Genomic DNA, 72089 nt, shown 5'->3' on the forward strand with positions numbered 1-72089 from the left:
TTAACAAGTCTGAAAAGGGTTTAACGGGGACTCGACAATCTTTTCATATTTAACGAGTCTGAAAAGGGTTTAACGGGGACTCGACAATCTTTTCATATTTAACGAGTCTGAAAAGGGTTTAACGGGGACTCGAAAATATTTTCATATTTAACGAGTCTGAAAAGGGTTTAACAGGGACTCAACAATCTTTTCATATTTAACGAGTCTAAAAATGGTTTAACGGGGACTCAATTTTGAGGAATGAGTGGTGTCTAGGGTAGCAACTGGTTCCGGGTAAGCTTGGAACTTCTCAAAAATGGTGATTTCTGGGAAGAGGTTGGCTAACAAGACCACTCGTCGCAATTTTTCCTCAAAATTGTAAACAACCAAGTGGAAGCATATGATTGGCCAAAATAATGGAGGTGATGGGAGGTACACAACCAAGGCTCAAAAAGCTGATAGAACAGCAAACACAAAGGGAATTTACTCGAATGTGGGTTCATTTTTTACTAAGCTTGAACCGTGGAGGAACTTTGCTCGGTGTGGGTTTCATTGTTTTTACAAGCTTGAAACGAACAAACATATGCTTGGTAAGTTTCTATTTCTACGCAAGCTCAAAACTAAAAAGCTAGAAACAACAAAGCTAAAAAAAGCTAGAAAATGACAAAGCTAAAAAGCTAGAAAATGAAATTTGAAAAAAAAAATGAAAAGTTTGCATGCCCCCAACATGTTGAAAAGGCGAGTCTCCAGTAGATATATGGAAACTTACTGTGGTTATGCAGGATGGTTTCGTCCGCAGAATAGACAAAGGTGAATGGTGTGTCAGACCAATCACATAACCTACATGGAAACTTATCTCTACAGGGAAACTTATCTTTTCAGCTGGGTTCATCCGCCAAATAGACAAGGTTGCATGCCCCCTAAGCTTCATTACATTCACCAGACTACTCGCAGTAATTAGGTGGATGGAATGAAGGTTTGAGAGACATTGCTGATGTACAAGGACCATTTAGGGATGATGATCGACTTGGAGCTATGCTTGAACCGGGAAATGAAAGCTAGTCAACAGTGACAATTTTGCCTTCATGCGGGAAACACATCACTCAGAAGAGTGTTGAAACGATAGCCTCCATGTTATAAACATAGTCACGTCCAAGGAGTAGATTGTAATCTAACGATCCTAGGACTACCATCACATTCAGTTGAATGGTTTTCCTTCCCAAAGTTATTGGTAACTTAGGAAGGATCCCTAACGGTCGGCTGGTTCCTTTATTAAAGCCTAAAAAATTCTGTGTAACAGGCACAAGCGATGGTGAACCAAGTGCTTTCCAAGCAGTTGAGAAAAGGATACTCACTGATGCCCCTTCATCTATGATAGTGCCAGACACGATCATTTTGTAAACTTGTACTATGATCCGGAAAGGCACGTAAGATGGAAGGCAGGATCTTGCTAGTCTATTCCAATCAAAGGAAGTGACTAGACTACTTGGAGGGGTTACCGAATAAACAATTGAATTAACCCCTTGAGTAGTGGGAACTAGGGGATTTTCCTCCTGTTGTGAAGGAACAGGCGGATTGCCCCCAAGTTCATCTGACTCTAAAGTAACAAAAAGAATTTGAACGGTATCGTTCTTACTCTCTTTGGGAAGGGTATGATCTTCTGAAGGTAAAACTGGGTCAACTGTCACCTCGACCTGTTGACTTTCTTTAGGTATGGACTTAGAAGATTCATTTTCAGTGATAGGTGTTTCGACTGATGGTTGAGTTAAGTAAATCGATTTTTCAACTAGTAAGGACTTGGGGAGAGTTTCCTGTATCCAAATGGGAGTCGCTGCGATGAAGCAGGACAGTTATCCAAGACTCTTTTAGATTCATCCAAAAAAGGATAACGGTGAAGGGTATGGTCTCCTTCACATAACCTACATGGAACTTTGACCTTTCCTTTCTGTCCATGAACTTCACTATTACTAGTTGATGGTGTGTTGTCAACATGATCACCAGAGGTTGATGACACCTGACAGTGCAAACGGGGAGACCATTCTCTCAAGATCCGAGGAAGGCAAGGATAGTCTCGATGAAAATGGTCTCCTTTACAAATTATGCAAGGGAATTTGGGTTTAGGAGATTTAATGTGCGGATTTTCACCAGATGATTCATGGTTGCCCCCTTGCTGAATCGGCTTCTTCTTCTTCTTCTCCTTCCCTTTCTTCTTCTTCTCAGCCACCTAGTTACTAGCATCACTATTTTCACTAAGCAAAGAGGAAGAAGGGGAGGGAGAAACAAACGAAGAAGAAGGCGAAGGGTCAACTTCAGTATCAACTGGATGCTGATTCGATTACGGAGGAATCACGGTATTTTGAACCACAGAGGTTGAGAAAAGCCATACTGGCAGGCCAATTGTAATTCCTAGAAGGGACAATGTGGCCATATACGGAGCACCAATATTTCCCCAAGAAGAAAATGGACTAGGATTCCCCTCAAAATGGATTCCTTGATTTTTGGTCTCCATTATCTTAACCTAAGATCAGCGAAGGAACAGGGAAGTTATTCCGAATTTAATAAATTTTAATGACGCTTTGTCATAACTATGCTCTTTCAATTTTTAAGAGTCGAGAAAAAGCTAAATATGACTCTAGTCCCCTTCGATTTTTAATGAGCCTGAAGTGACAAGTGCTCAGATGGACCTTTTCTTTTAAAGAGTCAAAAAGGAATGAAAGTGACTACTCTGGAAAATCTAGACAAAGGGATTACCAAACCAATCGCAAAACTGCAAAATACACCTTGTGATAAATTAAAAATAAATTACCAAGGACTTATGTACGTCAGTCAATCTTCTCGAATGTTGTGTTCAGTGCATTGCGATTAATAAGGCAACAGACTCAGTTTCCTATGGATAAAGGATATAAGCCTATTGTGGTCTCCCAATATATACGCAATGGTACGGGGAGCACAAGTCCATGCTAGCACTTGTCATATCAAGGATAAGAAATCACCCAACCTTCAATGAAAACAATAGTTACTAGATTTTACGACGCCGGAACACGTCTCTAGCCTAGACCTCTAGATATGTTGCGTTAAGTTCCAAAGTGTTGTTAAGTTCATTGAGATTTATTTTAAAGTTGATCTTGTTTAGAGTTTGCCTTTCAATGGTTCTCTGTGTGATGATGATTTGAAATTCCTAAAATGCAATCTATAATGATAAACAATCTTTGTTTATTTTGATCAATGAAAATCCTAGCTACTAGGGAAAGAAGATTACAATTCTTTCAAACAAAGAGCAAAGAGCACACACTAGTGCATTTTCCTAAATCATTTTTCGCACACAAACTAAATGCAAATTCAAATTCATGTATTTGTTTTTTGTTCCCCTTAACGTGAAAAAATTCCAAAAAGGAAAACTAAGTATAACAAAGACCTGAAATATTTCACTCAAAGCAACATTTTCGACAATTTCTTTTTCAAAATAGAAAGGAAGACTAAACGACACTTTTAAATTTCGAATAGAAGATGCTTTCGACACTTCAAATATAAAAAAATCAAATAAAGTACATGACAAAAAGTTCAATCTACTATCCAGGGAAGGAAAACTCAACGACACTTCTCTTTTTGACACAAAACGACAGTTACGACACTTTTTGTACCAAAACGACAGATCGATTTAAGCAACTTTTCGACAAAGGATTGTAAATGATGGACAAATACATAAAAACATTTACTAATCCTAATCAATGGAGGCTGATATATGTGATGCAAGGAGGCTTTAGTAAGGAGGCATTGTTCATAAGCAGCAAATCAACTAAACAGAACTGAAAACAAGGACAAAAACCCCAAATTTCAAGAATGGAAATAGGTTCAGTCAGTCATCGCACTTGGGCTTCACAGAAACAGGGATGCATCGCACTTTACAGACTCGGGAGGTGCGATTCATACTGGTTCACAGTGACAGATAGTGTGATGGGCTAGGGAGCGCAACTGAAGTGGGTTTTAGCTCAGATGTGCAGCTGTTTTTGAGTTAAGTTGAGCTATGATAGACAGTACAGAGCAAGGTACAGAGGAATGATCTTGAGAGGTTACTGAGCTACCAAAAGGGCATCTAGAATGCTTGTAAGTCAAAATGTTTAATTCATAAACTAAATGGATATTGACTGAAGCAACATTCATCTACTATGCAATTGCAAAGCAAGAGCAGTTCAAAGGCTACCTAGCTAACTTCAGGCTCCATCTATAGTTTATAAAACAAACATCTATTTGATCCCCAGTGGAGTCGCCAATTTGTTTCTGGGAAAACTAGCATCTTTTCGGTTGACTAGCCCTCTAGGTTTGGCAGCTACCCTAGAAACAACGGTTTAAATCAATTCGCGATTTCTTCTATGTACAATAGATCAACGAAAGACAAAGGAACCAACCTAGATCTTCCGCTTAACTCCTTTCTTGATCTCTCTCCCCCTTGACGGAACTTGAAACTCCTCTCCGTACTTATCCCACTTCGAGAGTACCTGTAGAAAAACAGTAACAAAGAACCGTCAAAGCATCTTGATCTATTATATCATAATCATTATGGAATCAGAAATATAATGAACATACAATGGCATTCACAAATAATAACATTCACAATTGCACAATTATATGGAATAAAACTCAAAGAACTTTATTATATAGAAGGGAGAATTACAACCTAGTTGTCTGATCCAACATCAAGCCCTCTTCACCTCATGAAATAGCAAGATCACACCAACAATACAATGCACTTTCCTCAATTACAAACTATCAGCACCTACTTGCAATTCAGAATATTCCCTCCTCCAGATCTCTCAGATGAGGGATCCATTTATAGATGTGTGCAAGTGTGTGAGTCATCTCTGGGTTTTTGATTAGTGTCATTCCACTTGTTGCATTTGGTTCCACTTGGAGATTTCTTGGATCTCTTACTCATCCCTGGGCAAATTCAGAAAGGCAAGTGTCATAGGAGAAGTTTCTAGAAGATTCCATGAGCATCCACTTAGAAAACTGTCTCGGACATTTGTCCATCCTCGCTCATTGCACCCTATAGAAGGTCTCATCAGTATGCATCGCACCTGGCTAGTGTAGAAGTCAGTATGCATCGCACCCTGACAGTGGAGCAGTTAGTATGGTCCAGTTTAGGCCAATTCTGGATGGTTTTTCAGGTGAAACTTTTGGGGAATGATGTAATCAGTTGACCATGATCTTTTAGGTATGAAACAACACTTTTAGGGGTTAAAGAGCCCTTGTTTATTGACATATAAGATTGGGGTTGAAGTGCCCAAATATGTCTATAACAGACACAAACAATTCCTCTAGCCCGAGAGTGGGTCTAGCCACAAACAAGACATTCTATGGAATATTTCCTTAGATTAGAACCAATTAAGAGGGCCTACTTCTCAGTATGTTATCTGTTTGATGATGACCTTGCTTCCTTGCTCCAGCTATCTTCCGTTTCTTCTTTCTAACACCTGAAACAAGTAGACAACAATGGACAAAAACTGTGATAATATAAAAATTGTATTCAACCTACTTAACAAGTCAAGAAACACTAAGCCATAAACATGTGAGATGACATATTATGTAGGAAATCAATCGATAGTTGCATCTTTATTAAATCAAGAAGAGATTACAACCGGTGTCTTGACGTTGTTGTTCTCCTTTGACAAATCCAAGTTCCCACACACTTCTACTAGCATTCCATGGATGGCCCCAACAATGATAATCTCAAGGCTCTTCCCTTTAGGCTTCACACCAAACCAACTCACAATTCTCCCTCAAACACAAACTAGAGAGCTACAAAGTATGGATAAATTGATGGTTACTCCAAACAAAACTTAATTAGCACTAGCACACACACACACCAACACTGGCTTGTGCTTGGGAAAAGTGGAGGTTTATATAGCTTGAATGTATGGGAGATGGTTCCTCTTCTCATGGGAGAAGGTCTTATCTCTTGAGGTAGTTCCATCCTCATAGGGGAAAAGAGCCCAAACTAACCTCCTCGACTCCATCCTTCCTAACCATTTACATGACTTCCGTTACGAAGCTTCTAGAGCTGGAAGCTTCGACTCCATATTTAAAATACTTTCTAAAAGAGGATCGACGCGATTGAGAAAGGGCTCAGTTGATCCGATCGGTGCTAGGGGCATTTCTAAACCCTGCATATCGACGCGAGGAGGACACGGGTCATTAGCATTGGTCTTGTAAATTGGTAAAAACATAAGCTTTTTGGGAAATGATGCAAAAAGGAATTGTTCTGCTCATGAAGAAGGACACAATGGGAGTTTCTTCATGAAGGGAAAACATGTATGGTTCACTATAGAGGTCCTACAGGATCATGGAACGGGGAGTATAGGGACAATGACAAAATGTTGTGTAACGGATGCCCCCTAAAGCATGAAGGTCGAACTAGAGTGAGGGGTGAAATGCTTTATGAATCAGTGTGGGGAACTAGAGTTTGTCTTCGAGAAACCTGCAAGCAAGTACAGATACATATACATTACTGAAAACTCTATCAAATGATACATGAATTGTGGTATGGATGCAACCATCCAGAGAATGATCATGTAAATGGATCCAGGCATGGGCACATCCATTCGATAAAGAGGATCATATCAAAACCAAGGTATGGTTGCAACCATCCAATAATGAGAAGGATCACATATGACAACTCATGGTATGGTTGCAGCCACCCATCTAAAAGAGACATGCATATCAACACAATCATGTCACATCACCTTGTAATCTGGACTTTTGTAATCTGAGCCCAAGGTCTTGTGCTCCAACACGACCCAATCAAAGTACAAATTCTAACATGTGAATAGATGTGTTGACATCAAACATGCTAGAAAATCGCTTGATTACCAGCTGATGATGTGAACGGTTAACAAGCGCGAGAGAAACCACTAATAATGAAAATGGTCCTCAAGGTACTATCAGCACAATGCACAGAACGTGAATAAAGGAACTGAACTTGAACACCCGTGAAATCACTCGATTGAAAACCAATGATGTGAAATTGTCATCGAGTGTGAAGAAATTTCCATTAGGGCATGCAATCTCTAAGGTACTGGATAATGAGCTGAAGTCGACAGGAAGAAACCATGTGAAAGGAGGGCTATGATGTATCCCACATCAGCGACACAAGACAAAGGGATGCAAAATTATTTTGGATGATACAGAGAATTAGGGGTAAGTGTAACTACAGAAGGACAACTCTTGAACATATCAACGACATGACTTGGAGTTTGGAAGTTTTTGGATCCATAGGATCGGTGGTCATGATGATGTGGCAGAGATCAAATGGAAGGAAAAAATAAACGGCCCAACCCAGGAAGGTCAACGATAAAAAGGAGGATATCCCAACACGACATGAAACATAAAGTGTCATGTTCAAGAGTCAGCTGCTGACACAACTGATCGAATTTCCAAATTTTCCCCCACCATTTTTGGCAGGTACCTTAATTATTTTTTATCGCAAGATAGAAGGGGATAGCATATGCTTGCACTGTAAGCTCATCCTTCAGACGAATCCGACCTAGTAAGTTTAATGAGCCCTAGGAAGGAGAAGCTCATTTTCGTCATGGCGATGAATCTGATGTCGTTTAATATTTTAATGAGTCTGACAAAGGTGCAAATCAGTATCTTTTTCACGTTTAGAGAGTTTGAAAAAGACACGAAAAAGAAAACTCCACATGGTCCCTTTTCGTACATTTGCGTCTTTCGAGCCCGAAAAGGTAGAAAATAATGCTCGAGAGAATCGCTTGACCATTTCAGTCAAGGAGTACCTTTTTCGTAAATAGTGCATCCCAGACTGAAAAAGGGGTAAGTTTATACTGAGTGCACGACATTTTGCAGCCTTTAACAAGTTCAAAATGACAATAGCTCAACAATATTTTCATGTTTAAAGAGTCAGAAAAGAGTTGAAAGTAGACCCCCCATTTTTATTCTCTTTAATGAGTCAAAAAAGGAAAAATACTTGACAATCTTTTCGTTTTTTACAAGTCAGAAAAGAGCTTAAAGGTGACTCATCCTGGAGGAATGAGTGGTATAGAGGGTAGCAATTGGTTCGGGCAATGGAGGAACTACTCAAAACATGTAATGGTCAAGAGGCTAGCTAATAAAACCACTCATTGTTGTGGTTCCTCAGGAAAGGAAAACAACCAAGTGAAATCATATGATTGGCCAAAGAGATGGTGGTGATGGAATAAAACAACCAAGTCTCATCTATTAGAAATCAACTGATTAAAATGGCAATCACGAGATGTAAATTTGGCATGGGTTCATTTTTACACAAGCTTGAACCATGGAGAACTCTCCTTGGATTCGGTTTCATGTTTACACAAGCTTGAAACGAAAAACTATGCTTGCTATAAGTTTACATGCCCCCGACATAACGACCCAATTTGAGGTACATGCCCCCCAAGCTTCATTTCATTCAGTGAGGTGGATGGAATGAAGGTTCACTCTCGAGATCCAAGAAAGACTCGACTGGGATTTTATGAGATCTTAATCAAAGACTCGATTTGGAAAAGGGAGTTGTTTCATTTTGTAACGAGGTTGAAACAGTAAAAGAACTATCCTTGGAACCTTGTTTCATTTTTTAACGAGATTAACATAAGACAAAGAACTATTCTTGTACATATGTTCATGAAGCATACGAGAACATGGCTCCCAAGAGGTCTTCACTAGACGGAAGAACCACGTTCTGAGAGGAACACATGTCATTTGGTACCAAAGACAGATCGGGTTCCAATGCCCCCAGTACATAATGTACAATACCATATGTGTGATCATTAGCAGATGTGGAGACGGAATGGGTAGCCACATAATTGACCTGTGGTGGGGAAGGTACTTCTTGCAAACAAGAGCTGATAGGGGATGATGGTTGCAAAGGAGACGCTTGGTGACCAATGAATGACAATTGATCAATGGTCACTATTCTCCCTTCATGCGGAAAACAAACCACATGGAAAAGCAAAGAAACAAGAGCTCCCATGACATAAACATAGTCGCATCCAAGGAGAATATTGAAATCTAATGGACCTTCGACTACCATCATGTCTATATAGACGGTCTTTCCTCCCAAAGTAATAGGGAACTTCGAAAGGATCCCAAAGGGCCGACTAGTTCCTCCTTTGAAAGCCAACAGATTCTGAGTGACAAGCACAAACTGTGGGGAACCCAAAGCTTGCCAAGTAACTAAAGGGATGATGCTAACATACGTGCCTTCATCTAATATAGTGCCATGTACTACCATATTATATGCTTGTACTGTGATCTGGAAAGGCACATAAGATGGGATGCGGAAAGTAATCAATTGACTCCAATCAAAAGAGACAACAGAACTACTTGGTGGGGGTGTCCTATGATTGCCCCCATGCTCTGTAGGAATAGAAGAAAGACTCTCCTGAACAACCGGGACAGGAGGGTCACTCTTTGATTCATGAGAATCTGAGGAGATGAGAAGAACATGAGAAATATGATCACTACTATCTTCGAGACCAGAGTGAACAACTGAAGGCGGAGCCAAGTCAACACTCTTTTCGACCAATGGTTGATCAGGAATAGACACAAGAGAGTCTCGCTCAGGAAGAGTAGGATGGGAAAGAGATGAATCCAAGTCAATCTCTTTACCAACCAGGAGGGGGTCAGAAGAAAGCCTTTAATAACCAACAGGGAGTTGGGGTTGAGGAGCTGTAAGGTTTTCCAAAACTTTGGAAGCTTTATCAATAAGAGGACAAAGGTGAAGAAGATGCACTCCTTCACATAACCTACAGGGGAATCTAATCTTTCCCTTCTTTGTACCATCATTAGTTGAAGGCGTAGCATCGACATGATCTCCATAGGTCGACGAGGATGGTCGGTTTAGGTCTTGAGACCATACCTCTAAGACTTTGGAAATTCCAGGACAGTCTCGAAGGAGATGTTCCCCCTTACAAAACTTGCAAGGGAATATGATCTTCTGTGGAGGATCAAAAGGTTTGTCTACAAGAGGTGCATTTGGAGTAACAGCCACATGGTTAGCCTCTCACTTATCTGACTTCTTCTTCTTCATCTTCTTCTTCTTCTTCTTAGCCTCCTGGTTACTAGATTGCAAAGTTTCACCAGGCCAAGTAGAAGAGGAAGAGGAAGAAACAGGCGAAGAAGGGGAGAGGTCAACGTTAAAATCATCGTGACATGATGCAAATGAAGGAGACGTTTGGATAGGAGTCGGGATGCTCGGGACCACTGAGGTCGAAAACAACCAGACATGTAGACAAATGGTTAACCCAGGAAGGGACAACATCACCATATGATGAACACCAGTATTTCCAAAAGAAGGAAAAGGACCAGGATTCCCATTCGAGGGGAATCCTTGACTGGTAGACTCTGGAAATGTTGCCATTAGAATCGACCCTAAAGAATCACTAAGGAAGATAACTTTAACCAAGAATATTTCGTGGGTAGTTAATTTTAAGACACTGAAACAAAACTTTGCCTTTTCATGTTTTAAGAGTCGAGAAAAGGGAAAAAGGTGACTCTAGTTTCTTTTGAAGTTAATGAGCTCAAAAGGAAAAGTGCTCGATGATCTTTTAAATTTGAAAAGTCAAAAAGACCAAAATATCTGCTCAGGATAATCTAGGCAAAAAGGATTACCAGGTAACATTGAACTGCAGAATACCTCTCGGCGAACCGAGAAGTATGAGCAGGTAATCTCCCTAAATTTTGTGTTCATTGTATCATGTTTACAAGGCGACAAACCCGGTTTCCAATGGATAAAGGATTGCAACCTAACGGGGTCTCCCTTTATATACGCGATGGTATAGGGAGCACAAGTCTGTACTAGCATTGTCTAGTGCCGAAGCGAACGACAGCTGCTAGGTTTAAAGACGTCAGAACACGTCTCAAGACTAGACCTCTAAATATAAGCATTAAATTTCCATGCTTCCTTAGTTTAATTCAATATATTTTAACGGTTGATCTTGAATTAGGTTTCAATTACAAGGCCCTACCATTGTCATCTGACAAAACTCCTACATGCAGCTATATGAGAAAAGAGATCTTTGTCTTCAATGAAAGTTAACACTAATTGAGAGATAGGGAACACAGCATCAATGCAACAATAAAAGGATGAAATATTTCACTAATCCATGTCCTAAATGCATTTAATCTTCCCTTGACAACAAAATAAGTTTCATTTAATTTCCAATTCTTATGATGATGCAATTCTAGCTTCTTAATGACGCTACTAATGCAATATTTCACTTAAGTAAACTAGAATGATGTTCTTATTTTCATAAAATGCAAAATGAATCTTTCACATAAAGCACTTTAGTGAAAATTTTCACAATTCCGAACAAACAAGAATCGATCAAATCCAAATCACGATAAATGAAACTAAAAGCAACTTCTTCCCTGAATCGAACAAACCAAACACATAAATGCTTCAATCAACAAACCAAGCAATGTAATCTATGCTCGAAATGAGAAAAGAGACACTCGAAATAAGAGAGCAAATGAGACTCTTTCACTCATTTGATTGAAAATGAAGCAATGAAGATGTCGCGACTAAAATATGGATTAAATGAAGCAGAAAATCAGAAACTTAACATAATGAGTAAATAAACAAATGAACGGTGATTGACCTAGATGCCCTAGGGTCATAGAAACCATCCAACAACTCAAAAAATCAAGCAATGAAACTTCAACCCAACCAATCAATCAAAAGCAACAAACAAAGCATCATAATCACTCATGGGTGGAAGAAGAGAGTCTGAGGGTCAAGACACACTAGCACTAGAATGGGAGAAATTCTAATTTTTTTCTTAACTAAGAGATCGACACTACTGTCAAACTGACAACTAGCGCTGATCGACACAATCGACACGACTGACTAGACTACAACTAGCACTGATGGGCTGATCGACGTGACTTGCCAGACTACAAGTAGCGTTGATCAAGGGATTCAAAGAAAAAATAAAAAAGAACTTCACACAGGGCTAGACTTAACACATCAGAGGGTGGGCTAAACCAAGCAAGCACACAAACCAAGCTAAATGAAGCTTTCCAGTCAAGGAGAACACAATCAAAACAAGCTCAGAGGCAGAAAACAAAGAGCAATATACACTAGTCGAGATCTTGGGTGAACCCTAATCTTCATCTACAGGCATCGGCGTGACTGTTTCTAAGTATATCGTGCTGATCAACGTGACTGTCAATGAAATAAGCACGCTGGCTGAGGATGCAAAGAAAAAATTTCAAAGGCTGAGACCAAACTTGCTACAGTAAATTTCAAACCTAGAGCAGTAAACAAGGTAAAGCAAACATAACTAAAGGGAAATGGTGATACTAGAAAAGTTCACACAAAACCATGGAATTATAAAAAAGCAAAAGGAAGGATTGGTTCCCTAGTGGAGTCACCAATTTGTGGTGAAGTAAAATTCTAAGTGCGGACACAAAGAATTCCTCTAGCCCGAGAGCAGGTCTAGCCATAAACAAGACATTCTATGGAATATTTCCTTAGGTTAGAACCAATTAAGAGGGCCTACCTCTTAGTACACTATCTATTTGATGATGACCTTGCTTCCTTGCTCCAACTATCTTTTGTTTCTTCTTGAGAACACATGAAACAAGTAGACATCAACATATAACAACCGTGATAATATACAAATTGTATTCAACCTACTTAACAAGTCAAGAAACATTAAGCCATAAACATGTGAAATTAAATCTTATGTAGGAAATCAATCGATAGTTACATCTTTATTAAATCAAGAAGAGATTACAACTGACGTCTTGACGTTGATATTCTCTTCTGACAAATCTGGGTTCCCACACACTTCTGCTAGCATTCCATGGATGGCCCCAACAATGATAGTCTCAAGGCTCTTCCCTTTAGGCTTCACACCAAACCAACTCACAATTCTCCCTTAAACACAAACTAGAGAGCTACAAAGTATGGATAACTTGTTGGTTACTCCAAACAAAACTTAATTAGCACTAGCACACACACACCAACACTAGCTTGTGCTTGGGAAAAGTGGAGGTTTATATAGCTTGAATGGATGGGAGATGGTTCCTCTTCTCATGGGAGAAGGTCTTATCTCTTGAGGTAGTTCCATCCTAATAGGGGAAAAGAGCCCAAACTGACATCCTCGCCTCCATCTGGGCTAACCATTTACCAGACTTCTATTACAAAGCTTCTAGGGCTAGAATCTTCGGCTCCATATTTAAAAAAAATTCCAAAAGAGGATCGATGCGATTGAGAAAGGGCTCAGTCGATCCGATCGGCACTAGGGACAATTGTAAACCCTGCATATTGGCACAAGGAGGACATGGGCCATTAGCGCTGGTCTTGTAAACTGGGAAAAACATAAGATTTTTGGGAAATGATGCAAAAGGGAATTGTTCTACTCATGAAGAGGGACACAATGGGAGTTTCTTCATGAAGGGAAAGCATGTAGGGCTCATTGTAGAGGTCCTCCAGGATCATGGAACGGGGAGTACAAGGACAATGACAAAATGTTGTGTAACAGGAGGATGAGATCTAAGGATAAAGGATGGAAACTCCAAGGTATGATAGGATAGGATTCGAAAGTTTTGTCTGAGGTAAATGGTTACAACAAATCCTGAAAGCTTATGAAAATGGAGGCTATGGGATTCTCTCTTTTTTTCCCAAATTTCTAGAACCAATGCAGGTGCAAAGGGGAGCAACCTGTAGGTGATCAATGCAGGCCACAGTGGAGCAACCTATAGGTGAACATAGTCCAATAAGAGGCCAAGGATTTTTGGTCATAAAACTGGCTCAAATGATGCAGTTTAGGGCAGAAACTCTGGGGAATGAGAGAGTCATGCATAAGGATTTATGCAATGATGATGTAAAGGGGGAATAGGATGTGAATGATCTGGTTTAGAGGCTGATTAACCAGATGAGACAAAATAGCTTATAACAAAGAGATCACGATGAAATAGAGAAGCCAAAGAAAGAACCCAAAAGAGATCAACCCAGTTCAAGTGTCATGAACCATTCACATTCCTTGTTCAAAATGAAAGAAAAAATTGACATCAAGTCATATCAAGGTGAGATTGATGCTTGAAGCTAAATCAATTATTGCAACAATTAGAAGTTTATTTTATTTTTCATCATATAGAAGAATAATAAAATATTTTGTTTTCTCGGCTGAAATTAGAAGGCCATGCCCTCACCTGGTGGGAAACCCACATGAATACCTTGAGGTTAGAGGGAGATACTCTAGCAAATAAGTTGGAGGATTTAAAAACTCACATAAAGTCACAAGTTTACCCTATTAGGTATGTAGAGGACCAATGTATCCAATGGCATTACTTCAGGCAAAGGAAGGGGTAGAGTGTACAAGAGTACACCACAAAGTTTAGAAATATGACCATAATGTTGGGTATATCCCAAGAGAATCAAGATGTACTCCTCAAGTATTTTGGGGGTTTACACATCCATCTGTATAATTTAGTGATGTTGTTCAAACCTAGATCAATGGACAAGGCTTATGTACAAGCATAGTACCTAGAGAACATAGGCCAAAAGAAAGGGAAATCAGGTGGGTCGAAGTAGAAAGAGCATTGAGACGCTTCTAAGGAGGGGGGGAAGAAATGGAAAGGGGGAAAAGATAAAAATATGGATTCATCATCACATTAATTCAAAGATCCTAGCAACCACTCCAACCATTGTAACATTGGTGGTCATACGAAGAAAAATTGTTGGCAGTTGCACCCATAACTCAACCCGAAGAATAAAAAGAAAGATGCAAAGAATAAGAACCTCATTGTGATTGATTTGATCAACCAAGTAGAAAGAAACTCATACTTGGATGAGAATATATCCTTTACATTAGTGTAGAAGGAGGTGAATCTAAGTAACCTTCAACAACAAGAAGAGAATGAAAATACCATATTATTCCATATAAACATACAGGTCAAGAAGATAAATATTGATGCTCCATTTAAATTAGGATCTTAGGAAAATATCATTGCAGCAGAGATGATAAAAAAATCGGGATTGGGAGCTTGTGATCATCCAAGCCTATGTCAATTTGGATAGGTGAATAAGGATGTGGAAATAAAGATAACGAAATAGTGTAAAAACATATTTTCTATCAATGTTGATTTCATTGATGAAGGAGAACCAGATTTAGTTCCTCTTGATGCATGTGGAGTGGTGTTTGGAAGTCCTTATATGTACATGTGAGATGTAATCTTCATATGGAGAGATAATTAGTATCAACTCATATAAGACGGAAAATTCTTCATCATCAACATGCTCAAAGGAAATTAAAAAATCTCACTGGTAAGTTCCAACCAAGACCAAAAATTGATTAGTTCTAGCAAGAAGTATGTGTTACTATTTGTAAGAGAAAATTGGTCTATGGAAGAGTTAATTAGAGAAAAGTGATATTTGGATAGGTGTACTAAGAAGCATAAGAAATAACTAGAAGAATTTTTATAGGCATACATTGATGTGTGATCCAAGTGGATATTGGTGACCACCCACATATTCCACTAGCTCACAACATGATTTTTTCAATTTTGGAAGTGTTATTTTTTTCTGCAGTTTTCAAGTCCTGAACTTTTGGAGTTGTTTCAAGACCCTAAACAATTTTTTTTTGGGGAAACACAAAATGTGAGACTTTGACAGATGTTTATAGTTGAAATTTATTCTCCTTTAATATACCTTTCTAAAGGGATATAGTGCATTCCAAACATAAATATTATGCCAAAGTTATGACCCTAGGAAGTTGACGTTCCAACTTACCCCATTGGGGCTTATAAGCCTTTGATGCTTCATATCCTAGGGTTATGGTTTTGGATGTTTAGGATTTATCATTGTTTATTCATGATAGAAAGGCCTTTGATCCTCATTTTAACACAATTCAAGAAGGTGAGTAGTCATCACCTCTTCTCAAATATAAGCTATTGTCACTCAAGCTAGTTTGATTTCATTCTACATGTAAACAATTTCAACATTTTCTATTTATTAATTGAAGTTTAGTTTCATTGTATCTCTATGTTTCTATTTTAAATATTCATTTCATTCCATTCCTTAATAAATTTGAATCAATGTGTTTTAGGATCCTAAAGGATTACCACATATGAGAGAAGTGAAGCATGACATCCAACTATTGCCAAACTCCCCATTGTTAAACATTGGGTTATACAAATAGTCTGTTATAGAAGCAAGTGAGGTGCAGAAGCAATTAAAGTAGCTATTGGAAGAGGGTGTCATTAAATTGAGTATATCACCATGTGTGTAACCCATTATTATTATGCCAAATAAGCATGGTACTTAGTGGATGTGTATAGATTACAGGGTATTAAACAAAATTACACTTAAGAACAAGTACCCCTTACCTAAGATAGATGATCTAATGGATCAATTGTAGCAAGTGAAATAATTCACCAAGATGGACTTAAATTTTTGATATCACCAAGTTCGAGTCAAAGAAGAAGATACCCTAAAGACTTCCTTCAAAACTAGGAAAGGTTTGTATGAGTGTTTAGTCATGTCGTTTGACTATGCAATGCACCAGCTACGTTTATGCGATTAATGAATGATATATTGAGCCATTTTATAGATTCATTTTTTATTATCTATTTGGATGATATACTAGTAGGATCACTCTGACATTTGATGTAGGTGCTAGAGATATTAAACAAATACCATTTATTGGAAAATCTCAAGAAGTATGAGTTTGCAAATTGAGTTGAAAGGACAACTTCCAAACAAAGCTAAATGGCACAAGCAAGAGAACATGGAGGAAAACATTACTCACCTCATTTAGTATAAGTTTTTTTGGACCAAAAACATCAAAATATGGGGAGATATGATGTGTATTGTTCAATATATTGTTTTCCATCCATATTAATTATTTTAGTGTCAGAAAAGTGGATAAATCATCTCACACGACCATTTTTACTGTCAAGACCATGTTTAGCAAATTCGGGCTTGAAACCTTATGGGAGCAGTTCGAACCATAAAATGAACTTTTTTGGGGGGTAAAACTTTCCCATTTGAGTTCCAAACATTTTTTTTCCTATTATACACACATTTAACTTGCCAATGGTGCAAGAATCTCCTCAATCAAAGTCAATGTGCAACCGTTGTGCCACTCAAAAGTTGACCTTCATATTTTGACCACCATAATTCGAGAGGATGCCACGTTATCCCCAATTACTCATGGGAAAGGGGCTATCCACATGATCATGATGAAGAATACTCTATAAGAGTAAATATTATAACTCTAGTTAAGAGTTGAAGGAGTCAAACTTAACCACTAGTAGGCTATCAGGTTGTGTTATAATCAGGCAACTAGGAGGAAAATGGGTTCCATTCTATTGGAGTGCCTTTTGTTCCACAGATAAGGATTTAGTTGAGAGTGTTTAGGGAGAGAGAAAGTAGAGATGATTTTTTCATTGTAGCATCCCAAGGGCCACAAGCCTCACTTGTTTGTACTTGCATCCATTTTCTATTTAGAGAAAGAGAGTAAAGTAGCCTCACCTTGCAATTGGATTTACTCCTGAAAGGGTTTCCCAAGGTATATCATGTTTCAATTGTGGTTTGTGATTTTTTATTTTGTTATTCTCTATTTTCTACATAATTATAATTTACATGCATACAAAATATGCAGTAATTAACAAATATAGAAATCTAAGGAGAAATAAACCATCATATTGTAGATTTCATATTTTGATCTTATTTTTATTAGATATGTTGTGACAAACTTGCTAGTGGAGCATCCACAAAAATTGATTGATTAACAACCCCAAGAGGAATGGTGTGATATTTCTAAGTAGTGGAGCCACATTCCTCTCCATTGTCATATCTTATAGAAGTATAAGAAGAAACATCATATCCCATTTACTATTTTGGTAAGTTAGTGGGCCACAATGTCAACAATTACAAAGCATTAGAGCTAATGAAGGAAATAATTGCAAATTATTTTAAGGTCCAAGAGGACACTAAAGATTGGGGGCATAGAGACTTCTAAGGTGGCCATTGACAAGGATTAAAGGGCCAAGGGTGGGGATATGGAGTAATACATCCTAGATATGCTACAACTACAATGAGGATGGACATATAGCATGGTATTGTACATAGCCTTATACATTGTGTAGATATTGTCATAGTACAAAGCACGTAATAAAGGATTTCCCATAGTTATTAGCTAAATGGGAGGAAAAGAAGGATTGGTTGAATATGGTAATTATAGATCCATGCAAGTAGAAATTATAATGTGAGGAGGTACAAGGATAGAGGAAGATATAATTTGAAAGGACCATCCAAAACACCCCTTAGACAAGAAGATTCAAAGAGTGACCCAAGCACCACCAAGGTTTGATGCTACACAAAAAATAAACTAATGAATAAAGCACATAAGGTGATGGAAGATACATTTTTGTGCATGCCACTATGCAAGGAAGTAATGTACAAAGAGACAATACATAAAGAAAACATGATGCAGAAAAGACTTGGAAGAATTGGAGCAATAGGTTAGAAAGTTCCTATGTTGTTGCATTAAGGTGTTAACCAATTCTTCTATGACCAAAAGGTTGAGACAATTGTTAACCCAATTGATAGAGTTATGGGAACCATAATTTTCTATTGTAGCCCCATTACCTGATAGGGGGCTATGTCATGTTAGTAGGAGAAGAGCTAGTAAAGAATTCAAAATGGTAGTTGAGTTGGGAAAACTTGTTTTGGGAAATGTCATGTTAGATTTCATCTTTGATGTGAACAACCTGCCTAAGAAGACATGGGAACTAATGTGAAAACCAAAGTTATTCTAGTCATCCATTACTTAGGATAGTTAATAAGTATAGGATATATCTTATTTGTAGGTTGAAAAATGTAGAAGTGAATGTGGAAGGGGTGAAAAAAGAGTTATACTTTGTGGTCATTGAAATATTGGATGACTCTAACCCCTACCCAATGATATTGGGTATTGACTAGGCCATTGATAATAATTCTGTGTTGAACCTAAAGTAAAGGAAAATGTCACTTGAGATGGATATAATGCATAACATTTCCCATTTGAACCCTACTAATGGAGAGAGACACATTTAACCAACAAATGATGATGTGTAGAGATTTATGACTAAGTGCATTACCAATATTACCAGCCTTAAGGAGGATTATGTTAACCTAATGGTAGATGGGGAGGTAAGTTGGAGAATTATTTTTTCATACAACAAAAATTCAAATGAAGCACCAACTCGATGGAAAAACATATTATATGAAGTTTCCATCAGACATTGTGCAAGGTTCAAAAGGTCTATGCACTAGATAAGAGTGGAAGTATGCAATGTTCCCAAGCTTGATGTCATAGAACTGATGGACACACTCCTCAAACAAGATGAGGTCAACATATCTAAGTATCAAAGGTTGCATTAGCTATGTATGAAGTGATCAAAGAGACTTTTGCATGATAGTGGTAAATGCATTAGGATGAGTTGATGGAATAGAAACAAGTAGTAGAGTGCATCTAAGTAAGGTTCCAGCCTTCAAAGGACTTTGACTTGGTGAAAAATTATAAAGGAGTGGAAGACCCATAGCAATACCTATGGTTCTACAAAAAAAGGTGGAAAGATAGGTAGGTATCTCAAGCTCAATGTGTGCACACATTTTTCCATATGATGGTATAGTGTTGAGGATTTGGTACATTCAATAAGAGATGAGGAGGAAAAGAAGAGGCTAGGAGGAATCGATTCATCAATTCTACACCACCTTATATTACAATTATGATTTTGTAGTATTGGAGGACATTTTACAGTGCCTGAAACAATTTATTCTCTATCAACATCCTGTTGATCAAGTGAATAATCCAATATGCATGTACCATAATCATATTGCTAGGATAAAACAACCTATTCACTATTGGAAATTAGATAGTCAACAAGGGTTTGAGGAAGATCCTAAGGAATTGCAAATTAAGGAGATAATGGGGGAGTATAGTTCAAGAAAAGGTTTATAGTATCACCACACTTATGTATACACATTCATTGAAGGAAAATAAATAGAACATTGATACTAAAGAGGCCCATAGGTGGCGACCATTGGAGATTATTGGGACCAAGAAATAGTCACTCAGATGATGGAATTAGTTAAAGAATATGAGGATTTGTTTCCATGAATTTTTGAAGAAATTAATGGATTATAGGCTTCTTATGGGAAAATAAAATCCAATTGTTCCCTAACACTAATCCTATTAAGAGTTAACCATATAGACTTAACCCAAGTGAAAATAAAAGGTGTCTAATGGAGGTATCAGAGTAGTTTAGTCCTATAGTCATGTAGGATAAGAAGAATGGAGATATTTGCATATGTGTATATTCTAAGTGATTGAATACAACCTACGTACATGACCCACTCCCAACACCATTTGCAAATGAGGTCCTAGAGAATGTGGGTAGTAGGGAAATATATTCATTCATTGATGGATTTTCTAGATACCATCAAGTGAAGACAATAGAGGAAGATAGAACCAAGACTATTTTTGTGACCAAACATAGTCATGCCATTTGGCTTGAAGAATTCTCTAGTGATATTTTCTCACATTGTTGTCACAATTTTGAAAGGGTTTATCCATAAGTTCTTGGAGGTATACTTGGATGAATAAATTATGTTCATATTACAAAAAAACCACATCCAATTGCTCAGGTTGATGTAAGATAGATGCAGGAAACTACAAATTTCACTGAACAATAAAAAGTTTATATTTCACACCTTTTTTGGATCCTTATTAGTTGATATTGTTTTTAAGGAGGATCTACTAGAAAATCCTACAAATTTTGTAGCAATTGTGGATACGATGTCTCCCACTTCTGTAATAGATTTGCATGTGACATTGGATCATATAAAATATTTAAAAAAAAAATCATCTACGATTATAGAGAATTTCCATGCCAATGGAAAGGTTGCTCAGGAAGGACATAAAGTACAATTGGACATTGAAATGCCATGAAGCGTTGGAAATCCTTATAGAAATTAGCTACCTTTCCAATCGTAATTTTTCAATATTGGGTGAGAATATTCCATGTGCATGTAGATGCATAATCCATAGCCCCATGTGGAGTCTTTGGGAAACCAAAGCAAGGGAGCATTGATCACACCATTTCCTTTTGCAATAGGGAGATATCTAATGAAAAGAGGAACTATACCACTTTCAATCATGAAGTCCTAGGAGTGGTATATACACTCCAAAAAATTAGACATTACTTGTTTGGGAATGCATTTAAGTTCTTCATAGATCACTCTTACTTTAGGTACTTAGATAACAATATAGCGTTGGGGAGGAGGATATGTTGCTAGTTATTGTTATTCCAAGAGTTATAATTTGAATTGGTGGTCAACTTAGGGAATAACATGGGACCAAACCACTTATCAAAATCAAAATTATGTGAGACTAGAGGAAGCATAGATGATGAGAAACCATATGCACAACCATTCGAAGTCAAGGTTGTATCATATTAGTTTGTTGAGATTACATAATTCTTAGTCACAGGTAGAGAACCAGATAGATACTCAATTATTCAACATAAATAGGTGGTCATGTGTAGTGCAGATTATCAATTCATCACATGATAGTTGTACAAATTTGGAATTGATGTGTTATTTCATAAATGCATTTTGTAAGACATAATGTTGTATGAAGAAGATGAATGACTCATAGGAGGCCATAATGCAAGGAAATATATTGTGCATAAACTGTTATTATTTTTTCATGAAGCTAAGGAATATTTCCAATCATGTGACATATGATAGGAATACATGTAAAGAATCTAGCTAGGATGAGTTACCACTCTTCCTGGCCATCACATTAGAACCATTTAAGAAGTGGGAAATTAACTTCACTAGATTAATCAATCTCATTGTGTAGAAAATAGGCATGTAGTACATTATAAATGTGACTAAATGCTTGACTAGATGGGCTAAGGCCATGTCAATAAAGGATTATGCTATGGAAATTGTAGTGTGATTCATTTTTGAGAACATTGTAACTAGGTATAGTTGTCCCATGATGTCGATGAGTGACCAAGGCACACACTTCCTAAATGATATGACCTACACCTTAGCTCAAGAGTTTATAATTCATCATTAGAAAGTTACACCATAACACCCATAGGAAAATAATGTGGTGGGAGAATTGAATAAGATTATGGAACATGGACTTACGAAGGTGTGTAATGTTCAACATGATGATTGGGACTAGTGGATCCATACAATGTTGTAGGAATATAGAACTAATTGTAAGTTCCTAACAAAAAATATTCCATTTAGGGTAGTGTTTGAAAAGGAATTTGTCATGCTATTGGAATTTATAGTCCCAAGTCCAAGGATTGATCTTGCAACAAAGATGTCTGATTATCAATTGTTGCAACAAAGGATAAATGAACTGATGGAGTTGGAAGAATATATGTTGGTATATAGGTATAATCAAGTGGTTCATCAATACTAATAGAAAGTGTGGCATAGCCATAATATTCCACACAAGGTCATAGAGCTAGGCATGCTAGCATTATTGTATGATAACAAGTTTCTACAACATCCAAGTAATCTATGCATGGGATGGTTAAGCCCATTCCACATAATATACATAATATAGGTTGGCATAGTAAAATTAGAGACATTTAATGGCTAAATGTTGAAGGTCATCGTGAATGGTAGTTGTTTGAAGGTGTATTATGGGTTGTAAGGATTTGGTGGGTAGTGAAACTATGAAACATGTCAATATTGAGGCATCTAGGAGTAGGATAGGCTTAGTAGTTATAATTATTATTTAATGTCATTAATAGAATATCACACAACCATTGGGGTAGTTAAAGAAAAAACTTAAAGAAATAAATATTCATTATTCTTAATGGTAATTTAAAGAATTCACCTATTGATAAGCCACATGCCTGGACACAATGTTAAAGGACAACTAAAGAAGTGACTCAGATAATGGTTAAATTTCCCATAAGCTGAGTGATTTAGTGTTGGGGTTAGGTATGAGGAAAATTAAAGCTACAATAATGTGACGTGACAACTCAAACTGGAAAAGGGGATGATTGGAAAGCCACCCGAAAAGTTATGTGTGTTCTCTTCCTAATAAAATTTCATTATTATTGTGAAACTAAGATTGGTGAAACAATGACTAATATAAGAAGTTCAAGCATATTAAGGGTTCTTTGAGTGCAATTTTTCCAAAGGTATAGGTTCTTGAGGGCGTTTTTAGTTTACGAGGTATACTAGGAATTGACTATTATCAGTAGTTCAATGCAAATACATGTGCAGAGTTGCATAGGCCACTTCATCACCAAAGTAATACCATTAACAATGGTGATCTCAATTAAAAGGGCACATACCAAGACAAAAATAATGAATGAGAAAAAAATATTAGAATTCACCATTCCCCAGAAATTACATATAAGGTAACCACCATGGGGGAAATTCCAACTAGGAAGTTCATGGATTTCAATATATAGGATAAAAATTTATTCACATATCTATTGTATGACAACTACACCAAGGTGGTCATTACATAGTATGGTACTTCAAAAGTTATATGAAAGAAATGGGTGAAACAAACATACAAATACATGATTATGAAATTGTTGGATACACCACACTTCAGCCTATGCCATATGTAATAGTGTTGGAAATAATACTGAGAGGGGGGTGAATCAGTATTATCTAGCAATTTACCAAATCTTCTTTATTTGATCTTTTGAAATATTCTTGCATATCAGTACCATAAAACAATGAGCATGAATAAAGAAAATAGACAGTCACACCAAGAACACAAGATGTAAGGTGGAAACCCAATGCGGGAGAAAAACCACCTGCTGCAATAATGTCTCTATCTTCTTTCAAGAAATTCTTTTTACAATGATTTTGTACTGGTGCAGTCCTTTACCAGCACGCAGGCTGCAACCTGCAAAGAGCTACAACTCTTTCTCGTTTTCCAGACTTCTCCTGGAAGGGAGCTACAACCCCCTACTTCTTTTCATGAAGAATCAAATGATCAACAAGTATACAACAGATACAGTCTACTGCAGATATCAGATCAGTAATTACAGAAACAACCCAGAACACCTTATGAACAGAAATATACAGTCAACAGATCATCTTAAGACAGGGACGCATATTTTCTTTCTGTGGCCTGCGACTGGACGCAGTATACCTTATGCTGTTCTGCGTGCAGACGCACTGTTCCTTTTTGCTTGTCTGCGACCGACGCACACATCAACACTATCGCGCCGCGTCTTTCGCTTCAGAGACGCGCCCAATACCACAGTCGCACCGCGTCCTTCGCTTCAGAGACGCACCTGATCCTTTACTGTACTGCGTCCCGGCGCACTTTCCCTTCACAGAATCTGCGTCCCTTCAGATATAGAAGATAAGAGGACTTCAGAACCAACCCAAACACTCAGATCCACAGATCTGATCATGCGCCATATAGATCGTAGTCCATTAGAAGATTCGCCCTTATAGATTTGGACTAGATCTCACCAAGAGATATTCAACCAAGATGATGCTTAATCCAAATGAACTCCTTTGCTTTATATAGGCAAGCTTCTCCCCAAAACATGGAACAAAACCACGAGCCGACACCATAGAAACACAAAACCGTCGGCTAGATACCACACAAGAAACCCCCACGTGCTTTTCTCTGCCTTGAAATGTGTGCACTGGGCGGACGCACCTCCTGAACGGCTGGCCTGCGTCCCTGGACGCGGGTTCTGTATGGTATATCTGCGGGGACGCACTTGCTGAACATATTTCCTGCGTCCTTCTTGATTTATCACCTGAATGGGTTTGCCATCAAGGACAACACCTGAATCATAATGCCAACAATCTCCCCCTTTGGACTTGATGGCAACCACATAATCTTCAGCTTCATTCTCCCCCTTTGACATCAAGGGCAAAGGGTATGCTCCCCCTATGCTCATGCATCTCCAGATCTGTAACCAGAAATCCATCATGAAGGAGATAGAGACATATTGCAGCTATTTCCAAGATCTCCTTCTCCATAATGCCAACAATGCATTATGTGCTCCCCCTGAGCCTATACCACCAATAGGAAGATGATCAACAGTAAGATGATGCATCAACAACCCCCAGCTTTTGCCTGAGGTATTCAAAAGTGTCCCTGGGCAACGGTTTGGTGAAAATATCAGCAACTTGTTCCTTAGAAGGAACATACTCCAACTTGACCTTCTGTTCAAGTACTTGTTCCCGGAGAAAATGGTACTTGATTGGTATGTGCTTGGTTTTTGAATGCATAACCGGATTCTTTGAGATGCTGATTGCACTTGTGTTGTCACATAAGATAGGGATTGGAGGAGTACAAGTGATTTGATAATCCTGCAAATTCTGCATCATCCAAAGGAGTTGGGTGCAACAAGATGCAGCAGCAACATATTCCGCTTCAGCTGTAGACAAGGCAATTGAACTCTGTTTCTTGCTGAACCAAGATACCAGTCTGGGACCCATAAAGAATGCACCACCACTTGTGCTTTTCCTGTCATCCACGCTTCCGGCCCAATCTGCATCTGTATAAGCATGAAGAGTGAGATCTGTATCTCTAGGATACCATAGGCCATAATTTTGAGTCCCTTGAAGATATTTGAAGATTCTCTTCACTGCTTGAAGATGAGTCTCCTTTGGATTTGCCTGAAACCTTCCAACGATTCCAACTGCATGCATGATGTCTGGTCGGGTACCTGTCAAATATAGTAGACTTCCAATCATAGATCTGTAGGTTGGTTGATGTACTGCTGCAGATTCATCATTTGCACTGAGACTACATCCTGTGACCATGGGTGTACATACTGGTTTTGCATCTTCCATGCCATATTTCTTCAAAATCTGCTTGAGATACTTGGTTTGAGATAAAAGGATTCCTCCTTTCTTTTGTTGGATTTGCAAACCAAGGAAGTATGTCAGTTCTCCTAGCAAGGACATCTCAAATTCTTTCTGCATGATCGAGGCAAAGCTTTGACTCATAGCTTCTTCATTACTGCCAAAAATAATGTCATCTACATACACAACAAGTATTAGTAATTTGTCATTTTCAACTTTTATATAAAGATTGCTATCTGCTGAACCTTTTGAAAAACCTTGTTGATGAAGATATTTGTCCAACCGGTAGTACCAAGCCCTTGGAGCTTGTTTGAGGCCATAGAGGGCCTTTTTTAATCGGCATACAAGATTTGGATCGTTTCCAAGAATGAAACCATCTGGCTGTTCAATGTACACTTCTTCATCCAAGTCTCCATTCAGAAAGGCTGATTTCACATCCATTTGAAATACTTTGAAGTTCTGACAACTTGAGAGAGCAAGAAACATTCGGATGGCCTCAAGTCTTGCAACAGGAGCAAAAGTTTCTTCAAAGTCTATTCCTTCTTGCTGTGCATACCCTTTACAAACAAGTCTGGCTTTGTTTCTAATTACTTCTCCATTTTCATTCAATTTATTTTTGAAAACCCATTTTGTTCCGATAACATTCTTATCCTTTGGTCTAGGAACCAGCTCCCAAGTGTTGTTCTTTTCGATTTGCTCAAGTTCTTCATCCATTGCTTTCACCCAACATTCATCTTTGCATGCCTCTTTCACATTTTGTGGTTCAGTAGAGGAGAGTAATGCCAAATAACTTGAAGCTTCTGTAACGTTCTTCTAGTTTGTATACCTGCTTCTTTTTGTCCCATGATCTGAGATTCTGGATGGTTCTTTTGAACATATCTGGATGGAGTCTTTTCTTCTATTCTTGTTCTTTCTTCTGCTTCTTCGTGAGGTCCGTCTTGAAATTGTTCTTGCGGTTCTTCTTCTTCATCATTCTGTCTTTGAGGGTAGCTTTCATCTTCTTCAATGTCTTCACGATGTATTTGCCTAGGAATGTATCCTTTCTCATCAACCACTACATCAATGCTGTCAACAATTCTGCCAAGTCTTTTATTGTAGCATTTGTATGCTTTGCTATGTGGAGAGTAGCCAAGAAGAATTCCTTCATCTGCTCTAGGATCAAGTTTGCCAAGCTGCTCCTCAGTATTCTTGATATAGCATTTTCTCCCAAAGATTTTGAAGTGCTTTACCGAAGGAGTTTTACCACTCCAGAGCTCATGAGGAGTTTGAGTGCTGTTCACTCGGACATTTGTCTTGTTGAGAATAATAACTGCCGCATGTGCAGCTTCACCCCAGAAGGTTGCAGGAGTTCCTGATTCATCAAGCATAGCACGAGCCATTTGCTGGATTGTTCTGTTCATTCTTTCCACTACTCCATTTTGCTGAGGAGTTCTAGCTGTAGAAAATTCTCTTCTTATTCCATGTTCATCACAGAAATCGAAAAATTCATTTGAAGTAAATTCTCCACCTCTGTCGGATCTGAGGCACTTAATCTTGTGACCTGATTCATTTTCAGCCAAGGCTTTGAAGGATTTGAATTTTTCGAAAGCTTCATCTTTGTGCTTCATAAGTCCTAACCAAACAAACCTGGAGAAATCGTCAATAAATAATATCAAGTATTCCTCTCCTCTAGGTGTTCTTTTTCTGAATGGTCCACATACATCTGTATGTACTAGCTCAAGAGGCATGCTGGCTGATCCTTCTTTCTCTGGAAAGTTAGTTCTGGTCTGTTTTCCAAACTGACATGATCTGCACATAGTGTTGTCAGGAATTTTGATATCTGGAAGATCGCGAACTGCCTGATATTTGCAAGCTTTCCTTATTTGTGAGAAGCTTAGATGTCCCAACCTTCGATGCCATAACCAGTGCTCTTCATTCTTGCTTAGATAGCATTGTTGTTGTTCTTCATCAAAAATGTATAGATTATTTGGAGTTCTTTTTCCTTTGAGAACTGTTTTACCTGTATCAAGATCACGAACAAGACATCCATTCGATCTGAATATAACCTCGGTTCTTTGATCACACATCTGGCTTACACTTAGAAGATTATGCTTTAGTCCATCAACAAACAAAACATTTCCAGCCTTAACATCTTCTTTTAAAGGAGCAATACCTTTTCCTTTTATAGTTGCAGGAGTATCATTTCCAAAAGAGACTTTCTTTCCCTTTTCTAAATTAGAATAAGATTCAAGTTTTTCTTTATCACCTGTCATATGCTTTGAACATCCACTGTCAATGTACCATAGATTTTCTTGTCCTTCTGCATAGAATGCTATCCCGCATCTTTCTGTTTGAGGTTCCTTTATTTTCCATGTTTTGGTGCCTGAGGTTTGTTCCCTTTTTTGTTCTTGCACCTTTCTTTCAGGAAACCTGCTTCTGCATTCAAAATCTTCATGTCCAAAATTATTGCAAATAGAGCATTCAACTTCATTTTCAAGAGCTGAAAAATTGTTATAGGTCCTTTTTGTAATCCCTGTCATACTTCTTTGTTTTTGAGCTTCCCTAGTCATGATTGTTTTATACGCAACACATTGAGCTGCTTTGTGACCAAAGTTATGGCAAGAAAAGCATTGTCCATTGAAGAAGTTTCTGCGATTATTGAATCTACCGGCCAACTGATTGTAATTTCTATTTTCATCTATTCTTGAACCAAATTGAGAAGATTTTACCTGTGGCTGGTTGTGGCTTTTGTTCACCCTTAAGCTGGATTGCCCCTGATAGTTTCTGTTTGACGTTTGTCCCTGCTTTACCTGATGATCTTCCTTGTGTTCTTGCTCATTTCTTCTTGCTGCATCAAGATAACTTTTTGAAGTGGATGCTTGAGAAGTTTCTCCATTATAGCCCAGACCTGTCTTATTTAGAGGAGATCGCTGCACACTGATAATCTCATTCAACGTTTCAGATCCTTTGACAAACTTGAGATTAATAGTTTTTGTTTTCTCAATTTCTTTTCTAAGACCAACAATTTCACCTTCTAATTTTTCAAGATGTTTTTCCTTTTCATCAATCTGAAATTGTAGAGTATCAATAATCATGTTCTTTTCTTCTATACATCTCTTGAGTCTAGTAATTTCATCATAAAGGTTATCCACATCTACAGCATCCTCATAATCATCATCTTCAAATGCCATTAACAATCTATATTTGTTACCTTGTTCATCTTCATCACTGTTTGATAAGCCATCACTATCTTCATGGGTGTAGTAGCTTTTCTTATTTGTACCCTGTTTCTTGTTCCATCTAACTGGTTCCTTTCCTTTATCCTTATAAGAGCATTTTGCAGCATAATGACCTACTCTTCCACAAGCAAAACATTTGAAAGGTAGCTTACCTCTGAACCTTCCAAAACCCCTTTGAAGATTTCTGACAAAATTTGATTCTTCTTCCTCTTCTTCTGGAACATGACTTGCTTCATAGTGATCTTCTTTGCCTGATGCTTTAAAAGCAGCTTCCCTTCTGTCTGATGGACCTCCCTTTCTCATTTCATAAGCAGTTAGAATTCCATGCAGCTGAGACATAGTGAGAACACGGAGATTTTCCTTTTCTTCTACTGCAGATACTTTAGATTCAAACTTGGGAGATAAAGATCTTAGAATCTTTTGAACTATTATAGTCTCTTTTATTTCTTCACCCAAATTTTTCATACAATTAACAATCTCATCTACCCGAAGAAAATAATTAGCCACACTTTCATCATTATACATCTTGAGAGTCTCATATTGAATCCTGAGAGTTTGAAGTTTAGCTTCTTTTACCTGTTCATCTCCTTCATAGCTAGTGATCATTTTGTCCCATATCTCTTTTGCTGATTTGAAGTGCATGACCTTCATGAACTCTGTTTGAGATATACTTCCTAATAGAGTACTGACTGCTTTTGCATTTGTTTCATGCTGCTTTTTCTCAGCTGGATCTGTAGGAGTAACTGAAGGAAAGGCATAGCCTGATTCTACAATGTTCCAAACTTCTGTACCAAGAGATTGAAGATATGCAGTAACTCTTACCTTCCAATAATTGAAGTTTGTCCCATCGAAGACGGGTGGCCTGATTGATGCTTCTCTCTCGTAGTTGCTCATGATGAATGATCTACCTTCAAGCGATCAAGCTGTTCTGAAGGACCTGCTCTGATACCAATTGTTGGAAATAATACTGAGAGGGGGGTGAATCAGTATTATCTAGCAATTTACCAAATCTTCTTTATTTGATCTTTTGAAATATTCTTGCATATCAGTACCATAAAACAATGAGCATGAATAAAGAAAATAGACAGTCACACCAAGAACACAAGATGTAAGGTGGAAACCCAATGCGGGAGAAAAACCACCTGCTGCAATAATGTCTCTATCTTCTTTCAAGAAATTCTTTTTACAATGATTTTGTACTGGTGCAGTCCTTTACCAGCACGCAGGCTGCAACCTGCAAAGAGCTACAACTCTTTCTCGTTTTCCAGACTTCTCCTGGAAGGGAGCTACAACCCCCTACTTCTTTTCATGAAGAATCAAATGATCAACAAGTATACAACAGATACAGTCTACTGCAGATATCAGATCAGTAATTACAGAAACAACCCAGAACACCTTATGAACAGAAATATACAGTCAACAGATCATCTTAAGACAGGGACGCATATTTTCTTTCTGTGGCCTGCGACTGGACGCAGTATACCTTATGCTGTTCTGCGTGCAGACGCACTGTTCCTTTTTGCTTGTCTGCGACCGACGCACACATCAACACTATCGCGCCGCGTCTTTCGCTTCAGAGACGCGCCCAATACCACAGTCGCACCGCGTCCTTCGCTTCAGAGACGCACCTGATCCTTTACTGTACTGCGTCCCGGCGCACTTTCCCTTCACAGAATCTGCGTCCCTTCAGATATAGAAGATAAGAGGACTTCAGAACCAACCCAAACACTCAGATCCACAGATCTGATCATGCGCCATATAGATCGTAGTCCATTAGAAGATTCGCCCTTATAGATTTGGACTAGATCTCACCAAGAGATATTCAACCAAGATGATGCTTAATCCAAATGAACTCCTTTGCTTTATATAGGCAAGCTTCTCCCCAAAACATGGAACAAAACCACGAGCCGACACCATAGAAACACAAAACCGTCGGCTAGATACCACACAAGAAACCCCACGTGCTTTTCTCTGCCTTGAAATGTGTGCACTGGGCGGACGCACCTCCTGAACGGCTGGCCTGCGTCCCTGGACGCAGGTTCTGTATGGTATATCTGCGGGGACGCACTTGCTGAACATATTTCCTGCGTCCTTCTTGATTTATCACCTGAATGGGTTTGCCATCAAGGACAACACCTGAATCATAATGCCAACAAATAGTTGCAACATATTTTTATTAAGAAAGTTACACGAAAGGTACCTATGGCTAGACCTAACTTACTGTTGAGAAATCTAGGGCAACTATATTTGGTGTGATTTCTCTCTACTTTGGTAACAACTTGTGATATTCCTTTCTTCAACTTGTAGTTCTTATTATTATTAGCTTCTTCTTTTCTTGATTATTATTGTTTTCTAATCATCAAATAGCTACCAAACAAATGAAGATCAATAGAACATAGTAGACACTAGATATAGGCTGCTAGCTAGGGCCAAAACCTCCCCTAGAGAGGAGAAACTACAAGCAATTATTCTCTTCTTATAGAATCTTAAAATGATGAATTGTGAGACCTTTTAGACCCAAGACTAAGACTCATCCAAGACCAAGTCAATCTTCCTTTTGATAACATTTTCTTACATATGTTCCAGCAACAAACTTTGACCTTTTAGAAGTTGCTTTGACCCCTAACAATAATTTTGGCCTTCATTGCAGGTCTACAATTTTCGACTTCTCCTACAGTAGTTTCAACTTTGGATGTGTCAGAGAGGGGCTAGTTTTGACCTTATTTATTCTTTTCTTGGATTGCTTGTTATTTTGTAGAAAAATGGATGACATGTCTTTCTCTTTGATTAAAAATTTCGGCCTTCTTCGGAAATATGAAATTTCATCCTTGATGCTGCGAAAACCCTAGTTTCACTTTCGCATGTGTGAGAGAGATTGAACCAAAAAGATCAATTTTTGTTGTCTTCTAGTATTTGACTTGTTCTTTTCTCTTCTTTCTTGTTCTTCTCCTTATGATCAAAATTGTTTGGATGATCCTTCAAATGAGGTCAAGTTCTTCTTAGGAGGTCGAATTACCCTTCATGAGGCCGACTTGTTCTCTTGAGGCCAACTTGGACTTGGAGGGACATTTGACACAATATTGACTTAAATAAATTATTTTGACTTAATACAAGATGCCCAATAGGGTCTATTACATATGACAATGACTCTTATGCCTTCTTTACTCTATGACAAAACCCTAGAAGCATACAATAGGTGATTTGACCTAAAGCAAATTAACCTAAAGCATGAAACTGATGCTATAAAAATAGTAATAATAAAATTTCTTTCTATTTTACATATAATACAAAAAATAAATAATACATAATATATTATGAAGACTAAACCTAGTAAAAAATTTCATCACTCCCTCTTAACTAGGGAGGTATTCATAATACATAGATGGTTCTTGGACATTCTCATACTGAGGAATTCTCATAAGAAGAGTCAGATCAGTAAGCCATCTCATAAGATATATTCTTAGCTTATATCATTGCATCTTTATCAACCAACATTTTCATATAGCAATGCCTTAAATAACAACTTTATCTCTCCACTAGATAAGAGCACAATGTCAGGGAGACAATGATTTATAGACACCTTCATCATTGTCTCTCAAGACACATACCCCATCCAAATGTTCACAAGGTATGTCCTTTTAGGACCATTCCTGCCTTGTAGTTACATATCCTCAAGGAATTTCCTCTTCGACTACTCTTACCTATTGTATGCCCTACCTCATCCTCAAAGAGTATCAGCTCATAGATTCTTACCAAATCCTTCATTATTTCTTCATGATGTGAATAAAGGAACGACGTGTCAATCTCTCGCTATCAACTAAGGAGTATTTACTCATTACTTTACATGAAGGTAATATACTCAAGCTCCCTCTTAATTAGGGACTTGATTTTAAGAATAGTTATCTGCTCTTTGGTGGAGATCATGATACTACCAATTGCTTGTAGGGATCCTTCTTTCTGCATCTTCATGTCTTGGATAAACTTCAACTTCTATATCATGGAGCCCTCTTCTTTCAAAACTTATCCATAAGGCTTCGACCATCTTCTACATCACTTTTTATTATCAGATAATACTATACATTTCCTCCTTCTTTTCATTAGAAATTGACCTTCTTCATCATTATATATCTCTCCTTCATACTGCTACCTTTTCCAAGTCATGTTCCTTTCATAATTATTCATCCAATTTTATATGTACTAGTTGTAGGTGAATTCCTACAACCTTCTCAACCTTTTGCTGGTAGCCCTATTCCAATCCAACCAAATGCTTGCTTTCAAAAATTAAAGAATGAATCTTCAAAAATATAATTACCTCTTCATGATGGTCCTTTCGTCATATCATTTGTTTTTGCAACATCAACATCTTAGTATGAATTCATTACCAAGGTTATCCTTCTTCATCATACTTATCAAGGTCTTCATAACTTTTCCATGGAGATGTCATAGCTAATCCTTCTAATTGTTATCAGATGTTGATTACTCATCTCATCTCAAGTGGTTATAGGTACATATTTACGAAATCTTCTTCCATCTTCATATATTGCTTCCTCGGGATCTCAATATATAGTTCCTTCATCATAGGAACAATGGTTTCCAACCACCTCATATTGTCCATGAGGTCATGTAATGTTGATTTCATTGTGTCATCATGTAGAATATTCCAAGTCATATTAAATTTTATGACTTCATGTATTATTCAGAAGGAATATTTTCCTTCTTCTTCAATCATGCTTATGAGATAGAGCCTTCTAATCATTCTGTCTGCAACTAAGTGATGATATGACTTCAACTATCTATCAAAACATATGCATACCTCTTCCTTCATGTGATCATCTAGACTTCATTTAGCAGCTTCCTTTCCCTTCCTTGAAGATTCAACATGCTGCACTTCTTTTGTCACCATGCCTTCATCCTTCTAAATTGTGGATCCCACACTAGGTGGAATGTAGACTATCTATGTAACACTTGCTTCTTCTAGGTAGAGTGGAACTCTTTTAAAAAATATTCCTATGGAGGATCTTGATGATCCTTATTTTACAAATTCTTCTTTCCAATGACGATGAGGTGTGGTGATCTCTTATATTCATATCTTTCTACATGACTTGCTTTAACTATACAAAATACTACTTCCACTATTATTTCATGCTTATAGAATTATGCCATTTTAATTTATGCTATAATTCTTTTTATCATGAACTTAATGCTTCCTACCATGACTTGCTAACTTCTATATACTGGAAAATAAACTTAAATGTATGTGAGACCTTCAATAGTAGAGGTCTTTCACTTCTTCCTTCTTTGACTTCTTTTCTTCCAGTTCTTCTACTTCTTCGGTCACATGGGCCTCACTTATTTCTTTTATTTTCTTGTTCCCTTTCTTTACTTTAGGACAATTTATCTTGAAGTGTCCATATTCATTACATTCATAGCACTAAATATTAGACATGTCGATTTTCTTTTGCAATATTTTTCGATGCTCAAACTTTCAAAACTTCCATTTCTTCCTTGTCATATATGCATATGCTTGTGTATTTCCATTTCATCCAATGTCATTATTTTCCTTTAATATGGTTTCTTCAATATTACATAATGACCATAGATCATTTAATGGAGTAGTTTCCTTCTTTCCATAGATACTTGATACAAAGTTTCCCCATTGACCTGGTAGTGCATTGAGTACAAGAGTGGTCATTTCTAGATCTGACATTGTTTCTCCTAGATCTTGTATTTGATCTCTTATTTGAGATACCTTCATGAGATATGAGGCTACGACTTCTTCCCTTGATAATTTCATCTTGTATAATTCAGTTCTTAAATATATTATTTCTGGTCCTTCTCCTTCTTTTTATTTTGTGTCGTTTTTTTTTTTTTAACTTACTTATTTATTTAATTTTATTATTTATTATTTATTATTTATTTATTTATTTTACTTTTACTTTTACTTTTTTTTTTTAATTATTATATTTTTTTATTTTTTATTTTTTTTATTTATTTTTTATAAATTTTATTTTATTTTATTTTATTTACTAACTTTAACCTTTTCCAGCTACGTTATTTATTAAATTTAATTAATTAATTAATTAATTTATTTATTTATTTTTATTTTTATTTAACTTATTACTAATCTCTCGTTCTAATATATAGTTATTCTAACTAACTATTACCTTATATATATTAAAAGTAAGGTCTTCCATATAACTAAATCCCATTTAAATTAAAATAACTTATAATTTTTAATTATCAAAAGATTCCTTTTTAACTATTAATACCAATTAAAATTATTATATATATATATTTAAGGTATGGTCACCGAATATAACTAACTTCCTTAAATTATCAAAATGACTTTTTGACCCTGGTCCCTAAGTCAAAATTAGCCGTTGGTCAAGATAGCCGTTGGAGGCTCTGCTCAGACTATATAACATGCAATAGCTGGATCTGTTTCTTCAACTTGTCCTGACGATGAACCACACTGGTTGGTTCAAAACGCGTCGACAAAGGTCTTTCTAAATGTGATTTACGCTGAAGTTCTACTTATAATAATAATTCACCAACTTGCCATAGATTTATTTTGATGTCTTCAACTTTGCTACATAGGGAATGAGATAATCCTTAATCTATTCAATGAGTATTCTTTAAGCCCTTACTTCTCCTTTCATATGTTTTTATAGTGCTTGAGATTTCTCTTGTGGATGGTTGATGAATGAGCCCATGCCATATTCAATAACTTCATTTTATGTGAGAATTAAATATATTATCTTCTTCCATGCAAGGTAGTTTGATGTCCCAACAAGTTTATTGTTCTCCTTGCAAAAATTAGTCATTTGATTTGTAGATAGAGAAATAAATGTAAAGTACTTACTTGAAAAATGAATATTCATCCTTGATGATATATTCCACTAGATGCTTCATTTGTTATCTTCCTTCCTGAAAATACAATGCTACTTCTTCAGGATAAGAGGAGATGATCTTCTTCAAAGATGTTTGAATTGTTATCTTTTATTCAATAAGAGGGAGATATCTTTGCTTTATTTGATGATGAAGTGTTATTATTTCTTCCTTTGGATGTATAACGTGAAATACTTCTCAAGATGATTCAAATGTGTAAGGTCCTTCTTTTAAGATGGAGGGAGGGTCCTTGAGCTCTTCCTTTTCTAGAGTTCTTCCTTCAAGATGATATGGTCCTTGTGATGTGATGATTGGGTCTCCTTGAGGTTCTTATTATTGTATTTACCCCTTATGTATCCTTTTCAATTGAATGATATTTGAGTTTCCTTTCCTTGTCACTTTAACTCTGATACCATGTTGAAAAATCTACGATAACTAGATTTGGTGTGATTTCTCTCTACTTTGATAACTGCTTGTGATATTACTTTCTTCAAATTATAGTTCTTATTATTATTAGCTTCTTATTTTCTTGATTATTATTTTTTTATAATAATCAAACAAATACCAAACAAATGAATATCAATAGAACACAGTAGACACCAAATATAGGTTGTTAGGCAGGGCCAAAACCTCTCCTAGAGAGAAAATGCCACAAGTAATTCTTCTCTTATTATAGAATCATCAAATGATGAATTCCAATACCTTTTAGAGCCAATACTGAGACCCCTCCAATACCAAGTGAACCTTCCTCTTGATGAGATTTTCTTGCACAACTTCCAACAACAAACTTTAACCTTTTAATAGCTACTTCGACCCCCAACAATAAATTAGGCCTTCAATGTAGGTGTGAAATTTTCGGCTCCTCCTGCAGTAGCTGCAACGTCGAACATGTGACATAGGGTCTAGTTTTGAATTTATTTATTCTACAATTGGATTGCTTCTTCTTTCGTAGAGAAATGGATGATGTGTGTTTATCTTTGATTATAGATTTCAATCTTCTTTGGAGATCTAAAGTTTCATCCTTGATGCTACAAAAACACTAGTTTCTCTTTCGCATGTGTGAGAGAGATTGACCCAAAAACTTTGATTTTTGTTGTGTTCTAGTATTTGACTTATTCTTTTCTCTTCTTTCTTGTTCTTCTCCTTATGATTGAACTTTCTTGGATGATCCTTTAAATGACGTTGATTTCTTCTTATAAATAGGCTTCTTAGGACGTCAAATTACCCTTCACGAGGTCGACTTGTTCTCTTGCATGATGAATTGGTCTTGGAGGGACATTTGACACAATATTGACTTAAATAAATTCTTTTGAATTGATACAAGATGCCCAATAAGGTTTATTACATATGACAATGACTCTTATGCCTTCTTGACTCTATGGAAAAACACTAGATGCACACAATGGGTGCTTTGACCTAAAGAAAATTGACCTTGAGCATGAAACCCATGTTTATGAAATAATAATAATAAATTTTCTCTCTTTTACATGAAATAAATAAAATCAAGAATACATAATATATTATGAAGACTGGACCTAGTTACAAATTTCATCACTTACCTAGTAAAATGAAGAAAAATGCACATATTCTGTCTAGTTTTCCAACCATAGGTGTAGACCTAATTGATGTTATTTCCATGTGGGATGCACTAGTTGAGGATTTCTATAGTAGTTTTTGGAAAAGAAGGTAGGAGCTATTATTTTTACCTTTACTAACCCTATAGTGAGGCTTTTTGCTAGTAAATTCATCTAGAAAATTAGGAAGTATGAATGTTCTTTGGGGGTTATACTTGCAATAGACTAGTGTGTCCAAGGTGTAAAGATGAAATGGTCTAAATAACTCATGAATGAATTCATCCAATATTTCTTTCATGTGCAACAACGTAGAAAAAAAGTTCCATTATTCATGGGCTTTCCTTCTCTTGGATATGATTGCATGGAAACCACTATCGGATATAGTATAAGACACCCAAGTTACCATGTCTTACCCTATATTGAAGTTTAGATTCTTGCAACAAAATTTGAACAATGAAGAGAGTAGAAAATATAGCACACATTCACCAAATAATACATTAATATGATATAGGGAAATACCAATGCCATTCATATTTCACATAACTTGGTGGAAAAGTATGTTGATTCTTTGTTTTTTTAAGTTAACATGTACAACACTGTTATTTATGCATGCAAATAACATGATTTGGCTAGATATACTCCCATTTTTCATCTTGGAGGAAGACATCCAGTAGCCAATGAAATAGTGGCCTACTTAGGAGGTCAGGCCTAACCCCACTAAGGATGACGTGTTAAAGATGTGCACCAAGAAGAAACAAACGAACCTTGAACATGAGGAATTTGAGTGACCAACGAAAAAACAAGTAGCGCACATCACCATCAGCAATCCCATATGAGTTTGAAGGGAAAGAGACTAATTCTACATCATGGAGATAATGCAGATGGATTTCGATCAAACTAGGACCTCCACACTAGCATTAGCATTCCAGAAGCTATATAACCTTATGGAGGATGATGAATCTATCAAAAAATACCTAAACAATGCAAAATATAATAATATCAATATTGTATTGTCCACTTGTGCTATTGTGATGGAGTTATTTCTAATAGTTATGTAGATTGAATCTGCTAGCCATAGAGGTTACTAATGAGGATGGACCCAATGTCTAGGCCATAAAGGTTACCGAGGAGGGTGGACTAGAACCAATGCCGTAGAAGTGGCTACTACTCAAATTTCCCCAGCCTAATAACCATCCCAAATCCTAGTTTAGTCCATTGTTAGTGCATTATAATGTAACATTGAGGTATAATTATTACTCTAGTGGGACTTATCTCAACATCTAGGAGAGATCTATCATCTATTGAAGATCATGAAGCCTAATCCATTAGGGCACATAGATCAGGGTATCCTAATTGACACCACAATTGTTGCACTCAACCCAAGCATCTAAAAGAAGTCGGTTATACAATTGAACCCATTAACACTCACTATGGTTGAGCCGTATTTTAATGTAGGGAAAACACCATTGCACTGATCTCAATTGGATCTATTATAAATACCATTTTGGGACCCACAAAAATATTCCATGGAGATCATGGCGGAACTTAATAATAGGCACAAATTATTGGGTAATAATACTAAGAAAAACAACAACATGTATAAGAAGAAGCCACACATAGGAAGAAGTCACACAGAAGAAATTTTCCCAACACCTCCAACAAGTATAGGACTCATTTGAGAAGATGGATTTTGGATTCAAAACTTTTTTGTGCTCCCTCCTCACCAAGATTCCATAGTTGCACCAGTCATACCATAAGTGCAACAATTGACTCAAGGATGAGCCAAATATTAGCATTGGGGGCCTATTGGCACTAGGGGATGGATAAATTTTTGGCAAATTGGAAGATATGTGCCAAATACACTGCACCAAGACAACATGCTACACCAAGAAAAGGGACATTTTGGCAAGTGAAGCATAGATGCTTTATATATACACAATGTAGAGTACATTGTGCACAAGAGCTAGGTATATCATGCACGCATCTAAGGAATCCTAACGAATTGTAATGAGTTGTAATTCTATTTGTATTGGTTTTAAACCAACCTATTGGCATATTAGTGTGCTCCCCATGGGGAACACCCTATAAATTGATGTAAAAAGAGAGAGATAAAGAGGTGCTAGAGAGTCCTTTGTCCTTGTAGAATTGCATAATACTTGTAGAGCTCTAAATATTTGTAATGGGGGCGATAATTATTTGATATGTGTTACATTTGAGATGAAATAGAGAAATATATGTTAAGATTTTACATTTATGAGTGTTTTGTCTCATGTTGATTAGATTCTTTATCCTCTTATTGCAATATTGAATGGATTTCTAAAGAGTCTTGATGTAAATGTTTATATATAAATGGCAATGCTTCTATTAATCAGAAGGTTCTTATAAATCATGTAAGTGTCTCAGGTGAGACCTTCTCTAGTCTCTGGAAATTGAAAGTGCAAGTGCTTATGGGTCCTTTTTAGATATCGAGCTCAACCCTACGTTTAACCCCACATCAACAAAAACCAAACATGGAAAGCGCAATATTTTTACATCAACTTTGTAAATACAAAGGAGAGAGATGGTAAAATTAATAAAGAATGGGAAGGACAATAGAGAGAGAATAAATAAAGCACATGAAAGAAAAAGGATAAGTGGACAGGAATACATAAAGCATAAAGACGTGTGGAAACCAATACAAGATATAAATGAAATGATGACAAAAACTTTTCATTGTGCATGGTGGCAATGAGTGTTATAAACAATTTGTCTATCGCTTACATGGTTCACTTACTTACATGGTTCAATTTGGCAATGAGTGTATCTAATATGCTCAAACTAAATGGTTCACTTACTTAGCTCTCCACTTCATTATCGTATTAGAAAAAATGACACATGTTTTTCTTATTAATGAATTTTAAAGAAGGAAATCGAACAAGCTTATGCTATCTCAACAAATGAGTACGTTTCTTTAATTAGTGTAAGTGTACTTTGGTAATTTATTTTAATGTAACATTGGTTCCATTCCTTGCCTATGTTCTCTCAACATCCCGAGATAACATGTCATCTTCCTAGAGTTCATAAATACGAAAATCTTTCAACCTAAGCCTCGTTCTCTATAACTCATAAGATTCATATCATTCTTCAAGGAAAAAGGTAGAGAACAATAAATCATAGGTGATTAATAAATAAACAAGAGAAGCTGCATCGCAGCAAGTCCCTGCCAAGTTACTTTTACAAGTTAAAATTATAAGAATATAAAGTTATTAAAGAGTTGCCCAGCAAGAAAGAAATATTTGCATTACATTTTGAGTTTGCCAATGATTTGTTGGACAACAAAGGCGATTCCAATGGGCCAACACACAAAAGCCAACCGACTCACGTAACTTGTCAGCAGCACCTTGAGAGATCTCTCCCTTACCACGTGCATTGCATGCAAGCCATGTGCTTGGCAGCAGGGAGGTGATCTGTCACATAATATCATTCCAGTTGCCAGATGATTCTTGCCAACGCTAGATTAGGAAATAACCAGAGAAATTCAGTGTGCCTGCCACAAGAGAGTCCCTTCTTGACCAGCGATAGTAAATCTACCAGCGAATGGGGCTTTGTGTTATGAATTCAGGGGCTTTGTGTTATGAATTCAAGTCCATTAGACCATCCAGTGCAGAATTGGGGCACTCCATGCACCTTCGCCTCTGCTTAACGATTCTTGCCAGACGATTCTTGCCAACGCTAGATTGGAAAATAAGCAGAGAAATTCAGTGTGCCTGCCACCAGAGAGTGTAGATGCATGGAGTAGTGATGGAAGAATGCTATATCGGTGTGAACATATGTATATGCAACCAAATGAAACAAATGGAGAACTGGGAAATCTCACGGTATTACTGCAGAGTCTTCAATCTGTGGATTGCACAGCAGACCAACCTTCTGAATCTATAGCCGATGATGTAGCTTCTTTGTTCTTGTAGTATTCTGTAGAGATTCAGAAGCTGATGAGATCAAATTTTGACATTTCAGAAATGAAACTCTGGTGGAAAAACGGTGATGGCTAGCATGAAATTATCCTTCTACTCTATCCAGAACAAATGAAGGCGCTACTTTCCTAGGAGATCCCTAAAGGATCTAATGTGGGCTTTACAAAGAAAAATAGGTAAGTTATATGTCAATTCAGAGTAAAATCATAGCTTAGTAGTGGATTTAATTTTACAGATGGTGTAACTGTTTTCTGCTCATAAAAATCTTGAAGGATGCTAATAAAATTCATATAATCTCATACATCGGTCAACATCTTATGAATCGACAGAAAGCGTCAATATCTGGATATGAAACTGGTACAAGGGCTGCTGCGGCTGCTAATGATGCTGCCTATGCCACTGTTGCGTCTGGAACTGCTGGTAAAAACCCTAAAGAATAGGAATAGGAATTTCGAAGATAAAAAATATAAAACATTTGTTACAAGACATGGAGAATCACAATATTAAATAAAGAAAGTATGGGTCAATAATCTTAACACAGTGGTCGTATGTCTTCATAATTAAACTGAGAGTGTAGGGTACAGCTAAAATAAACTCTTATAATGAATTAACTCCTACCCAGATACCAATTGGAATAACAGAGAAAGGAAGAGGGTTTTACCCTTCCAAGGGTATAGGCACAGCTGTAAGAACTGTAAGCAAATAATCAACACCAAAACCTTCAGTCTCTTGAATAAGAGAAGTCCATGCATTAAAATCTGCTGAGTTTGCCCTTACTATGCTCCATAACCTTTGTTCTTCAGTAGAGATGGCTGCCAAAAGAAAGTAAAAATATATCAGCTATAATATATAGAGATTCAAGAACGTCAGTCCTCTCTAATTTGACATTTATTATCTACAAGACAATATTACTTTGGGAACTACAGAGAGACTTGCAATGATAGCAATTTCAAGACTTGTTTAGTCATACACAGGACTGATACGTTCAAAAGGTCATCCACAGAGAATCGTGTAGGTTTTGAGCAAACAGAGAAGTTCCGACCTGAAAAGAAAAGAATCCACAGAGAATCGTGTAGGTTTTGAGCAAACAGAGAAGTTCCGACCTGAAAAGAAAAGAAGCTATTTAGTTCTTGAGGTCCTCATGAAGTCAAAAATCAGCCTTTATTGAACAACTTTCCCCCAGAAATCATACGTATAATCGTAATCATAAAATGAAGCTTGCATAAGATACAGATTTCAGAAATTTAAAATCCAGATAAAAAAAAACAAGAATATACTTACTGGTATTACCTGAAGCAGTCATCTACGGTGACACGATTTCAATCTGTCCAAGGGAAAAAGCCCAAATGGAACCGAGTCAAAAATCTTGGACTATAACCGAAAACAATAATTCTATGCTTAGAGATTACAGAATCAAAGTAATAATACAGTGCTACAGAAAACTAGAGTGATAGCGGTACTAAGGTTTGATGGGTAAAAACCCTAAAGAATAGGAATAGGAATTTCGAAGATAAAAAATATAAAACATTTGTTACAAGACATGGAAAATCCAGGCCTACGAGGAAACCTGTAAAGTCGACCCAGATGTGAAGAACTTTGATGATGTGCTCCAAGCACGAACTGGGCGCACTATTCATGCTCTGGCAAATGGCGTTGAGGTACGCTGTGTGTCCATAGAAACCCAGGTCGTTAAGGTCTTATTGGAATACAAGGAGGACATATGGAACAACCAGGATTTGTTTGAACTGGTAGAAGAGTATTTCGAAAATAGTTTACAAACCTGTGCTGGAGAACTGTCTTAGAAAGGCTAGGAACAACCAGCTGTTTATTCAAAACGCCCTTCAGCAGATTCCACCGGAAGGACCGCCTTTGGAGGCCCAGTGCAAGAAAATGCAGGAAGAACTGTCGAACTTTAAGACTGCTGGTAGCCCGTTCTCTGAAGATTTCTTTAAGCATTTCGATTCTGTTTACAGAAGGCACACACACATGCTAGAGAAGCTTCAGCTGCAGAGGAAAAAGCTCGACAAGAAACTGAGGAACGTTAGGGCTTGGAGAAAGGTTTCTAATATCATATTTGTGGCGACCTTTGCTACGGTTCTGATATGCTCTGTGGTTGCAGCGGCCGTTATTTCCCCTCATGTTGCAGCTGCCATAGCTGCCGCGGTTCCAGCTGTTAATACCCTGCAACAACACGACAACACCTGTTAATACCATGCAACCATAGCATATACTTTATGAAATAACCAAACCTGTTTACCAAATAGCGAATTAATGCTAGCATTAACGCTAACGGTTGACGGTCAGGGATAACGAAAATGGCGATAATTACCAATTTAACCTATGTTCGGGCCTCTTCCGCCTCGGGAAGAGGCCAAATAAGATGGCGAAGGATGGCGAAAGAGTGAGTGCTTTAGAAACTTAGGATATCCGCGCTCTAACCGCCGTATAACAGACAAGCAAAGGGGTCAACTAATGCTAAGTAGGGGTCCCTACGATTACTATAGTCCCTGCCGGATGCCAGATGGCAGGGACTAATAAGGTGTATGACGGGCCTAGGTTAGTAGAATAGTTTATTTGAAATCTAAGGTGTTTGTTTGTTGGTACTTGTTTGGATAAAAGAATGTATCTCTTTTTTGATTTAATATAAAATGAATAGGTTGTTTTGTGTTGATTTTTGTAATTATGTTGAAGTTGTAAAAAATATTTTAAATGTTAAGAGTCAAAAGAAAAATATTTTGTATCAAGTCTCACTTAGACTTTCAAAAGAAAGAAATTTGAATTTTTGAAATTAAAAATTTATGGCTCCAAATAGTTATGTCAGCCTCATCCTAGTCAAGTCAGCCTTGTCAAATGGTTTGGTTGGCCCCAGAAAAAGACACATCTATTTTTCCTCCAAGAAAACTATCTAAAGACCATAATGAGTCCCTCTCCAAGCCAAGAAATAAGCTTACATCTTCTAAGGTAATTTCAGATGATCTGAGGTAGCAAAGAAGGACAGTCTGAGGCAGTGAATAGGTCATATTTTGGGGAAGTAAAGTGACTATTCTATGGAAGTGAAATGATATACTTTGAGGTAGCAAAATCTGAGCAGTGAATTCTTGTGAAAAATGAACTTCTCTCAAAGATGCAGGACCAAACTCTTTGTGTATAACACTCCTTGGAAGGATTGAATCTCTGATGAAGAAATATTTCTCTATGCTGACCAAACCTCTGTGAAGAGACCTAATTTTTTAGGAAGGATTGAGTTTTGTCGAAGGAAGAAAGAAACTTTTAAGTAGACAATATTAGTGGACATACCTATGACTTGACTAGGAGGATAGACTAGGAGAATGGACAAGGTTTGACCTAGTTGTTGACCTAGATGTGTCTATGTTGAATTGAAAAATTATCTATTGAAAAGGGTTGTTGGGTTTTTCCCATGAGGGTTTTCACAAGGTAAATCTCTATGTTCTTTGTGTGGACTATCTCTTTATGATCTCACTGTCTTAAATGTTTTATAATACATGTCTTCTATGTAATTATTTAATTATGGAATATTAAATAAGAATGTGAAAAGGTCATATTCAGTAAAGATAATTATTAGTAAAGAAGACACTTGTAAATTCAACATGGTTTTAGAGCATGGACGGAAGAACAACCTCAATAGTTGGTCTAAAAATGCCCTATTATATCATCTATGAATCCCTAACTTGAAGATCATGGGTCTAAAATCCTCAAGGCTAAAGCCCTAAAACCTCAGGTCAAAATATCAGAGCCTTACTCGTGGAAAAAGGTCGAAGTTATTTATAGACCCAAATATATTCATCAAAAAATCTAAATCCGCAGAAGGTTTGTCAAACTTTATGAGTTTGCCTTCATTTCTTTCCTTGGAATGAAGATCTCTGAAATGTAACAGAGGTTGAATTATCTCAGATCGAACCTCCAAGGGTCTAAAATTCCCCAGTCGCTCAACCAACTCATTTTTATTGTTGTCATGTGACAAACGTTTAAGGAGGTAGAGCATACATTATTCTCTAGAATAAGTTTTGAACCTAAAAGGATGTCTTGTAAGTCATCTACAGATATCATTTGATCAAAAATATTTAAATATCTCAGAACTTGTATCTTCAAAATTCATTTTGATGCTTGCTTAAAAGGGTCTCATTCCTATTCATAGAAAAAAAGGTCATAAGACCTAATCAAAATACTTTGCAAGAAGTTGACCTGATTTTTTTTTAAGAAATCAGCCCATAGAAATTTGATAGATCTAGTTTGGAACGAATGTATCTCTATTGGAAGATGAAGTGTATTTCTATGGAAGGAAAAAAATATTTATATTAAGCCTATGAATCGACCCACTATGGAAGGCCTAAATTCTATGGTTAAAAAGAATCCCAAAACTTGCTTTATAAATCAGTAATGTCATGAAGGGTATTGTGCTCAAGAGAAGGGTTTAATCCTATGACAAGTTTGAGAAGGAAGAACATCCTAAATCTATTTCCATGCAAGGAAATTCTATATGAATCATGATCCTCAAGAAGTCCATCAAATCTCTAAGTTATGTATAATTTTGTGAACAATGATAAAGATGTTCAGAGACAAGTATCAAACCAACAAGTTACAAAAGATCTACTTGATACCAAAAATGTAAGGTATGTATCATTGTTCAAAGTTTTTACTTCATATTGTCTTGAATATGCTTGTGGAAAAAGGTATGGTATCAAGTTTATCAGACTAAGCATAATCTGTCTAATATCATGCTCTAAAGAACAAGTCAAGATGTGATGTCTATAGTTCAAATTTGATGAGTCCAAGAGACAAAATTAAAGACCAAATATATTGTGCTAGAAAAGTGTTTGGCATATTGATGTCAAACTAAAGTAATGATAATGTTTGTCATCATGACCTGTGTATGGAGTATTACTAGGTGTTGAAGTAGATTACAAAGCATTTTTTTGTCATGGATCTTGTTATTTGGATGCCTAGTATTGAAGTCCATGTTTGCAAGGAGGACTAAGATCTTTGTCACTATTATATTTTTTATGAAACTAGTTCATTGGACATGACAAGGTCATCAGGCTGAATCTATCTTCAATATTAAAAATCACTTTTAGATCTAAGTGTCTTGGACTAAATTCTATCAATGGTCAAAACAATGAAAAGTTTCATCGAATTCTAAGTTTTTGACATCTAGGGTTTGTAAACCCTAATAAGCAATAAATCTTAAGAATCCCTAAGTTTGGATGTTTCCATTGAAAGAAGAATACCTAGATTTTTCAAGAAAGGAATGACACCATGATGATGATGTGGACAAGGTCGACTTGCAAGTTGGGTGAAAAAAGGCTAAGTTCAAGAGAAACTGACACGTCCTCAAAAGATAAATATTTTATATCTCTACTTCATAATTATTACTACTGTTGTTATTGATTAGATAGCCTCTTTTCCTTGAATTATTTTCTTGGTTGTGATTGTTCTTCCTTTGCCTCCAAGTGAGGATTGCAGGCACAGAATGAAGACTGCTAAGGCTTTGATAGAAGATGGAGAAGAATTGAAGAACAAAGATTATGACAAGAGGACTTGTATTGAGAGATATTACCCTAGTTGGGATATGAGCTCATAGGGGACATATTGAGGATGTATGTCATGCATTAGCCAAAGAGGTGGGAATAGTTCTTGTCACTAGTTGGATTTTCATACAACAATGGGTACCAAGAATCATTGAAGATGAATCCCATTGAGGCTTTTCATGGTAGAAAATGTAACACTCCCATTGACTAGGATGATCCTGTGAACAGGGTGGTTCTTGTTGAAAATGCAACAAGATGATGGAGCTTAGTGGAAAGGAGTCGCCTTCACTAAGTGGGCCCGCAAGCTATTTTTGGCGCAAAGTCTATTTTTAGACATATGGATCATGGTCTATGAGTTGCAGGATGTTATTTGTGGATGATTGGTCATGTTGGTAAAAATAGATGGACTTCTATTTTTAGACATATGGGCGAAGTCTATTTTTAGACTACCAGGCTAAAAATAGAACAGTCGAATATTATTAGCTCTTAATAATATTTGGACTATAAACATTATCTTATCCTCTTGGAGCACTTCAGTTCGAGCTACGGATGTGGCACATGCAGCTGCCAGAAGGAAATACGCTTTTCTTATGGTTCAATTGAGCTATGCATGATGGACTTCAGTTAGAACTCAAGTGATTGAGTTTGGTGGAGTTGATTGAGGAGTTGATGGAGTTGTGTTCAGTTTGACTTAGTTGAACTAGTTGTATTTAGTCTAACTGCATAATACACTAGTGATGAGTGATGTGAATTAATTATTAATTAATTCACTAATTATTAATTCATAAAGCAACTAAAGAATACATCAGTTAACTCAGTGCATGGATAGTTCAGTGGAGACAGGTGTTAGAGGTGGAGACTACTATCAGTTGTGACTATAGCTGTGCATGAGATTTGCACAATCAGTGATTGAGATTTCCAATGAGGATTGCATAGTACAAGCCAAGGAAAACAAGCTTGGATCATTCCTATTCTTGCTTCAGATTGCGTAGTAGAGGCAGGTAGACAGCGGAGGAGATTTGAACCTGTGACTTGATTCAGATCTGAGCTAGTTTGTGTGTAGCAAGTGGAGATAGTACTGAGTACTTGTGAGGAGTATTGTACTATGTATTGTTACATGTTCTCTATCATTATAATATATAGATAGTTGGGGGTTTTCAGTTGTATTCTTTCCCCGGTTACATACTGTGTTAATGTGCGCATGCGATTGATGTTTCATTGTTTTTAATTTCGCAAAATTGATGATCAACGTAGAGGAGGTTATGTATTATGCATGCATTCCGCAATAGTGTACAATCAGGGTAATCTCTGTGAATAAGTGTCATATTATTCAAAATTTCTACATGGTATCATAGTAGAGTTGATCATCAGATCTATTATTCAGAAAGTGATTGCATTTTATTTCTTTAGGCAGAGTCTGTAATCAAGCCAGGTAGCCTTTGGATTCATCCTTCTTTTGGAAGGTGAGATATCCGATAAAAGCCCATACAGTCAATCTCTATACGAGAAATACTTTGTTCTCACGAATGTTAGATCAGAAGCGGTTGAGTTTTGAGCTGGTGGAATTCGAATTTGCAGCAGTGTTTTCTTGGTGTCAAAGTTGAAATGTCTTTCAACGGATTGCGATTGGAGTATGCCCTTGAAGGTAGCTCGAATTATATTGCATGGAAAGACAGGATGGAGGCAGTGTTAGATGACAATGGGCTAAAGGAGTTCATAGAGGCTGAGGTCCCAAAGCCTACTGATGCTGCTCACGTTGAGGTTTGGCAAAAGAAGACAACAAAGTGTCGAAGGATTCTGTTGGAGGGCGTGAAGGATCACATTGTATCCAGCCTCCATGGAAAGGCTTCTCCATACTTGATGTGGAAATCGTTGGCAGATTTATTCCAAAGCAAGAGCGACCAGAGGAAGTTGGCGCTCAAGGATAAACTCAGAAACATTAAGTGTGAGAAAGGAGACAGTATGCCCAAGTATCTCACGAAGTTCACTCAATGCAGGGATGAGCTGGGAAGTGTGGGGATGACTTTCGATGATGAGGACTTGGTGAGCTTGGCTCTCCTTGGTCTTCCGAAGAGTTGGCATTCCTATCAGGACTCTGTCAATGGTCGGGAGAAATTTCCAGGATGGGAGAGACTTTGGTCAGATCTTGTGCAAGAGGAGATCAAGCGAAATACCAGGGACGGATCTTCATCAAAGGCACCTGATGAAGAAAATAGCGCTTTGGCTGCCAAAGAAAAGAAGGGGAAGAACAAGAAAGCTTCTCATTTCGGTGCGAAAGGCAAGAAGCAAGACATGTCCAAGGTGAAGTGCTTTCACTATCACCAGCACGGACATTATGCCACAAATTGTCCGCAGAAGAAGAAAAATAAGCAAGTTGCTGGATCTGCAGCGGGAGAGGCCTTAGCCTCACAGTTTGAGCTGGATTTTTCGTTGATCGCATGCTTGGTATCAAGTGTGATGGGATCGGTATGGTTCTTGGATAGTGGTGCGTCTTTTCACATGACAGGAGATCGAGATTTGTTTTCTGATCTGGAGGAGAAAGATCTTGGAGTGCACATCGAGATGGGCAATGATGGTAGATACAGTGCGACCGGTATCGGTGCCATTTCTTTTGAGAGGGAGTCTAGTAAACCCTTCATATTGAAGGAAGTGATGCATGTTCCAGGATTGAAGAAGAATCTTATCTCTGTGGCGATGTTAGAAGACAAGGGATATGATGTTGTTTTCAGTGAGGGAAAGGCTTTCCTGCGCAGTAAGACAACTGGAGAAACCCGAAAGATAGGGGTTCAAGTCAGGAACCTTTATCAGTTGCATGTAGATGGCTGCGCAACAATGGCATGCAAGGCAGAAGGATTGGTGAGCCGGGATGATGGCGAGCTGTGGCACAAGAGATTGGGCCACCTTCACCATGGAGCCTTGAAGATACTGCAACAGATTACTACTGGGCTTCCTAAAGGCACTCTTGCGCAGTCAGATCAGTGCAAGGGGTGTATTTTGGGAAAATTTGTGAAAGCCACCTTTCACGAGAAGGATAGTCGCGCCACGACGATCCTTGAGAGAATTCACACAGACGTGTGTGGACCTTTCTCAGTAGCTTCGACAGCAAAGCACAGGTACTATGTGATCTTTGTTGATTATTTCTCTCAAAAGTGCTGGATCTTCTTCATGCAGAAGAAGAGCGAGACATACTCAAAGTTCTGTGAGTTCAAAGCACTGGTTGAGAGGGAATCGGGGAAGAAGGTGAAGGCTCTTAGGAGTGACAATGGTGGTGAATTCATCTCTGGCGAGTTCAAGGACTTTTGCAGCACAGAAGGGATTCGAAGAGAGCTCATAGCTCCCCATAACCCACAGCAAAACGGGGTTGTTGAGCAGAAGAACAGAATGATCGTGGGTGCTACACGGGCGATGTTGCATGATCAGGGCCTACCCCTTCAATTGTGGGCGGAGGCATGCAATACTACAGTATATGTGCAGAACCGTTGTCCTCACAGGATACTTGGCATGAGTACACTCGAGGAGGCTTATTCTGGTAAGAGGCCTGATATTTCCCATTTGAGGATTTTTGGTTCTAACGTTTACATGCATGTGACGAAGGATGCCAAGAAGAAGCTGGAGTCGACCGCAGAGGTTGGGATATTTTTGGGGTACACTGATACGCCCCACAACTATCGTGTGTATTTGCCAGACAGTCGTAAGACTGTTGTGCGATGGGATATCAAATTTCAGGAGGAGAAAGCCATGAAGTGTTCGCTTGAGAGGGAGCCACACTTGCATGCAGATGAGGAGCTATTAGTTCCTAAGGATGAGCTTCAGGATGTGGATCAGCCACAAGATGAATTTCATGGAGTGGAAGAGACCACTCATGCAGCGCCAACCATCAAAGGGCGAAAGCGCACTACAGAAGCTGAGCGACTGGCTCAAGATGCAGAGAAGGTTGTAGGACCACCTACAGGAAAACGCAGACAGAGACAGTCACCTGATCGGTACACTGGATACATGGCTCTTGTGAGCAAATGTGTTGTGACTGAGCCATCCTCTTTCGAGGAAGCTGTGGAGGATCCCACATGGGTAGATGCCATGGTGGAAGAGTATGATTCGATTGTCAGAAACAGTGCATGGGAGATTGTCCCAAGACCGGAAGGGAAATCAATGGTGGGTTCGAGATGGATCTACAAAGTGAAGCAGGCAGCTGACGGGAGTGTGGAGAAGTACAAGGCAAGATTTGTTGCCCGAGGCTTCTCACAGATAGAGGGGATCGATTATGAGGAGACCTTTGCACCTGTCGCAAGGTATTCTTCCATACGGACGATTCTTGCTCTCTCAGCGCAGATGGGGTGGCACATTCATCAGATGGATGTGAAGACTACGTTCCTCAATGGAGTCATTAAGGAGGAGGTGTACATAGAGTAGCCCGAAGGTTTCGAGATCTTCAACAGCGAGTCGCATGTGTGCAGGCTCAAGAGAGCATTGTATGGGTTGAAACAAGCACCACGTGCTTGGTACACATGGATAGACAGTTATTTCACCGGACTTGGATTCTCCAAGAGTGAGGCGGATCCTAACCTATACCAGATTGTGGTGGAGGGTAAGTTGCTTATCATTGTACTTTATGTAGATGATTTGATTTTGACAGGAGATGAGCTGTTGATACTTTCATGCAAGGATGATCTTGCTAGAGAGTTTGAGATGAAGGACTTGGGCCTCCTTCATTATTTCCTGGGATTGGAAATTTGGCAGCGCAGTGATGGACTATTTGTTTCTCAGGGTAAGTATGCTCGGGAGATACTGGAGAAGTTCAACATGCATGGCTGCAAGCCTGTTGATACTCCTCTTCCTGGAGGTTGGAGGAAGGAGGATGCTACTTCAGCGGAGGTAGTGGATGCCACTGTTTATTGACAGTTGGTGGGGTCGCTTATGTATCTGGTCAATACACAACCCGATATATGCTATGCTGTTAACCAGCTTTCACAAGCTATGGTTAAGCCAACCAAGCTCTTCTGGAAGGTAGGCAAGCATGTATTGCGTTATCTCAGAGGCACATCGGGATATGGATTGTGGTACAGACAGGAGGATGAGGTGAAGCTATGTGGCTTCACGGATGCAGATTGGGCAGGGAGCCCAATGGACAGAAAGAGCACATCTGGAGGGATTTTCAGTATCAGGTCGACAACAGTTTCTTGGTACAGCAAGAAGCAGAGATCTGTGGCACTCAGTTCAGCAGAGGCCAAGTATATGGCAGCAAGTTTGGCTGCATGTGAGGCTATATGGATGAGGAAGATCCTGGTCGGGTTGTTCAGGTCACACTTGGAGCCTACAATGATTTATTGTGATAACCAGAGTTACATTAAACTCTCGGCTAATCCAGTATTTTATGATAGATCCAAGCACATTGACATCAGGTACCATCATATCAGAGATTGTGTGCAGCGGAGAATCATGTTACTTTCATACATTCCAATGGAGGATCATGATGCTGATATCTTGACGAAGGCACTCACCAAGAGCAAATTCGAATACCACCGAGGCAGGATAGGGGTTGCAGATAATCCATATCTTGTTGAGAGGGAGTGTTGAAAATGCAACAAGATGATGGAGCTTAGTGGAAAGGAGTCGCCTTCACTAAGTGGGCCCGCAGGCTATTTTTGGCGCAAAGTCTATTTTTAGACTATGTCTATTTTTAGACATATGGATCATGGTCTATGAGTTGCAGGATGCTATTTGTGGATGATTGGTCATGTTGGTAAAAGTAGATGGACTTCTATTTTTAGACATATGGGCGGAGTCTATTTTTAGACTGCCAGGCTAAAAATAGAACAGTCGAATATTATTAGCTCTTAATAATATTTGGACTATAAACATTATCTTATCCTATTGGAGCACTTCAGTTTGAGCTACGGATGTGGCACATGCAGCTGCCAGAAGGAAATACACTTTTCTTGTAGGTCAGTTGAGCTATTGCATGATGGACTTCAGTTAGAACTCAAGTGATTGTGTTTGGTGGAGTTGATTGAGGAGTTGATGGAGTTGTGTTCAATTTGACTTAGTTGAACTAGTTGTATTTAGTCTAACTGCAGAATACACTAGTGATGAGTGATGTGAATTATTTATTAATTAATTCACTAATTATTAACTCATAAAGCAACTAAAGAATACATCAGTTAACTCAGTGCATGGACAGTTCAGTGGAGACAGGTGTTAGAGGTGGAGACTACTACCAGTTGTGCATGAGATTTGCACAATCAGTGATTGAGATTGCCAATGAGGATTGCGCAGTACAAGCCAAGGAAAACGAGCTTGGATCATTCCTATTCTTGCTTCGGATTGTGCAGTATAGGCAGGCAGACAGCGGAGGAGATTTGAACCTGTGACTTGATTCAGATCTGAGCTAGTTTGTGTGTAGCAGGTGGAGATAGTACTGATTACTTGTGAGGAGTATTGTACTATGTATTGTTACATGTTCTCTATCATTATAATATACAGATAGTTAGGGGTTTTCAGTTGTATGTTTTCCCCGGTTACATACTGTGTTAATGTGCGCATGCGATTGATGTTTCATTGTTTTTAATTCCGCAAAATTAATGATCAACATAGAGGAGGTTATGTATTATGCATGCATTCTGCAATAGTGTATAATCAGGATAATCTCTGTGAATAAGTGTCATATTATTCAAAATTTCTACAGTTCTTGGTCTAGATAAGTTGAAGGAAATGGAGCAAGCAGTGATTAATATTAGGAAAAAATTAAAGGCATCCTAGGATAGGAAAAAGAGTTATGCATATCAATAAAGAATGCACATGGAATTTCAAGTGGGAGAGTATGTGTATATCTGCATCAAACCAAGGAAGATCTCCCTAAAAGTGGGATCTTGTGCTAAGTTGGAACCCAAATTTTGTGGACCATTTCAATTTTTGGAAAGAGTGTGGTCAGTGGCTTGTAGATTAGCCTTACCACCCATAGTGAAAGCACATAATGTTTTTTTACATTTCGTCACTTAAGAAGTATGTACATGACACTAATAATATTGTCAATTGTTTATGATACAGGTGGCTCAATGTTGTGCTTATGGTTGGAATAATATTATGTGTATTCATGAATTTGATGTCTATTTCGATTGTGTTTTTCGTGGCTATATTCATGTTGAATGTGATACCATGTGTTTATGAATACTCAAATATACTCCAAAAGCTTGTGAAAGAGTATATATATGTAAATCAACATGTTCCTGTACTAGTTTCCTTGTCTAAACCAAGAATTTGTAGCTTTAGACCTTGTTTCCACAACTCCCAGAAGTTAGTAGTTAGGACTTCCCCACTGTCAAACATATTCATAAGGAGTGATTTAGTTGTATAGGAATTAAGCCCTTGGTCGTTATAAGCATTAGGACTTCAAGTTGTCAATGGAAGCGAGATGATTGTCTTACCATTTACAGACATTACCTAGAATCTGTCTTATGTGCTATATGTGTACACCGTTAGACCGGACACACAACAGAGTTTAAACTCATTTTATGTGGGCACGATCGAAATCGAGTAGGTGCTAGTGGAACCCTAACCCAATGGAATTGTTCCATGAAGGTTGGCCATTGGTCATCAACTGCAACTCTTGCATTCACCACTTAGGTATAGCTCAATCCAATGGCCAAATACAAATCAATGTGGATGAAAGGGCTGAGAGTAGGGTTCAAGTGGGCCTTAGAGCACCAAAACACTATCCACTGCCCACTGCTCACCACTGAACACCGGTGCACATTGTATCCTATATTAGTGTGCTAGTGGGGGTCAAAAAACCTTGTCAGAGTTCCAAGGTGGAACCGCTTGCTGCCCACCTCTACCCACATCTTACTTGGCGTTGATTATCACTACCGGTGATATGCATGGTTGTATGATGTGGGCTTGATTGTAGGACTCACTAAGTTAACTTGTCATGATTATGTGGGTTCCACATGGTTAGTATATTGACATGGCATCTAATGATAGGAAAAAACTTCAATTATGTATAACTTTTGATCTAAGGCTCGAATCAAAGTAAGAGTGACACCATTTGAAAGCTCTTGATGAGTTGAATACAATAGTGGCATTAAAAGTTGATTCCACATACTTGCAAAAATAAGGTTTTTTCTAATGGCATATTCATAACAAGCCTTAGAGATCAATTCGAACAACAAGTAACACCTTTCACATCCCGAGGCACTTTAAGGGAGTGGAAGGTGGTTACATCAATATTCTAGGTCTTCTAAGCATGGTGGTTTCACTATTTATAAAAATTTATGAGTCCATCATTAGTAGAGTACATAAAATTGTTCATGGTGCATAGGGAGTTCAAAGTAATATATGAGTTGAACATGGTTCCTTACTCTCTCTATAGTTCTTAGGCTCTACATTGATGAACTGGAGGAGATCATCGCAAACACATTAGTCAATACAAATGGTTTCTTTCTCATTGGAGTGTATGTTAGTATCCTTCTTTTTGTTGATGGCATACTTTTGATATCATACTCAATGAAATGGCTCTATAAATAGCTAAACATATTTGGATATTTTTGTAAATCCTATGGCATTCACATGAATTTGGGGAAAACAAAAGGAATGGCTTTCAAGACCTCAAAAATAGAGACCAGATATTTCATTTTCACTTATAATAGTAAGCAAGTGGAGATGAACTCATCATATGCATATTTAGAATGTTATTTTCTAGACCACACTTTAGTTTGACATCTACAATAAAGTCTCACTTAAGGTTATGTGACTCTTTCTTCCCTCGGGAAGTTGTGTTTCCAACTTTAGTTTCAAGAGATCTAGGCAAAGATTTGTCTCTCTCACTCATTAGTCTTGCCTACCCTTTTTTGTAGATGTTATATTTGGTGGCATTATCTTTAAACCAGAAGTTGGAGTTGAATAGAGAGTATCCTTGTTTCAATGATCTCTAAACACATCCACACACAGAGATCAATTCTCATCCTTGTAGAATTCAACACAACCCCATTCATTGCATCTATGGTTTCCATCTTGTGACAATAATCGGTCAGGTGGATGGGCACCCCCTAGAAGGGTCATACCAAGTACTCATATCTTGCACTCAAGGATTTCATACAAATAACATATAATAGGATCAACTCCCACTACGATGCTAGAGCCTCCTCATTATTCAATCTTGTTGGTCATGAAAATGGCACAACTTCTCCATAGACACACTATATTTCTTCAAAATTTAAATAAACATGGGCATTTGAGAAAATATCTTCAAATCTTATCTTTTATCCACATTAGTTATGCCATAGAGCTACTCTCACCAAAGATCTAATATTACTTCAATACAAATCTTCATTTCAATGAAAGCCTTATTAAGCCTCCTAGATACACCAAAATCTAGTTGTCTTGCAATTTGAGGGTTTTGCTGGCTCATATAAGAGTTTACTCCCCTCATGAAATATTAAGACAAACAACCATATTCCTTGAGCTAATTGTCCCTATTGGGCCTAATTCCTAGAGTTGAAGAATGAGGATCACTTTGTCTTTCAATGCTCACTAAACTAAGAGATAAGAGGGTAGTTCTCTGCCATTTTAGGGGCTCTCATGGCTCATTCCAACTTGTATGGTTTATGAGAACAAAGATGCCTAGCCTTCTTCGTTTAGAAGATGTTCAACTTGTAATATAGTATTTTTTCAAGACTAATTTTCTGAATTGATTGATATCATGATGATTAATCATATTTTTAGTAAACCTAAATAGGAAAAGACACCATGACCAACTTACCTTACTAACACAATCAACAATACATTAGATAGTACAAATCCTTTAACATTGTGAGCATAATATATATTTTTTTCTTCAATCGATGAGAAAAATATGTCAATGTAATACTAACTCAATTACTTTGGAAAACTCTTCTTGCCAACTGTCTAAATAAATTTCATTTAATGAATAAATGCAATACTACATTCTATTTTTGAATTTTAATTAAACACAATTTTTTAATAATTTTATTTTATATCTAACGAAAAAGTTAGAAAAATTGAATTACATATAAATTATTGAAATTACAAAATATAACATAATTTTATACATTTGACCTACAATTTAAATAATAAAAATTTCCAATTAACTTAGAAAAAGAAAAAAAGAAAAAAACAAAAGGACAACAAAAAACTTTCGACATGTCCACTAATTTTTTTTGGTACGTGTCCACAACAAAGAGCTTCTGTTTGGGAAAAATAAACAAGGGAATGTTCGATGTATCCCGAGTTGCTTTTTTCACAACAAATGGGCGGTTGTGTGGATTAATCATTACACTAAGCTTATGTCTACATTGAGTACTGTAATGTTGTTCACCATCTCTTTCTCTCGATTATGCAATGGAGGCGGTCCAAAATCTGCACTATAATCCTGTTATTGCTTTTTCCTTTTAGGTTTATCTTCAAAAGGCGTTGATGCCATAATTTCGCTTTTGCCTTGGAATTCGATGAGAAATTCTTTAAAAAAAACCAAAAAAATCTGAATCTTGAAAGCTATAATTCGGATTTTCAAAAGTTTCTATTAAATTTTCCCAAAATCATATTATAATTTTTATTATTTTTAGAATTTTTAAAATTTAATTTAATTTATATATTAATATTTATTAAAAAACAAAATTTCTTTATTAAATTTATTTTAAATAATTGAAAATAATAATTATTACCCTCTCACCTCCCACAAAAGGCACAATGAGCTTTGTTATAACTCATGGAAATGAAATAGATGTGATATAAAGTAGACGGGCATAATGAGCTTTGCGATAACTCATGGGAGTGAAATATATGTGATATAAAGTAGACAGGTGGAGCATGCACATCCCAAAAAAATATAAAAGAAAGAAAATAAAACCAAATAAAGTATTTGAAAATAGTCAATTTATTGGGATAAAGAATAATGAGGAAGCTTTTATGTTGGGTTATAGAGTAATTTCTTATATTCAATAAAAAGCAACAAGTTAATCACTTTTTATGGAGTTAAGATTCTATGATCAATGTAAACTTTATTGAGGACAGAGGACATTTAGATGGTAAACTTTTCAGAGGAAATAGGTCTAATGAGTGAGTCTTTTTTCTTTAATAATCACATGAAAAAAGACTTACTCATTACTCATTAGACCTATATTTTCTGAGAGGTTTACCATCTAAATGTTGACATTGATCATGGAATCTTAGCTCTATAAAAGGTGATTAATTTGTTGCTTGCCTTATTATGTGACTTGCTTCTATAAAATTGATGTTTGAGGTTAACATGTCATGGAGGAAGACGGCTTAAAATTTCTAATCTTTATAAATCATAAAATTATGTTCGGAGAGATAAGTGAATCCTTGAAGAGACAATATATGTGTCCTTTTACATCATTAAAAGGAGAGTATTTGAAAATAAAGTGGTCCTCAATATTAGGTTCCAGGTGGTAAATTTGGAAAATATAGTGCTCACCAAGACTATGAGGGTTTGTCTCAATGTGAAGATGGTGGGAGAAAACTCTAAAGGGAGCAAGAGGAACCCCCAGGCTACATGGCCACTGAAGTTTGGTGTATTCTGAGGGTTGCATAAGCTAGTCACTAATATGGAAATATATATCTACATAATGCTAAATCTTTGAAGAAATTAGTAGTCTTAGACCATGTGGACTAGACATAGGCTTTTCATATCTCAAACCGAATTCATTTGTTTATCTATCCCTTTAAGGGATTAGGCGTATCCAATGAAAATATGATGGTGGTATTAATATCAAGGCCAAAGAGTTGAAGCAATGAAGAGTCTCTCACATACCAATAAGAATCAAATGCATGCCTTACCAACTCCACAGAAGCACTAAGAGCAAGATAAGGATGCCTAAGATGACCACTTTGGGAATTACCCATTTTTCTGATTCTATGTATAACTATCACCATAGGGAAGATCACTAAATCCATGAGTGACATTTTACGAAATTTTGCGAGGATGATGGCATGCATGATTGACCTCTTAGTATGAAAATGTTTAGATAACATTGATAGAAACTATCTCTAATTGATTTTGGTTTATGCCTGAAGGTGTGGCCTCCAAATGCTCACAACCATGTAAGAGGGTATGTGTGACCAATGCATGAAAGAAGTGGACCTTCATCTATATGCCATAGAACTGATAGTAAAAACATTGTTTTTCAAGGGTGGTAAATGTTGCATACTCATTACTCAATCTAGTCTCTATGTTTGAAGTCAAACTAAAGTGTGGTTTGGAGAAGAGGACCCCATATATATATATATATATATATATATATATGAAGAGGCAAACTCAATACACTCACCTTTGTGAGTTAAGACAACCACGCTAGTCTTAAAGTCATGACATTTTTTTTCCAAATTAACTTGAAGCTTATGGGTGTCATAAAATGGAGATAAGATGACAAATTGTTCTAGACACCCTTCACTAAGTGAGACATCACTATAATTCCATTTTCAAATAAAATAATGGTAATAGAGACTCCAAAGAATACACTTCCACTTGGGGTATCCAATGTGATTTCTATGATTTCTTCCAGCTTATAAATGTAGATCCCAAAAGTGTAGGGGATAATGGGTAACCTTGTGTAATGTTATGAAACCAACTCATAAAATAAGAAAATATAGATCAACAATTTAAAAATTAGTCTCTTCGAGTGGGAAAACTCCTTTACATTACATAAATGAACAATTCTTGGATGATACAAATGATAAGACCTCCTTGGTATAGATAGGAGTCTAAGGGATCACAATATAATCAGAGCCTACATAACAATAATAATGTAAGGACTCAACAATAACAATAATGGGCTTCACTGTGATGTTGATCTTCCTGTTGTTCATTCGATTATGCACCAGAGTGAGGTCATCCTTTAAGAGTTGGAGAACTTGTTGTTGATGCTCAATGTGATCTTCCACTGCTTTAACCTTAAAATTTTCTCTTAAAAATGATGTGATAGATGGTGGATGATATCCATAAAATGCCATAAAGGGATTCATTTTTGTTGCAATATGGAAGGAAGTGTTATCTCATCATTCAACTAGATGTAACCACTTGACCATTGTGTTTGTTTGTCAGATACAAAGCAATGAAGATATCCTTCCAAACATTTGTTCACTATCTCAATTTGTCTGTTAGATTGAGGATGATAAGATGAGATATGAGCTAATTGAGTACCAAGACAAGAAAATAATTCCATCCAAAAATTTCCAAAAAAAATGAGATCTCTGTCACTTATAATAATCTTTGTGTTTCCATGTAGATTTTGAATTGTTTCCATAAATGCAATAGAAACTGTACTGGCTTTAAAAGGATGAGTTAATTCACAAAAGTGTGCATACTTGGTAATTTTATCAACTACCACCACGATGACACTCTTTCCTTCAGACTTGGGTAAACCTATGATCAAATCCATTGAGACCTCCTCCCAATGCTGACTTGGAATGGTTAAAGGTTGTAACAGACCCGAGTCTTAATTGTCTCAACTTTATTTTGTTGGAAAACCAAACATTTTGCTACAAACTTCTAAATATCATATTTAAGGTCATCCTATAAAAATTCCTTGTTGATCCTGTGGTAAGTTTTTAAAAATCTTGAGTGTACTCCTAAATGGGAGGTGTGCAATTCCAAAAAAATCTTTTGCTTGAGTTTGGAATTATTACAAAGATATACTAGCAATATGTGTACCATAATGAATCAATTTTCTAGCTAAATGTATCAGATGTACTAGGATCTTGTTGCAACTTTTGAATGAGTGTCCACACCTCTTCGTCATTCTTCCATTCATCCCTTATTTCCGTTATCCAACCAAGTTGGATAATATAAATGACACCATATGTTCAATTTCACTCTTTTGGGCATAGGGATATCTATAAGGTCTGATGTTTGGAGGAACACTTCCTGGAATCAAACAAATAGCATGATCTCGATCATGAATAGGTGGGAGGCCTTTGGGAGTCTCAAATACCTTGGAATTATTGTCCAAAACTTTTTGGAGATCTGGAGAAATAAATGATTTCAATGTTTGAACCTCTACTGAGCATAATTGTGCAATTACGCTTCATTGTTATTTATTTAGAAGATTTTTCATGCCATTAGAGTTGATTATATTTCCTGTTTCCCTGTGATACCCCTTAAATCAATTTCCTTTCCTCCCCAAAAAAAAATCAAGAAAATTTCTTGAAAATTAAAAGCTATCGTCCCCAAAGATTGTAACCATTGGACTCCTAGTACAACATCAACACCACCCATTGGAATGGAAAGCATTGGAATATTCAATAAATATTCCCCCATGGTTAACCTGATATTATATCACTTTCCAAAGAAATTTATAGTTCCTCCATTTGCAACCATCACTTGACATGTTGGTGCTAGATATAGGAAGCAATTCAATTCTTTGGCTATCTTACAATGAATAAAATTATGGGTACTATTCGAATCAATCATAACTATTACCTTTTTATTTTTGACATATCCTTCTATCTTGAGAGTTTTAGGAGTGGTAATTCCTACCAATGCATTACAAGATATGGTTAGGTTCATTTCTTCTTTCTCTAGGGTTGGTTCTTGGTGTATGTCCTCTTTTGATGTTTCTTCTTCTTTTTCTTCCTCCTCTTCACAGTCTATGTAGAATAATTTCTTCTCAACACACTTATGACCTTTAGTGTATATGTTATCACAACTGTAACAAAGCCCTTTTTCTATTTTTTCCTCTATTTGTTGTGGTGTCAACCTTGTAGGTTGTGGAAGACTAGTAGCAACGACACTTCCATCTTTATAGTTATGAGTGGTAGACTTCCTTGTTGCCATAATTTTTATTTCAAACTTTTTGTTGGGTGTGTGTTATATTCTTTCCACGATTAGCCCCACATGCAAAGTGAGGGTTAGAGGGGGGGCAAGCCCCCCTTTACAAAGTTCAGGGCAGCGCTCTGAGAATTTTTTTTTTTTTGACACTATATTCGGTGGGCAGACCTGCCTATGGTTTTGTGCATGGGTTTTGCACATGATTTTGGGAATGATGGTTTTCTTCCCATGGTATCTTGTAGATTCGGTCAAGGGAACTATGATTATGTTCTAATCTAGGGTTAATGGTTAAGGTTTATGAATGCTTCGACATGTATATATATGTATTGTAACATTGAAAGGAATATAATGAAAAATCAATCTAGTAGTCCCGGTTTTGGGATCTAGGGAAAATCTCTGTGTATATATGTTTTATGTTTTATGTTCTTGCGATTGTTTATTTTCTGTTTTTAGAATTCGTATGTAGGTAATTTTTGAACAAGGTTAAAACCTACATTTTCTTGCCACCCTGAATGCCTTCTCCAATGAATCGGGTTCCTAAAGGCGAACCTCATGTTGGATGCTATATTTTAAAGTCCTTATGAAGACATCGATCCTATGCTCCTCTGGAATATTGGTTACACTAATATTTAATTTTTGGAAGTTTTCAATGTGCTCGGCCATTGAAACCTTTTGTTTGAAATTTATTGATTGGCCAAAGAAAGTGTTGCTCTTTGTATGTTCACAATGTGCTATCATTTCATTCATACAAATTGACCAGGTGACAAGTGGTTTATGAGAACAAATCCATCTATATCATACAAATTGATTGGGCTCTAAATATAAAAGATGCAATACGTACCTTTTTGCGAGGGTTGCACATCATGTAGATCAAAATGTTACTCAATTTGTAGTATACATGTTACTGAATCCTTTCCATCAAACTTATTCATATCTATCTTTGGAATGTGGTGGTTCTTAAACCCCACAATGGAGTCTCTAAAATCATAATTTATATTCCTTTTTTCCTCATCATGATTTTCATGGATTACCTTATCGCCATTGGGAAGCATTTCTTGCAACAACTTTGTCAACCCTTCCAACTTGACATTCATCGCATCCATGTCTACTTTAAAAACCTTCATGTTTCCTTTTATACCATTCATGTATCCTTTTAATCCATTCATGCCATATCTGGTTTCTCTTTGTGAGAGCAAAATTTGTTGCACTTGGTCGTGTAAATTTGATATCATGTTGCAATTCTTCCTCTCCATGCATCATAGAAGAGATTTCTGAGGGCTTAACGAGTTTAGAATTATTTATTTTGGGAGGAATTTTAGAACCAAATAATAATATTTATGCTTTAATATTCCCTTTAAGTGACTTCAAACTGATTTTTGAAACAAAGGTTATGCAAAATTTAAAAATACACACATTTTTCTTGCTTTTTAGGAGCTCGATATTGCAACTGTACTATCTCTATAATTTCGGATCTCCAAGGTCTAAATTTTTGTCTTGTGGTAGCTCTCTGAGTCTTCTTTCTAACCCCACAAGTTAGACCAATATTTTATTCTTCAAGAAAGAGTTACTCCCAATCTCCCACGATGACCTGATGATCGACTAATTCAGTAGAGAAAACGTGTACGGAGTGCCTCTTGTCATTGTTTTGACCTTCAGCCCTAAAAATGATACACAAAAAACTAGAGTTTGTGAATTTTCAGACACTTTTTATGAAATCCAAATCTGATGCTCAAAGAGAAAGTTATATTGAATTTCCCTAGGTCACCTGTTTGAGATTGAATTCCAGAGCTTGCAAAAACCTTAACTTCCTCGGATCATATCTCCGAAAATATAGCGAACCAAGATCTGAAATTCGTACAAGACGTTCATCAATATTTTATCTCTACGTGGTTGCAATTTCAACTTTTGAATCCTCGTAGAAAGAAGTTATAGTGAAAATTCCAAGATGGCTTGTTTGAAGAAGCAAAACCCTAGAATCCAAATCTCTGATACCAAATGTTATGCAATCGGCTCACAAAATAGAAGAAAAGATAGATTAACGACTTAAAAATTAGCCTCTCAAGGGGGAAAACTGCTTTAAATTACATAAATGAGCAATTCTTGGATGACACAAATGATAATACCTCCTTGGTATATATGGGAGTCTAAGGGGTCACAATATAAATAAAGACTACATGATAATAATAATGTAAGGGCACAACAATAACAATATTGGGCTTTTATTAGGCACAACAATAACAACATTGGGGATACATAGGCACAATAATAACAATAGGGGGCTACACTAACAATAACAATAAGGGGAATACACTAATATTATAGGGACCTGACATGTAACCCCCATGATACTATGGACATCATCTGTCACACCATCACTCATCCATCCCTTGCCAACAATAGCCTCATAAAGCATCATCACAAGTAAAGCCTCCAAGGGTGGAACAACTAAGACCTTAACTGTTTCAACTAGTAAATATTGAGGGATTATCATATGCCTTATGGAAGTCCATAAAACAACAATATGATTTACATTTGTTTTCCTTAAGTATGATCATTGGTATGATGGTTTCTCCTAAACCTTGCTTAACCTTGGGCACTTAATCACTTTATCCTAGTCCATATAGATGTGTTTATGTGAAAGGCTATGTCAAATATACTAACTAAAGAATGGGAAACCATTAGAGTGCAATAGTCTTTTTTTTCATATTTATAAATAGAGTAAGTGGCATTAGAAATATAAAAAATGAAAAACTATAAATTACCATAAAACATATCTCTATTAAAATAGAGAAAATAAACTTTTAAATTCTCTACATTTTCAACAATGCCAATAATAATAATAATAATAATAATTCACTTAGGCACACTCAAATCAAAGGGGCTTAATCTTTTTTACGTCGAGGCATAGCCTTGCAGTGCAATGATAATTCAGGTTCAAGCATCCTATCCTAAGGATCTTATTTACGCTTTGATTCCTTGTATAAAATCAAAGACCCCATACACTCCCCTATGACGGATCTCATATTAGAAACTAGGACTAAGATGGCTAAGAGAGATTGAATCTCTGCACATGAATGATTTATTGACCCTATACTCTAAAGGTATTGTCAGCAATCAATTCATTTGATGTTATTGTGAGAAAGGAGGATATTTAGATCAAATTGCTGTTGAGTTTCTCAATATTCTTCATTAAGGCATCATTAAACACCATAGGGTGGTGGTTAAATTTGACGAGTATTTATTTGTATTTCATTTTTTTAATGTCATTTATTAGTATTTTTAAAATATACACTTTATTAATGACATTTAATTAATTTTTTTAAATGACAATTTGATATATATATAGTTCTAATTCTTAAAATTGCAAACTTAATCCATAGTCTAATATTTTTTTAAGAAAGTAAAGAATTTAACATTAAATTTTTATTTTTCCATAAAGTAACTAATATTTTTTTTCTCTAAAATAATAAATAGTTTTAATAAGAACTTTTCCATAATTAATAATGGAGAATTTGATTGTTTTAATAAGCTATGGAAGAGATGTTGTATTCTCTTGTTATGTTTTGTTATGTAAACATTTTGACTCAGTAAAATAAAAAATAAAATTAAAATAATTAAATAATGAAATTAATAATTTACTATTGCTGGTTTTTGAGCTCAAATTTTTGACAACCCACAATATTTGCCCATGGTATTTGCTATGATGAAGCCTATATAAAAGCTTGAGGAAACCCATTATGGAATGCAAGAGTAGTGTAATCCATTTCTATATATCAATCTAGCCAAGCACAACACACTCACTTGATGCAAAACATGTAAGTTTTAATCTTTTCAACTAGTTTAGATTTTTTGTAACACAGTTGTGTTTTTCCAAGGATTCATTTATTTTGATTTGAATTAATATTAATGAATTTTATGTGTAGGTTGTTTGTAACTATGAAGCTACTTTTAATCTTTTCAACTGGTTTAGATTTTTTGTAACACAGTTGTGCTTTTCCAAGGATTCATTTATTTTGATTTGAATTAATATTAATGAATTTTATTTAATGTGTGTAGGTTGTTCGTAACTATGAAGCTACTAAGTTGTTCAATGGGAAATTCGTAGCCAAAGGAGATGAGAGGCTTGAGTTTTAATTTGAATTTATTTATTTCTAAAGTCACGCGAATTCATAAAAATTTAATGATTGTGTAATTTAATGGTTGTGTAAAATTGAAAGTATGTTTAAAATTATAGTAAATAATCTAATAAGATAAAGGTGATTATTCAATAATCAGAGCTAAATCATAATTTTATTTACTTTTTTATTATTTAATTAATCAAAATAATTACCTCTCGAGTCTCATATAAGAGGTTAGGATTATACAATAAATCTTTCTTGTTTGTCTCTTAACTTACCCCCACAAGATTCAACTCATAATCTGAATTTATTTATTTCTGAAGTCATGTTTGTTCATAAAAAATTAATGGTTGCGTAAGATTGAAAATATGCTTTAAAAACATAGTAAATAATCTAATAAGATAAAGATGATTATTCAATAATCAAAGCCAAATCATTATTTTAATTTATTTTTTATTATTATTTAATTAATCAAAATAATTAACCTCTCATATGGAATTCTATTTTTCTTCTCCCAATGCAGGTACAAGAATTCGCTTGCTTTAAGGAAAAGAAAAAGAAAAGTGAGCACCTCACAATTTACTAATTCAAATAAATAATAAAAAAAAACTTTCTTAAAAAAAAAAGCCGTAGATATTTTTAAAGTAATATAGTATTCTTTGATTAAATTTTTTTCAATGGTCAAATCATAATTGAAAAATTTACACGACAAAACACAAAATTTATATTAACCAAAAATTGTTTTTATATTTGCAAAAAAATTAACAAACACAGTATATTATATTTAAAAAGAAAAAATAAAAATAAAATGTGATATAAAAAATAATTAAAAAACAACCATCAAAAAAAATTCTTAACTAACTAGAGTGCCCGTGAAATTTATACCCACCGAAAGGAGTTTCTCAATAACTCCATTCATCTAAATGGAGGTAGCATCATTAACACTATAGGACGATGAGCTAGTACATGAAAGAATTAAGGAATTAGTTTTAAAAGTAGCAATCATACTTTTCTAAATCCGTTCTTGCTTTGGAAAAAGAGAGTGCTTTAATTATTAGTGTCAACAGCAACAAGCGTACATTCATGAACCCACTTTCAAATGTAGCAATCATACACTCAAAAACCCACTTCCAAAAGTAACAAGCATACGTTCTATTATGCTTTGCTTTATGAAGCATCAAGCTTATCAAGCTTGGGTAGATAAATACAAGCTTCAAAAATTCGAAATTTTACAAAGAATATATGTTTTTTGAGAAATAATAATAATAATGATTTCACTCTAGTTATAAATATTTATAAATATTTTAAATTGGTATATGAGATATTTTGTTTATGGGATAAGGGAACCTTTTAATACAAGGATTTGGTAATTTAGTTGTGAATATAATTTTGAAAATTTGAAATTTCACATGTAATTTATAAGTTTTCAAAATGTGTATATATTTTTTTAGTTTTATAAAGAATTTACATTTCGGAGAAATAATAATGATGGTGATGTCAGAGTAAGGTCAAACACCAAATTGGTTTATGAGAACTTTTTGCTTGTGGGACAAGGCACTGCCATCCACACAACAGTTTGACTACTAAGGTACATGGAGCCATACATACTCTACCCATCTAGATTTAAACATGTGACTTCTTAAGAGGAAATACACTTTCTTAATCATTAGACTAACTCAAGTTGTGCATGCACGTGTGTGTGTGTGTGTGTGTGTATAGGCACATTAAAAGTTTTTTACACCAAAGATTATTCTTGTGGCCTTAATCATGGTTTAGGGAAAAAAATAAGGGTCTTGGGACCTAAGTGAAGTTTAAAGCTTCAAGGGTCATGAATTAGGCTTTAAATCGCTATGTGAGCCCTCTAAATGAAATATTTGGCTTATGAATGGGATATATGTGTCATTATGAGGCTTTACATCCCAAAGATGTGGTCAATGGTCTTAATTATTTTTGAATAAGGAAAACAACATCTATGGGTCCCAAATGAAGCTGCTAGGACTTGAGCTCCATGAACAAGGCCTCAAAATGCCACATAAGCCATATGGAGGGAACATCTAGCTTATGCGTGAGATATGGGTACCATTATAAGGTTTTATACATTAGGGATGGGTCTTAAGGCCTTCACCATGGTCTAGGGAAGAAATCAATAACATTAGTCCTTAAATGAAGCTTTTGGAAGTAATGATCAATAATACAACCTCGAGCCAACACACATGCACTTTAAAAATAATGTATGGCTTACAAGCAAGATATGGGTGTTATTAAGATGTTTAATGAACCAATGATGGAATTTGAGACCTTGTCCAATGGTTTATGGAGGAAAATAAGGATATTTGACCTTAAATGAAGCTTCTAGGACTTATATATCTTTCCTAAGCCAAATATCCCTCATATGGAACTTGTATCATTGTTTGAGGTCTTCTCCATGGCCCATAAACTAACACCACTAATTTTTTCTTAAGTGTGAATGCAACTTAATTAAATTGAATTAATTTTAGCCTAAATCCTTTAAAAAATGAGTAATTTTTTTTTTTTCAAAATGTAAAATTAGAATTTGAAAATATGATGTATGATTTAAACAATGTGAAACCAAATGTTGGATTGGAAAAAAAACAAAATGAATTTCTGAGTGCAAAGTAGATTTTCAAAAGTATAAATATCAGATTTAAAAAGTCTATAATTAAATTGCAATATTGCAATAATGGATTCAAAATGTGTGACAACATTAACTTTCTAATTAATTTGTTTAAATTAATTTTTATTTAATCATAAAATTATAATATTATTTAAAGCTTCTGAGGGGGAGTTTAATTGACAATGGCTATGAAAAATGAAGTGTTATGTGCAAGGAGGTTAGAGGTTCAAATCTCCTCGATTCATTTGTGTCTGTGGAAGATGTCAAGAAAAGAATTGTTATTGATGTCAAAGGATGTCTAGTTGAAGAGGAGAATAATATAGGCTTAAATATCACTTTAAGCCCTTTTCAACGAGGTATAGAATGCCCCCTAACTCCTATCCATTGAGGAGAAATGAATTTTCTAAGATAGAAAAACCTCTTATCTACCATCCAATCAAGTCAACCTTGCTTGAGGACAAGTCCACCCTGTTTTAGGTAACCCAACCAGTGTAAATACAAATGTCCTCTCATCCATTAGGCCTTCAACTCAGTCAAGAAAGCAAGAATAAATTTGGAACTGTGAAGAAAGGTGAAGAGGTTCATATCTCATGAACCTAGAAGCAGATTGAAGGAAGACTTTTTGGATACTATTTATGTTCTAGATTAAGGGTTCTTGGTGGGTTTTTTTTATTAGGTTTTGGGATATCTTATTAAACAAATTTATTGTCCAAAACTCAACCCTTTTGTGGCACATAAATAATCCCTTGTTGAAGTTCAGAACTTGAATTCTTTTATGATATACTTCGGCCTCTTTAGTGTAGAATTTGACCCCCCAATGACTAAATTCGAGCTTGTGGCAAGGTGCAAAATATGGCCTCCCTGTGACTAAATTCGGCACTGTGGAAGGAGCAAATTCAGCCCCGCCTTTGTGGAGAAAATTTATCCCTGATTTGGGAGAAGAATTCAAACTTATTTCAAAACAAATATTAGACTTGTATTGGCACAAAATTAGGCCCTCATTAAGCATTGATTAACTCATATTTTAGCCTTCCCTTGGATACATTTAGGAGAAACCTCTTAAAGACATTTTGAGCAGGCCTTGGAGAGATTCTGGAGCAATTCTTGAAAGATTTTGTAGTAGGCCTTGGAGACATTTTGGAGAAGTCCTTGAAATATTTTTGAGCAACCTCTTGAAGAAATCTTGGAGCAGATTTGAAGCCACTTTGGAGTAGTTCTTGGAGACATCTTCAAGCAAGACTTTGGAACTATCTTGGTAAATCTTTATTCAATAGTTTTGAAGTATTTTTAAAGGTTGGAGCCTAAGAATATTGGTGTCCTCATATAGACCAGGTTGGTGCCTAGATTTTCTTAAGAGGATTGGTGTCCTCATTCAGGGTTGGAGTCTAGTAGAATTGAAGTATTTATAAAGGTTGGAGCCAAAATTTGAGGATTGGTGTCCTCGTCATTTGAACAATATTTATATAAGTTATTTTTATTTTATTTCTTTTGTTATGGAATAACTTGTGCTTCTAATTAAGAAAAATATTAATTGGCTAATAAACAATTGAAAGAAATATTGATTCACGCCCCCCTCGACCCCCAGTATTTCCAACAATTGGTTTCAGAACAAACTTCTTCAAGATTAGCCTAATAGCTAGAAGAAGGATTTTTTGAACTAAAATGGCCAACAATAACGCACTTAAGTATCCCCACCTTGATGGAACAAATTTTATATTTTGGAAAATCATGATGAACTAATATCTAATGTCTCTTGGTGTTGAAGTGTGGGAATGAGTTACAGATGGATATAAATTCCATCTCCTTTACTGGTGTATGTAGCAAATTTCAAGGTTTTGAATTCTATAACAAGCGGTATGTCAAACTCAGAATTCACCAAGTTTATGAATTGTGAATCAACAAAATCAATGCGGGACAAGCTTATTAATGTCTATGAAGGAGATGACAAGGTAAAAAAGACAAAGATTCAAAATTTTAGAAGACAGTTGGAAAGTCTCAAGATGAATGATGAAAAATATATTATAGCTTACTTCTTTTGAGTAAATGAAGTAGTTAACTCTCCCTGAGGGCTAGGTGAAGATATCGAGGAAAAGACGATAGTACAAAAGGTTTAAAGATCTCTTCCAGACTTTTTTGATGCTAAATTTTTTTCCATAAAATAAATAAAATATTTCGATAACTTATCAATGGATGAGATTGATGAAATCCTCACAACATATGAGATGAGATTGGGAAATCCAACTCACAAGGATGCTGCATTGAAGTCTTTAAAGACATCAATTAAGGGGAAGAACTGTGATTGTAGTAGTGATGATTCTAATACTGAGATGACACAATTTGTCAGGATGCTGAAGAAAGGATCCAAAATCAAAGGTAGTTACCTCTCATTTCTTTCATATGTGATAAAATAGGAAATTATGCATCCAAGTATCATTTCAAAGATGACAGTGATGATGAAGACGAACCCAAGAAAAGGACATTCAAGAAGAGAGGAAATAGTATGTTTCTTTTTTCCTTTGCTAAAATTGGTTGCTAAAAAATTAGAGAATATTTGATCGGTTGCACTTGGAATAAGTCACCTAAAAATATTATATCAATATTTCTAAAATAAGCCAATGGACTATGATCTATTTCTTGTAAATGTTTGTCAACTTGGTATAATAATGTTGCACCTATCAAATATGCTTCACCAATAAGCATCACACGAAGTTGTTCACAATGTTTTGTCAATGTGTCTAACTTTTCACCTTTAAGCAAAAGATATTCTGATTTGTTAAATGGAAAATGAAATGCATAATGCAACGTCATACCACCTACATTGAATGTCACTTGTCTTCCCTGTATATGTTGTCACGATTCCTTTTAGCCGAGCTTGATCATATTCCAATATGTTATTGTACATATAAATTATAGATTAGAATAATGATATTACAATACATTTTTTCCAGTGCCAACACCAATTGTTATAAATACGTATAATGGTTGATCTGTATTTTTTTTGTCAATATTTATTTCACTATTTTTGCTTTCTCTCTGATGAGCATTCTCATGATTAAAAAAAAAAAAAATTTAATATATGTGGTTGTCTTACGACTTGGTAAGGTCTCTCAACTATTGATTTTACATTTATGACCTTTTGAAAATATTCAAAATCTTATTTGATATTGTATTCTTGATAATGTTTTTCGTCATCTATTTCTTGCTATGTAGGTATATCTCTTTCCAAAAAATCGCTCTCTTTGTTTTCAAGCTCAGTTGTTATGTTGTCAATATCAATCCACATTGTCATAGTTTTATTCGCGAACCTTCATTGATTTCATTTTATGATTTCTTTAAATAATAAATTTGCATTTTTCTAGGTAAAATATTATCCTTTAAAACTATTGTCATCAAAACGATATAAGACACATAACATCAATCACTCTCTAAAATAGTTATTTGGATCAAGATATTTATTATACTTTACATATCTTATAACATATTGTCTCTTAGCGCCTCCTCCCTTCTTACCATGTAGTGT

The 72089-nt window shown here is 36.4% G+C and overlaps 1 pseudogene; it reads left to right on the plus strand.

The window, feature by feature from the left end:
- The first annotated feature begins 42816 nt into the window (after positions 1 to 42816).
- Positions 42817 to 43713, plus strand: LOC149261833 (UPF0496 protein At4g34320 pseudogene; annotated as a pseudogene).
- The last annotated feature ends 28376 nt before the right edge of the window (positions 43714 to 72089 follow it).

The sequence above is a fragment of the Pinus tabuliformis genome, chromosome 6 (assembly GCF_031772625.1).
Source record: "Pinus tabuliformis cultivar Carrire ecotype Pingquan chromosome 6, CPIR1, whole genome shotgun sequence".
Lineage (NCBI taxonomy): Eukaryota > Viridiplantae > Streptophyta > Pinopsida > Pinales > Pinaceae > Pinus > Pinus tabuliformis.